The 72,089-nt window shown below is 43.2% G+C and overlaps 1 protein-coding gene across 2 annotated transcripts; it reads right to left on the bottom strand.

Annotated features, from left to right (window-relative positions):
* Positions 1-13,753: 13,753 nt before the first annotated feature.
* LOC118100750 (hedgehog interacting protein) lies at positions 13,754-45,151 on the bottom strand. Of its 2 annotated transcripts, none has more exons than XM_035146116.2 (13): positions 44,308-45,151; positions 40,030-40,222; positions 35,020-35,164; positions 33,759-33,960; positions 27,931-28,082; positions 26,496-26,669; positions 26,231-26,374; positions 25,953-26,071; positions 24,677-24,800; positions 24,238-24,383; positions 22,980-23,061; positions 16,596-16,744; positions 13,754-16,383 (listed from the first exon to the last, which is right to left on the bottom strand). In XM_035146116.2, the coding sequence occupies exons 1-13, from the start codon at positions 44,593-44,595 to the stop codon at positions 16,187-16,189; spliced, it is 2,115 nt and encodes a 704-aa protein (XP_035002007.1). In that variant the 5' UTR covers positions 44,596-45,151; the 3' UTR covers positions 13,754-16,186. The 2 variants fall into 2 exon arrangements, with proteins under 2 accessions (XP_035002007.1, XP_035002014.1); XM_035146123.2 differs by lacking the exon at positions 44,308-45,151 and adding an exon at positions 43,701-43,765.
* Positions 45,152-72,089: the final 26,938 nt, after the last annotated feature.

Genomic DNA, 72,089 nt, shown 5'->3' with positions numbered 1-72,089 from the left:
CAGCTGAAAGCATGACATCAAGAACTTGATGTCATGCTTTCACTTCCCTGCAGCGCCACTGAAGGATCTGATTAGACCTCTACACACCAGGGCCAATGTTATTTTGCTTGTTTAACCAGTTTACAGCAAACCAGACTCTTCTGCTCTCAATTGACGCCGAAAATTGTGCGACCTCAAAACAACAAGTGGCAGATTTTTGGCAGCTTCTCCCAAACCCACTCAGCTAATTATGAGATTACTGTTGGGGTAGGTGGCCCCGGGGTGCCACCGCTGCAGAGGAGACCACAGCTGAGAGGCGCTCGCAGGTTTTAGATTCAACCAATCGTACGTGTAGAAAAAACGTGACTGTATGAGGTGATGGACGACAAGGGCTGGTGTCTGTTAAAGGTGACGTGTGTGTGTGTGTGTGTGTAAAACTTGTGTGTCTCAGTTCAGTTTCAACTCTGTATCTCTCTGCAACCACACACACACACACACACACACACACACACACACACACACACACACACACACACACACACACACACTCTGTTCCTCCGCCCAAACCTCTGTCTTGGATGGTTTTTGTCAAATGTGTCACCACCACACATCAGCAAGCGAGGTGGAAAGAAACCATAAAATAGCTCTGCATGGTCTGCCTTGAATTAGAGCCAAACCTCACTCCATATCTGTCATAAACGATACAATTAAACTTAATCCCGCCTGCCAAAAGGGAAAGGAGCGAGGGAAACGGAGTAAAAGAAAAAGAAAGTGGCCGTCAACAGTAAAAGAGAATGATAAACGTTGTCGGTGCGAGCGCAGTGTGTGGCAAGTGCAGGGGCTGATCAGAGAGCTGTGTGCTGTGTGCTCTCCACCGTCTGCCAGCATGGACGTGGTGGGAGAGGGACTGAGATTTCAAATGTGTGTCCGTGCCAAATCTGCAGATCTCCCTTTTGACCACATTAGAGGTGTAACGCACTGGTGGTCTTTGATTCCTCAAATTGAAAAGGGATGCCCCACAAAGAGATCAGATGTCATTTCAAGGGGCCTTCCCCCACCCCCACCTGCTCAAAGAATATTACATATCGTTCATAAATGATGAGGTTGGAGTGAATCCCCCCCCCCTCCACACACACACAATGTGAAAATAAGATTCCTGGAACAGTGTTGGTGGTCAGTCACACACGGCACATATAGGCAGCCCCTTCTGCTCTTATTAAATTGTACTCGCTCCTATGTGATACTGGCATGAGGCTGTACTACGTGAGAATTCAGATGCATTTGCAAATTTTGCTTGAGGTAACCTAGCAGTAAAAGAAAAATACCCACCAGTGCACTGGAAAGTCAAATTAAATTTTATGTTATAACTGCTCACCATCATTTCAGAGTTAAACACAGACACTAATGACTTTATTTGGACCTAAAATGTCAAGAGTCTGCTAAATATTAACATGGCAGTAACTCTTTGCCCCCTTTCCCTTTAATCCTTTTAATGCTTTATATGTTGTAGTCACTGAAATATTGACACTTTCCAAGGAAGATACAGGATTAAATCAACTTGGGCAGTTCCAGGTTAGTCTGGCCGGTGGTGATGTTGGTTGCAGCTTTCTGTCTGAAACTGTAAAAGTGACCTGCAGTGATTGGGTCAAGGCAAATAGAGATCAGCTGCAGGACTCAGTTTACAAAACCCTGAAGCTGCACCACCGCTGCTGCACAAAGAGCTGTTCACCTGATCATTCAAAGTTCAGGGGAACAAGGCAGAACCACGAACTGGAGAATCAATCGTCGTAAACGTGTTGTTGTCGTAATCATCAACATCTCTAACGGTGAGAAGTCCCAGCTGCTGCTGCTGCTGCTGAGCGTGTGGCGGAAATACACCAAATTTGGCACTGCACTTCCTCAGGCCCTGACACTGATGAGAGGAACAGTTCTCGAGATAAACGTTCCACAGACAGAAAGACAGAAAGACGTTTATCGAGTTTGTAGGTAGATGTGAAAACATATATGAAAGAAACTACTTTGAGAAGACACCTACAGTGACTTGTGACACATTATAAACTTGTTTTCTCTATGCAGTCAAATTATAATTCATTTATAAGTAAATGGGAATAAAGTGTATCCTTATAAAATTGCATTTACAAGTTCTAGATTTACCACCACTTCATATAAAACCGTGGGCAGGTTCTCTATTCACACTGGAGCCTGACTGGCAGAGACCTGAGATAAACAAGGACACTGGTAGAAAAGTGTTTTTGCTTTTTCTACTTTTCATAGCAGTGAATTCTCACTATCCCTCACACATGACAAACAAACTGCAGATAGTGTAAACTACTCCCTTGTCTTTATCCGTGTATGCACTTGTAAGCAGATGTCCACACATGGAAAAGTGCAGAAGTACATCTGGTTTTAATACACATGCATGAATGTACATTATGAATGTGCAGTATGTAAGAATGAATATGTAAAGGTCATACTGGTATGTGGGTGTTTTCCTTCACTCCTTTTTTTGAAAAACTGATATTACTCAACATATTTTTTAACATTAAGATCTGAGGAGGAGGTGTGGTGTACAAAATGGTGATGAATATATTAATAACCATAATCTTTGGTGTATGTCCTTTTTGGGACATAAGTCCTGTAAGTAAAATTCCTATCAGAGCCCATCTATGGATAGTTTGTCCCCTTTCCTATTAATGGCTACAATTCAGCTGGAGGAAGGTAGTCCTAAAGGAACTGGAGAGAATGGAACTAAATAGCCAAATTAAGCATATACACCTTCTTCTGGATTAAAAGCCCCACATTTTATAAAAAATTTAGCAAATACAGGATTGATTATTAACAGGGAGGGTGATATTCTGCTCATAATGCATGTATCTCAATAAGGATTTCATTGATGCAACAGGAAATCCTTCCTCGATATCTCCTGCAGTCTAAAAACAGTGAAGTCACATCACAATGTAAAGGAGGACGAGGAGGATGATGAATTAAGACAAATGGAAATCAGGGTAATGTAGCAGCTGCTAATGGGTCATGCACTCTGGCGTTAATGACCATATTCCACGTGCACGTAAAAAACAGGCTCTGGTGAAACCAGAGTGGTGAAAGCCGTTAAGTTTCATGTGGTGCATGATGTCACAAATACTCACAGAACGGTATAGAGTTGATTGAAAAAGCACAAATCTAATCTAATTGAACCAGATCTGTTGTTTCTATTATACCGAAAACATAAAGACCAATTTGTTTTAGGGCTGTAGCTCCATAGGCCCCCATTCATTCTGGACCACCCAGAGAGCGCCCCCTACACAACCTGGAAGTTGTGAGAGTGGAATATCTTTGTACTTAGAGAAAGAGAAATTCTCTGGCCGTAGTGATCGTGGGTGGATGGTGTTTCTCAGATTTGGGTGTAGCTGTGCCGAGACTTTCATCACCACCGAGCTACTATCGTTTTTTTGGTTAATGTTTTTCACAGGTGACCTCAGAATGACGGACAGTCTGGGGTCAGAGTTCTGAGGGGGTCTGCAGAAGGGGTCGTCCAGGTGTGAGGGGTGAGATGCTGGAGGTCAGGTGTGAGGGGTGAGAGGGTGGAGGTCGGGGGTGAGGTCAGCGGATGGGACACCTGCGAGGGCCTGATGAGGACAGCAGTGATGTGGAACGAGGACGATGTAACAGATTTGAGGGCAGAAAACCGGGTGGACGCCTCACGTCATCCATCACCATGCTGCTGATCACCTGCATGGCTGCAGATGGACCATCTGAAATCATCTGCCTCACTCTGATCCTGCCTGTGATGGTTCATCTACAATCACAAGTAGACTCCTTATTGGATTCATAGGTGAAGCCATAATATTACATTCATTTAAATTCCCTCATTAGAATGAACAAAACTCATCTGTGACTGCAGTCTCTGCAAAGTAGCTCTGTGAGTAGTTCAGGGTTATTGAACACGATTGGGGGCAAAATTCCACATTTTCATTTCAATGGTTAAATGTACTGAGAAGAAAAAACTACATTTGTTCATTTCATGAACATAAATGTGACTCAATGTCTTCATGTTATTCATGTGATCCAACAGGTCGTTACAATAATAACCAACACAGCTCTGAGTGACTTCTAAAATGCATTAAATGATCCAGAACAATTTAGATCAAGATTCTCTGGTTTGGATTTAGGACATTTTGAAAATTTGAAGAGTTAAGGGACCTAAACCCTAATCCTAAACTTTTAATTTAACCTGGACAAAGGTGCGTTATGGCTGGGGGCGGAGCCATCAGCACACCTGGGACCAGGGAGGAGGGAGCATCCTGGGGAGGGACGGATCACTTCCTGTTTCCTGTCACAGGAGAAAGGCTCAGTTACCGTAAAACTAACTTCAACCCTAACTACAACCCTAACGTCAACCCTAACCTTAAGAGTTCACAATGGTTATTATTTGAAGACTAAATCCAATAAAAAAGAATCATAGTTGCATCATTAAAAAAGGTGAACCCCATAACAACACAATTCATTCAACACAAGACTGGATTTAACTCTTGAAATTGATTTACAGCTCTTTTTATAATAGAGACTATACAACAATGCCTGAGTAATTAATGTTTTCTGATTCAGGAAAGCTGTCACAACAGTAACATTTACCACCACACATGTAAAACAGAGAATGTTTAATTATACGATGAGATATTATGGTTATGAACATGGTTAAACTGTATGATTATATAATTTCTGTGATCACAAAATTCCTTCCTTCCTTCTTTCCTTCCTTCCTTCCATCCTTCCTTCCCAGTTTGTTTGTGTAACAACCTCTTCCTGTCACCACTTTGTCATGCCTGTTAGGTTATAGCTAAACTGGGAGTACACAGTGTACAGAGAGGCAGTGCAGCCATTAGACACAGAGCTTTGCAGAGATTAAGATGCAAACCAACCACCACGGGCTGTGTCGGTACCAAAATGAGGATTAGGGCTTTGTGAAACGGCGAAGGCAGCAGCACCAAACAACGCTTCACTGTGCAAAGGCACCCGAGCATCGTCGAGGAACATTACACGCCATATGTGTGTTTACCTACTGATGAGTGGGCAATATTTTCACAGAAGGAATGAGCAAAATTTCTAATTCAGTTCAATATTTCACTGAGGGGGAAAAAAGGAAATGTTTACACAGTAATCTTCCATTTCTGGAATAACAGTGACTTGCTTTATTTACGGCTAATTTGGTAGAGTGCACTGTGACGCCGGAGTTGGAGTTATGAGGCTGCATTTGTGTGATTGTGTGTGGGTTTGACTGCACTGAGCCATAAAGATCTGCTTTTTTTCAGTTTCCCCCGACGTTCTTGGCTTTTTGTTTCACAGTAAACCTGGATTTATTAGACAATTCTTTTTATTTTGAATGTTGATTCATTAAAACGTTTCTTCAAACCTTAAAGACATTTAAGGAAATGTGATTATTTGCTTGTCTTGCAGAAAAATGTTAGTGGTGTTCAAGGCTGTACTGTACTGGTGCTTTGAGCTCATTACTGAAGTCGGCCTGTTCACATGTTAATGATATTAAGCAGACATATTGTTCACATCTTAGTTTAGCATGTTAGCGTGCTGACATTTACTAATAAGTCCATAAAATAAAATATAATATATAATACAGCTGGGGATTTTTGCATTTAGTAAATACTAAAACCAGATTTAAAGGCAATCCGTTCAATCGTTTCACTAAAAGACAGAAATGTTAAACTCATTTTGGTGGTATAGTCAGAGAAGGATTGTGTCAATGGAAAGCAAAATATAGTCAAACCCCAAAAGCCGTTGGCTCAACTCTTTAGAGAAAGGACGAGGAAGACAGCGAGAATCCTGGCAGATAGCTCCCATCCTCTTCTCAGCCAGTTTGAGACTTTGAGCTCTGGGAGGCGCTATATAGTCCCTCTAGCAAGTAGAAATGTCAAGTGCCATAAATATCCTTAACTCTACAAAGTGACTGATGAGATTTACCCACATATATTGACACAAACAGTTTTTGAATGTATCATATGACCCTGCCCATGTGTTTGTTTTACTAATTGTTTGTTTGTTTTTCATGTCGTTGTTTTTCTTGTGTTTGGTGAACTGAAGACCAATTCCCACCTTGGTGAACAATAACGATATTTTCTATTCAATCTGTAAAAACTCACATTGTTTTTACATTTCTGTTTGTGTGTGGATTAAACAAATCTGATTTCAGAAATGAACTCCGAACAATGTCTGAAATATCGTGTACAGCCTTTCACAAATGAAGAACGCAGCAGGAGATTGTCAGAGTCAGACATCAAGAAAATGTCCAGAACATTCAGGTGGGGGGTGAAACCTGAGTTCAATACATGTCTAAAAGCAGCCGGCCTTATGGGAACCGCCTCCTGGTTCAAGCTCCAAAAATGATTGCACAGGTAGGAGAGAGAATTGCCTTGAGAAGGCTGTGAATCTTGATTTTGATCTTTTATGTTGAAGGAGTTGGTCAAGAGTGCAGATTGTTGTATGATGCTGGAGGATGTAAGTACACTTGTGTTAATGGATGTTTCCTCTCTTTGGTGTGTTTATGTGTATGCTAGCACTTGTGCAAACGGTCAACCTCTCAGCTTGCGGTGTGTGATAAACCGTTTGGCCCACACAGCGCAGCAGAACGGGGGCCGGTGCCTGTACCGATAACAAGGCCACAGGCGTCTGGCAGAGTTCACTGGCCTGGACGCACGGACGCACGGACGCACGGACGCACGGACGCACGGACGCACGGATGCACGGACAGACGGCTGATGCAAGCTGTGGCTGCACCTCAGTCAGAGGAAGCCACATCTTTGCAAGCACAGATAAAAACAACCGTTCTTTACTTTCTTTTCCTTTCGCTGTTCCTCTCTCCATTTTCTTGTAGGGCAGGAACATTCTGAGGGAAAGTTGGTGTTTGCAGAGCAAATATGTCTGAGAACATGGTCGACGTAAAATTAATATTGGCCACGAAAGGGCCAGAAAATTGCTGTGGGACAATTTTTATTGGAATTTACTCAATTTATTAGATTAAGTTTTATCTGCTGCCGTGGTCAGGTGCCTGTTACATGGGTGGGCACTTTGAATCAACGTGCTGACCTTTTCTAGTTTTGCCCATTCAACATAGTTAATACACACACACGCACTATTTGACCCCAGTGTTAGCTCGAGTGTTAGCGGTGAGGCTGCGGCGGATGTCCCTCTGTTGACTCTGAGTGATGTAAGCTCGAGATGAGCTTTGCAGATTAAGAGTGAAGGCAAACAAAGGGCCCTGCCAAGATGAGCCACAGTGTATACAGATTAATATAACAATACAGCCACACGAGCGCTGCCGTAAACCATTTGCATAACTCTTTTTAAAGTGTTTTGGAAAATTTTCTTGCTTTGCTTTGAGGAGATACCCCCCCCCCACACACACATGGAAACTTATACCTAGGTGGTCCATTCCCGCCAGCATCAGTTGTTTACCTAGCCCTGCCGAGGATCACACAGACTGGGGAGCAGACAGCGAGCGACGCACATTCGTATAGATCGAACACACAGAAGTGTGCGATACAATGTTATCACATGCGATGATGGACCTTCCTGCCACTGTTCATATACACTCACGGGTACATTTACTTTTGCTTTTTACTCACTCGTGTTTTGTTTTTAAGCACATTTTTTCTAGCACGACAACTGATCAAGAATTACTTATGTCAGGAGGTAGCATACAATCATAAACAATAGAAGCATTCAACAAATATGTAAATCAAACAGCATTTTATCCATCTATCTATCTATCTATCTATCTATCTATCTATCTATCTATCTATCTATCTATCTATCTATCTATCTATCTATCTATCTATCTATCTATCTATCTATCTATCTATCTATCTATCTATCTAAAATTATGTATCATCACTCACTGAATGTGGGTAGGGCAGGATGAGATACACAACGGAAATCAGTTGTGTGGTCTGTAGTCTGTCAGACGTTGTGGTTATTGGATGAATGATGGACGAGCGTTTTTCCTGGGTTGCGAGAAAATGTGCCGTGAAGAACAGAGTAAGATGCTGTCGTTGTTGTCGGCGAGGAGGAAGAGAAGTTGACGGACATAGGCTTTGGTTGGTTGGTTTTGGTTGAGGCTGTGACGTCCCGGCTCAAAGTTCACCAAGGTTGAACTCCACGCGAAGCCCCTCTGCGGATTTGTGTGTTTTATTTGTTTTTTATTCGGGCCCTCGCTCGAGCAGGAGACAAGGTTCACCACTGATATATATGTGTGACCATGTTCTCAGTCTCTCCTCACAAAAAAAGAACAGAAAACAACCCAACCAGCAAGAAATAGATCATGAAACGTTCAGAAACCCATTTACTGACACACTAACCACTAACACACACACACACACACACACACCTGAGGGTTCTCCTTTAAATATTCTGCGTAAGCACCGTTTTCCACAAATTTTCTCTGTTACAGTTTGTTCCCTCTGAAGCACAAGACCTCACACTAACCCCTTATTTTTTTTAAACCACCACCCCTCATCCCCATCAGTCTTACCTGTCGCCCAACACTCTGCTGCTCTCAGCCCTCTGTGGGGGTTTAGCATGTGTTAACATGACAGATTGAGCCCCAGTGGGAACCTTAATTGCATCATTTCATGGATGCGAGTCAGTGCTGTGGTCCGGGAGAGTAAACAAGCTCTGAATCCAGGAGCCGAAAAATTGAGGAAGGAGAGGGGGGTGGGGGGAGTGATGGAATGAAGAGTGGATGGAGGGATGAAGAGGAGGACAAGGATGAATTGCAGAGCTGATGTAGAGAAGAAAAGAGGAACTGCTTCAGGAAGGGGGAGATACAGCAACACAGAGGTATGAACTGAGGAGGTGTGAAATACGAGATAGTGGAGGTGTGAAGGCAGCGGGTGAAGAAAATCCCTCCGTTAATTAGAAAAGCTGACAAAAAGCAACAGTCTACATCCACCCGAACCTCCTCCGAGGTGGTCGCTGAGTGCGGTTTGTTGTGTTATGTGATAAGCTGAGAGGTTAGTGAGGCGGCGGAGGAGGGAGCGCCGCTGCTGCTCGGAAAGTGTGTCTTCATTAGTAAGTGATCGGGGGCCGGGGAATATAAGATTTCAACTGCCTCAGTCGTGCGTTTCAGCAGCAGTAGTGAGTAAACCCAGAGTAAACAGATGAGGTCACACAATACACTGAGCAATTAGGACTGTGACAAAACCAGATATACAGCCGGGGGATTGACATGCACACACACACACACACACATGCATGTACACACACAGACACACACTTGCACTTCAATCTCAACCCTAACCCCAAACCCTTTATGGGTTTTAACCTTTTAATGGTGTTTTTTTACTCAGCAGTTTTTTAAAATTTTTAATGAACCCACCTGGGACTTTGAAGGATCTTAAGAAAGTATTTTAATACTTTAACTTCTTACGGCTGTTCCCCCACGCAACACTCATTTAGAGTTTTGTGTTTTTAACCTAATCTAACCCCAACCCCAACCCCAACCCCTATACCATCACAACTAAATGACTAACCCTTACCTAATTCTAACCCCTAACCCTAAACCTAAAGCCCTTCTTAACCCTCAAGTTGCCCTTTGAAAAGGTGAGGACAGACCAAAATGTCCTCTCTCTCCTTTGGGTCAATATTCAAAATGGTCCTCGCAAAGATATAAGCACACACATACACACACAAACACTAACCCAAACGCAAGTTTGTGCAGCTATCTTAATTAGGACTTTGCATTGGCATTCAACTGTGAACAGCCAAACCAAAACCTTATTCGTAACCTTAACCATTACCAGTTTATAACTAACCCTGACCTTAAACCAACCACAATTAACATCTTACCCCTAACCTTAACCAGGAGCCCAGATATAAAGTTTTATGTCATTAGGAGTGAGCTTTGGTCCCAGTGAGGTCTACTGGTTCTGAAGAGTTAAAGGTCCTTAAGAGGTAACAAAATAGTACACACACACAAACTATAACCCTAACTCTATCTTAGCAAGGACACTCATTGGCATTAAGATATTCACTAGCCCCTTATCTTAACCATCATAACTAAATGACTAACCTTTACCCTAACCAAAACCTAATTCTAAACCCTAAACCCTAATACTAAACCCAAGTCTTAACCCCCGGGGTTTGGAAAACGGGGGACTTGAACTAGACTCTCATGCAGATAAGATAGCAGCTATCTATGAGGGACTTTGCTGGTCCAGGAAAAAATGGGATTTAGGGTTAGTGTTAGCGTTATGAGTTACTACTCACATAGTCAGCACACATTTTTGGCCTAATACATTTACTAGCCTCTGACCCTGACCATCACAGCTGAATGTCTAACAGTAACTCTTACCTTAACCCAAACTAAACTTAATTCTAAAAGTCTTAACCTGACCAGCCCTGAAAGTGAGGACCGGCCAAAATGCCACCACTCTGTCAGATATATATATATATACACACACACACACACAAACACACACACACACACACACACACACACACACACACACACACACACACACACACACACACACACACACACACACACACACACAACACACACACACAAACTTGTACTTCCATCTTTGTGAGGAGCCTCATTGATGTAATGCACTCCCTCATCTCTTACCCAAACCCTAAAACCAAGTCTTAATCCTCAAACAGCCCTTTGAAGGGCTCACAAAGATAGAAGTACAAGTACACACACACACACCCACAACACACACACTAAAGCAACCACCACAAATGTTTACACAGTCCAGATCCAATATTCTCACATAAATCAATATGTTGGAACGTGGGGGGGCCCAGTTTATATTCACCATCACAGGAGAGCGTTGCCAGTGTGGACAAACACAGAAGTTAATGCACCAGATTAATCAAAGTTGCTCCCCAGCCACGATCCAACCCTGACAAGACATCATGACCTCATGTGTTAACACATGACATCAAATGCACAGCGCACAGTTAACAGTGATTTCCACTGAGTTGTGGTATCGTGGTGAAGTCGTAATGTACAGTTAGATCACAGTGGAAACAGTGGTTCATGGTGCAGGGAGAGTCAAACGAGACCTGAAGGGATGTCACAGTCGCCGTGAACATCAGCAGACGTTTCCAGAGAGCTGCCGCGGGTCGACATGGGTGGTATCAGAGGAATCAAATCATTTGAGTCAACAGTTAGAATAATGGGTCATAATGTGGGTTCGATAAAGGAGGAGTGACAGACAATGGGAGGATGGGTGGTGGTTGTGGGAGGGGGGTGTCAAAGAAAACACACTGAAACATGGTGGTCCGCATTTGAAATACAATAATTCTACCAGCTTTATTCAAAGATCCAGCCGTTTTTATGCAAATCGGAAATATTGATTTATATTTTTTCTTTATAAATAGAATTGTAGTATTGAAAAGGTACTGTATGAATTAGTCCCATCAATATCCCTTATTCTGGGCAGATTGTGGACATCTGTGAAATCACAAAAACAACCCTAGATGGTGCGTGTAACACGCATCAGTTACATTTTCTCTATGAAAAATAACAAATTTAAATAAATGTTCTCTCTTTTTATTTTTAATATAGAAGATTGAACTGATAAGCATTAGACAGACCTTAGACGAAATAATCTGCAGCTGGATAACAGGTAAAGAAACGTCAAGTATAACCATGTGAGAAAACGTTTGCAGGGAAGCTCCGTAGTTGCAAAAATAAAGTATTTAAGTAAGTATTCAAAAGACAGAACAGTTATAATAATAATAAATGACAGAATAGAAGTCGCTAGAAATAATATTAGAATCATAAATTTAGAATACCAATAAATATGTAATAATAAGTTTAGGACGTACAAATGACAGACCAGACAAAATGAACAGAAGTGAGATTAATGAATTGCTCACTTTGTTCTGGATGAGAATAAGAAGAATGACGTCTCCTTTGAATCACGGGGCTATTGTTTTGTTTTTTTCTCTGCTCTCCTCCTGTTACCCTATAAGTATTGCTTGTGCTGCCTCTCTCACTCATGTATACAATATTATAGCATGCACTTCCAGCCATCTCAGTCCTACAAATATTTGGTATACAGGCTCCTCATGTTTATTCAAAGTACTGGGTTACACTGTTTGGGAAAGATAGCCAGACAAGGGCCCTTTGGGAAGGAAAAAGAAAACTATTCCAAATGAAAAGTAATGATTCATGCCACAGATAGTGTATAAACTCAAATATACGCTGGACCTCGCTGCACTATTGGACAGTTCCACTTTATGCAATTTTGATTGGATCGGAACAGTGCATAGACAACTTAGTATTGCATTACTCTAAATATGGCAGTGTGTGCACTTGTGTGTGTGTGTGTGTGTGTGTGAGAGAGAGAGAGAGAGAGAGAGAGAGAGAGCGGAGTGAGGTGGGTGGTCTCCACTCACTATCATTATACAACACAAAGCCTCATTGGTATTTTGAGAAGGAAATTAATATTGCCATCAGCAGTGGCTCTTGCGTGTGTGTGTATGTGTGTGTGTGTGCGCCTCCAAGCATGAACGTGTTTGCGTACTTCCGCAAAACAAAGTGGAGAATTTCCACTTGGGAGGAGGAATTCTTTTAAAATTTTAAACTTTGAGCGATGCCATGACGCTGCATGACGACATAGCAGCCATCACCGGGCTGTCAATCTGCAGGCAGCTTTTTCCATTCAGGCTGCAGTAAAGGGAAAAATCCTGGGACTGCGGCCACATTGGCCCTCGTTTAACTTAAACATTTTCTCAACATCCTTCTCTTTACTTCTTTTACCTGGCTGGAGGGGGAAAAAAACATCAGTGGAAATGTTGCAGCTGACTTACTAGTGATGCGACAGTTCCCTGCATGGAGCCACGTCGTCCATATAAAGATGGACGACGCGTCTCCACTTCCTCCCTAAATAGCCAAAATATTCCGGATGCTCCGATCCCGTCTTTTGGAGCCAGAGTCTGTGCAGCAGTGATCGGAGAGTGGAGCCAGTGTCGCGAGGTCCCTCTGACACACACGCTCGACCAATCAGCCATCAGTCCGAGGTGTCAATCATGACATTTCACCCTAACTAATTAAAAACAAACTTACTGGTAACATCAACACTTCAAAAAACATCAGTGTGATGAGAGCTACCTAAAATCACAGATACCATCTTCGAGATAAATGTATGTGACGTACATTTTTAACTCTTTATAGTGTGTCCGGTCTGCTAACATGGAGGAGACAGGGTTTATGACCTATACTGCAGCCAGCCACCAGGGGGCAATCGATACACTTTTGGCGAGCTGACATGCCATGGATCTTTATATAAAGCCTGTTTATCATAACTTTAAAAAGGTGGCAAGAATTACCGTTTCAAAGTGTAAAGAAAAATGCAAACATCTGCGATTCAAATGACAACTGGACAAACCGATGAAGATCATGTGATGTGACTGAAAGCTCTTGCACAGCTACTAAATGACCTTGTGGTGACAATGCTTTGTTAACTTCTCTAATTTCCAAGATGTAACAGCAGGTTATTAAATAGCAAACATAATGGAAATACACTAATTGTTAAATTAACTTAGCCTTTTGGACTGCGGGTGAACTGAACATCCACAATGTAAAATCTGTCCTAGAATTTTTTATAATTTTATTTTAAGTCTGCAACAATAAATCAACATAAAGTTAAATATTTAATTGGGCGGGAAGCTTGTTCCTGGAAATTGCTAGAAAAATAAAACTATGAATATAAACAAGCAACACTGTTAAAGCCAAAACAAAAGAGACAAATGTTTTTCAGACATGCTATAAATTTTAATAGACATATTGATATTTCTGAAGAGAAACAAAGTTATCCCTAGTTTTATTTACAATACAGGAATAAAAAAATTGTCACATACAGTACAATGTAAAAACAACAGAGAACTTAAATAATTATTTTATTTGTGTAACTACTTAAATAATGAAAATGGTTATTCTATTCACACCACGCCGTCTCAGCAGCTACAATGCAACTTTCACATTAAGTGCTAAAAAAAAAATGATAATTTTCCATTTTACAGCATGAATTCCATTTTGACTCATTTCGACCAGGTAGAGTTTTATTTCAGCAAACAAAAGTGAGGCGGGAGATGAACAACAGATACATCTTTTATGGACAATGAGCGTCAATTAATCATCATACTTGGAAACAGTTTTTCAAATAAAAGTCGGGGAGGAAGCAGAATCAAAAGTATTTGCCTTCAAACCAATAAATACAATAACTGATGGTTCTGTGAAGTATATTTTTAAAGGAATTTGAAATGGCAAAGGATCAAATGTAAAGTTGGTAATAAGATCTGTTATTAGTCTCCAGGTGAAAATGGGCATGCATGCGTTTGTGCTGCATGTGAATGGCTCTGAATGAATTTAATTAACACATTGATGTGGGTCCAGACAATCCCAGCCTGTGTTTAACTGTTTTCTAAGGGAAACGTTCAATCTTGCCATTTTTTTTGTCAGGCTTATCTCCATTAGACAGACCCTCAGGTAAATTTGAAATCTGCTCTGCACAGATAAGATCTGACTCCGACTCCGAGCTGCTTCCACAATGACATGGTGGCCCGACAGCATCTTTGAACATCTCACAACAAAGACACGTTTCTGACAGTCGTAATAAAATCATGTGTCAGGGGGAAAGAATTAGATGGACTCAGCCAACTGCTGTGAAGTACTCTAGGCAGGCACAGACATGCATTACTTTCCTATTGGAATAAAACAAATGTAGAAAGAATTGTATCCTCACGTGTCTTTCTTATTGAAAAGCTGCATATGTATAAGTACAACATGAAATGACATGAACTGACAAGCTTAGTGTAAAACTGCTTTCTATAAACACCATTCTCTCCCATATATTATTACGCTTAAAAAAATAAACCCTCCTCTATGATAACAATAGTAATGCTATAGTTTTTTTTTGCAATGCTAAGTAGTACTTAGGTAAGCTCTATTGGAAATATACATCACTGCGCTATCTCTTCCCTTTGTAGTTTTGAGTCCGGGTTCAGTTTCAGTGTGTGACACCATGGAAGGAGTTTGTTGAACCATACCTGTTCTAGTGTGTGTGTGTGTGTGTGTGTGTGTGTGTGTGTGTGTGTGTGTGTGTGTGTGTGTGTGTGTGTGTGTGTGTGTGTGTGTGTGTGTGTGAAACTACTCTCATTGCTCGTTTAATAAATGTTTAAATTCATTTTGAATAATAAAGTTAATAAAAACAAAAATGAATACAGTGCATGGGAGCTAATAACTCCATTCAGATTGTATGAAACTGGCGTTGACAAAGTACAATGTTCTCACTCAGTCGTTCCTATTCCTGCATTAGGTAACAGTCCTCTGTTGTAGATCTATTCTGTACATTGATAGCAAAAGAGTGTTGCAAAACAAAGTATACACACAGTATACTGTTATAGCTTTTTATGACAATGTGCCCGCAAACTAAATACAACATCAAAAGTGAGACAACATGGTTTATCCCTCTTGTGTTAGTGCCTTTAGAATAGTGGAGCACGGTGGGCTCTGACCCATGATTCTCAGAGACTTCTCAGCTTTTTACAGCTGAAGCTGAGGTTCCTTAAAAGTCTGTGTTTTGTGTGTACACATCTATTTTGCAGGCTTTTGAAGGGACCAAGAACACAATTTGGATCTTGAGCCACACCACTCCTCCTGAACAATCAACTGTCTCCACTGAAATGCCTCAAACTCCATTTTGGGGGGGGGGCTCTTGAGTAAGGCAACAGACAGCCCCTGAAAAGATCCAAAGTCTTGGGTTAAAATGGTCTTATTCCCATGTAGGTTCTGTTCCTGTGGAGTCGGCCGTGTGCGGACGTTTGCTGAACGAGAGAGGAAATATATTAGTGGAACTTCCGTAACTTGGCCATGCTTGTCAATCATCTCGCTGCTGTCTGCAGGTCTGTCTAAAATGTGAACACGGCTTGGATGCCAGGCCTGGTGCTCAAGAGCAAGTAGCTTATAGGCGAAAAGAGGAAGAGTTTGGTTTGGTGATGTGGATGAAAAGAAGTCTGACGGGGATCCTGTGTGTATTTGTATGTTATGTATACATGCCTGTGTGGGTGTGAGGGAGGTTAAGAGGCCATATTAATGACACCTCCTTAGAGTCTGCTGGTGGTGGTAGGTAGATTTGTGTCAACTTGAGGATGACGGCAGGGAGCAGCCCCCCCCTGCGCACCCCTATACGATATAGCTGGTCAGATCTAGGAGGTACGAGGTCATGTCAATGATGTGGTCCAGTATACCGTCTTTCTCTTGGTCGTTGGGCATACCCCGCTCACTCTTCTCACACTGGGCGCCGGAGTAGCCGCTCTTACACAGGCACTTGTTGGGCTCCATACACACTCCTCCATTACGGCAGGCTGGTTCACATTTGGCTACATCACATGGAGGGAAAAGAGGAAAACAGAGGTGATTAAAAGGCAAATAGGAAAAGTTGAGAAGAGACACCCAAAAGGTCAAGTTTCTGATGATTTAGAGGAAATACTGTGGCAGACCTTCTGTGAATGTTGTATATTACTAAACCTCATAAACACATTTGGAAAATAACTCGTGGATTTGTCCAGAAAATACACTTCAAGGTACTCACCAACTCGGCAGAATGGTCCCTCCCAGCCTGGGCTGCAGCAGCACTTGCCAGTCGGAGTGCAGTGTCCGTTCTTACAGTGTCTGGAACAAGCTGTCATCAGCAGCTCTGGAGGCTCCACCTGACGCTGGCACTCCTTTGGGGCATGAGGCCTGCAACAGTGGTTAAAAAGAAGGAGGGAAAGTCAGCGGCCTGGTAACAAACTACACATGCTGGGTCAGGGCTTAATTTCATATTACTCCTGAACAACATTGTTCAGAAGATCCCAACTCCAGTAGCTGGTTCCCCAAACGCTGTTGTGGATCATCCTAGTTGTCTCATATGTGCAGGGATAGCAATGTCAGGCAACAAGCATAAGCCCGTAAGACTGAGACCTAGTTGACGTGTTCTTAGATGAGTTCTGCTGGGACATTGAGGTCATCAGGCGGTAATAACAGATATAACTGGGTGTCATCTGCATAGTAGTGATATGAGAAGCCATGTGAGCGGTGACTTAGACCTAAGGAAGTGTTGTACATTGGAAAGAGAAGGGGCCCTCGCATCCAGCCTTGGGGTACCCCTCTAGAGGAAGGGATGGAATAAGGACATTTGTACTTGTCAAAAAACATTGCACTTTGCTCAAGATGCCCATACTGGAGAATACAGACACCAGGATGCTGAACGGTATCAAAAGCTGCTGATAGGTCCAGCAAGATAAGAACTGAGGAGTGAGCTGCCACAGTAGCTGCCCTTAGGACTTCTGACACAGATAACCGCTGTTTCAGTGGAGTGGGTGCTCTAAAAGAAAGAAAATTTCCTGAGACCTGTCTGACAACTGCCCTTGATACCCTTAGATAAGAAGTAACGAGACCAGTCGATTGTTCTCAACTTGAGCAGTGTCGAGTGAAGGCCGAGTGTTTAAGAGAACTGGCAACTGATGTGCCACCGTTTCAGTCAAGAAGGAGGCAAAGATACTAGTTGAGATGTTCTTGTCTGAAGTAGGATTCAGTAACATTTTAAAGGTGTAAAATAAAGGAGCAATTTTAAATGACAAATAATACTAAGACATATGTTTTTAAATCGTTGCAGCAAGTTAAGATGTGTTTATATCTTTATAATGTGTAGATTTTCTTCCTAGATGTGGTAAACTCATAACATGTCAATTGTGAATTTACTGTTGAAGATGAATCAAAACTCTGCAGCTGGGATAATACCCGTATTTTTATTTCACTCACGTTCTCCTAATTTCACCCTACTTGAAGAACAAAACACAGCATAAGGTTAACACAGGGCTCCCACAGATATAAACATGATTTGGAAAATGCAGACTCACACACACATCTCCATGCCATGTGCGTGGAGATGTGTGTGTGAGTCTGAACACCACAGAGACATATTGTGATCGTTCCGTATTAAGACAAACATGCAGACACGCACTGCAGCAAATGGGCTGAAACAGAATCATTTCATATCACGCTCTACAAATCTGGAAATAATACCGCGGCTGCGTAATCAAGTTCAAATTTGAAGCGTGTGTTACCGCCTGTTGCCCATCGGCCACACACACATTTGTCTGTGTGTGTGTGTGTGTGTGTGTTTTTGCGGACGAGAGAGAAGAGGAAATATAGATTTGTTTAGCGAAAGATTCTGTTGGACTGACATAAACAGCCAAAGAGGCACTATTTGCTTAACACAAAATCTTTCACACAGGCACGATATGGGGAGTCCTGTAGACTGATACTGGTATGATGACTGAGAGGCACTGGGCAGTGAGGTTAATTACTGTATGTACGTAATCCCAGTCCATGGGAGAATGGGCCTCAATGCTCCCCTATGCAGGACAAATGGTCAATCAGCAGTAGAAACCAAAACCAGGTGGAGGTTACATTCTCCAACCAGGGCTGAAATCAGCACTGTCTTTCATTAACTGCATTACGTGTGTGTGAAATCACTCTTAGATGCTCTCGCTCTCACCTGGTCTGACCTTTAATAGTACAGTAAATATATATGTGTTCTACCTAATGTACAGATTTGACTTTGTGGAAAGATACAGATTCCAGCATCCAGTTAAGAATCTGTCAATGAGTGTAACTACAACGTTGTGTAATGACGACTGCATTAATTTAACTGAGTGAGTGTTCACTTCCCAGTTTGATAAATGTGTTGCGAGGGCTCCGACAGACACACTGACTGATGGCGGTGACAATACTGTGACTGTGTGCGTTAAAGTTGCTTTAATTTTGGAGGATGGCGGGTGGGTGGTGTGGGGGGTGTCGATTCCCATGCTCCCATCAGCACCCAACTCCAGACTCCATCCACACTGGCTTTTGTTGTTGCAGGCTGCATGTAGTTAAAAAAGAGCGAAGGAGGGAAGCAAACAGAAAGAGAGGGAGAGAGAGAAAGAGTAAGAGTCCCTGGAGGATTGGGGGGGTCTGTAGCTAACACTGTTAATAGTAGGCAGGGGTCAGCAGCGCTACTAAACAGTTTGTACGACTGCCAGGGTGGCTGTGAAAACAGCACCTGCTGGTAGCGCCACTTGACAAAGGCAGCTGGGTCAACAGCCACTGTGGGAATTCATCAACTTTGGGAGGGGTGGTGTATGTGGGAGAGCGAGGGAGTGGGAGAAGGGCGACGGTGCTCACACACGAGGTGGTTACACTGACAGAGGGCGAGATGACGAAGAGAAAAAAAAAAATCTGATAAATACATTGCAAATCCAGACTTAATTAAAATGAAAATAGAGTGCAAAAGCAAGTAAAGCGTGTGAGTTCAGGAATGGCTGCAAAGCTGAGACAGAGAAATAGAGAAACTGTGGGTAAAGAACTGAAAACTGTCCTGATATCAGCTAAACATTAACAGATCTTAACACATCCATTCAGGTCTGTGCCGTCGGAGCAGTGTGGCTGCTCCACCTCAAATTTGTTCCTGATATGTTTGATTATTATGTGTGTGTGTGTGCGCGCGTGTGTGCGCGTGTGTGTTTAGCTTGTTGGCTCGCAGGGGCTATTTGATTGACACGAGGTATATGTGAGAAAAGGGCTGTGGAGTGGTGTACATTGTGCACACCAACAATGGCTTAATCAAACGGCCCAGTGTGGTCTCTTTTGCTGTTTTGTCATCTGACTCCATTGTTTGGGGGCTTCTTTTGTAGCTTCATTCCCTGTTTTAATTGTGCAAGAAATTTACTGTGTATTGTAGGAGCCAGGGCTATTCAGTGGGACTGGCAAGCAGCTTTGTCAAGGGGAGGACCACAGCAGAGATGTAGGAAGATTTAGGAGGGATAGGAAAATAAAGAAAAGGCTTCTTTTTTCTTTCTGCGGCGTGCTGGGAGCTAGCATACCACACGTTCACAGATGTGCATGTTCGCGTGTACCCACCACCCACACAGTAAGATACAGAGAGGCACACATACAGATAAATATATCCACAAACGAGCACCCGCAGTCTCCTTCTCCTGCAGATCCAATGACTTGTGACTTCCATGCCTAATGCAGTTCATAAAATTTTTTTTTTAAAAGAATCCCTGGAACTTATATGAAGTTCAGAGTCTTCTTAAGGTCTCTGCTCGATGTAATTGAATAGGTCCAGCCAGCAGCTGACAAAACCTGGACGTGTGAAAAGTCCGTCATGATAAAGCTTCTTCTCTCTTGAGAGGGGCTTTAACAAACAGAAAAGCAAATTGCATTTCACACCAGGAATCAGCAGGAGGTTTGGGCTTTATACATATTAACATTAAGCTACTGCCAAGGACCAACAGTCAGAGCAAGGCAGATTGTGTCCATGCATGGATGGAGGGCAACATGTGCCTTTAGAGTTATATTATAAACATGTAACTTTATTACGTGGCTCCCATGGTGTATTATTTATCCACAGAGGGACTGAAACTAATCCCCGTCTTGTGCTGTATCATCATGTCATTGTTTGTTAGTATGTTTCTTCTCTGAAAAAGAGAAGAATCTTTCTTGTATTATTTGTTCCTGGCATAAATATAATGCTCTCAATGTATAAATAATTATGTTATTAAATGCAGACTCAGTGGGAATGAATAGTGGCCAAACTTGCCAATGAATACCTGCCTGCAATATTTGGGCAATCAAGCTGGATTTTTACTCAGTTTGAGGGCTACTGCTTCGTTCAATTACTGTTGCCGGCTCATGGACGAAGAAGGGGAAAAAAAACAAGTGAAATCTATATATTCACATATTTTACCATTAATATTAAGATTATTTTTAAGCCTTTTTATGTTTGAACAAATGTCTTTTGCATTAAATAAAACAAAGGCTACTCATTCTTCACATTTTAATCGATAATTGAGAATCTAAAGTTTTAAACCTTATTCTGAACCCTTAAATACATCTTCAGGTCATCACATAGAGATAATATGAGTTGAGATATTTCTATCCCACTGCTGTACCACACACAGGATCTATCTCGCTTTCCCTTCTTGCGCCTACACCCTCACACCACACACATTCAACATGTTTCAAAATGCATGGTGGCCTATTTATTATTGGAGGGGTACTCCAACTGACAAACAAATACCTAGAAATGAAGTCATCTGGTCAGGACATGTTTACACAAACACTGCTGAGGGATTTTATGGCTGATGTTTCCCTGTTCGCCTCTACCGCTCTCCCCCACAGTTCCCCTTTCTCCCCCCTCGTCTATGTTCCCAAACACAGTTGATCAAAACACGGCGCTCGATGCTATACTTGACCACAAAAACCACCATACTCTAAAACAAACCTCTTTCTGAGAAAGCTGTAGGGTCCAGATGTCCCGGCAGTATGGAAGAGAAAGAAGGGGAGGACCACCAGACTTGATAACGCGCTGAGGTCAGACACGTTAGCTACCCCATTTACTCTCCCCTGTCACCCCCTCTCCGTCCTCCCTGTAACAAGATCCTAATAACGAAGCCTGAATGTATTAGGAGTCAAGAATCCAACACCACAGGGTCCACACAGACTAAACAAGTCCAGCTGATGGTGGAAAGAATTGTTCTTCGGGAGAAATGCATCCAACGGCCATGCCAGAAAACATAAATTTGGAGGGAGCCACCAGGGCCCCTTTGAAACATCTGTGGTGTAATTAATTGTGTTAATGCCTGGGTGGCACTGTCGTCACCCAGGAATAATCAGTTGTGGATTTGTTTCTATTATTATTCGGAGGTATGCAAATTTGCTCTCTCCGAGTCTGTTTCTCTTTCATTATCTGCCTCTCTTAATCAAATCTGATCCGGCCTGAAGAAATATTATTCATTTGGGACTTTTCCTGCGCATCTAGTGAGTTCAGAGTTGGGCATGACCCACACAACGACCTGAGCAGATGGTCCTAACCCTGCGGGATCTCACTCTGTCAACTTCCTACCATAGTTCTGATAAGAAGATATGAATATGGGGGGCAGTCATATATCAGACAGAAAAGCTTATACATCCCTCCTGTGTCATGTGGGATGAATTCATGCCCCGTCTGCATATTTCAGGTCTTGAGTGACAAATGTTTTCTGCATGTACTTGGTTTTGCACAGTTTATAGATCCATCATTATGGGAATAATTTCTAATACTGTGATGCATATGGTATGTATTATGACACACACACATTTGAATTATGAAGTTGCACTCCTGCACACATTCCAGTTGTTTAACATCAACTGATTAAGCATAAGACTGCACGGAGATGGTCTGGATCGCACCACTCAGAGACTAACACCATTCCCACTATGACGAATGTGCACTGCGTTATAAGTATGTACATGTGCGTATGTTTTCGACATTTGCTTAAAGTGGAGGTCTCTTTGCTTGACAACAGGTGCCTTTGCATTTCCCTTACTCTCAGCAGAATAAAACCTGCTGTCGAATGCTCTGAAAATAACCAGCAGCCAATAGTAACCAAAATGAACATTGGCAGCATTTGTTTTGGCCAAAGCATGTGGTGATGTGATGACTTGTTAAAGGGCAAAGAGTTTCTGGTCACAGTCATACGTGTGTGGAGGGGGCATGTGTGAGAAGTGAAGACTTCAAGAAAATATGTTACTGTTCTGAAAAGTTATTAATGATAGATCCATGGCTCCTTGTCAGATCTCCATATACTGTATAGCTGCTTTCAGACCCGCACTGAACTCTGGATAGTCTCCTGAAATTATCCAGAGGGGGCTTCTCCAGCCAGTCCCCAGTCAAAACTCTGGATAATTATCCAGAGGATTCACTGTGATCGAGTGGGGGCATGGTTAACACTAAGCAAAACAAGCAAAAACTAAAAGCAATACAAATATTTACATGTAAGGATGAAAAAGAGGTGTCATACACATAGAAGACACCGACGAAGATGTTAACTTGGAAAGACAAAGAGATTTGAGAAATTTTACAAACATACGGAAAAAAACTAAATTAGTATTTATTTGACTGTACCTTTTGGGATCCACCAACTTGAAGAGTTTCCCACTATGCGACTGTGCCATGTTTTTACTGCTTGCCAGGATGTAGACTTCGCCTAAAAAAAAGAAGAACAGACGAGTCACAAAATCCATCTGCATGATTTGCATAGCATTCTTTATAACGTGCCGAATAATTCCTGGTGATTAACCTCAAGCTTAAGGTCACAAATAAGTGCAATAACACTTCAACATCAATTTAGTTAATGTGCAAGAATGAGAAAAAAAAGGGCTCAGGATACAAAGATGTGAGGAGAACCGTAAGAAGCAAGTGAAGCTAAAGCTTCTGCAAGGCCGCACTTGCCAAAGGACTTGAAGAAATAGTTTAATGGGACAATTGGATACTCATGACTGGGAACCAGGCAGATAATTTAATGAGGAACAAGCCTGCGAGAAAATTCCATAAGAGGACAAATTGTAAACATGTGTCTGTGGGGCCCATACTTTGAGACACACTCCTTCTCATCCCCTCCACGATTCTTCCACCAGTCGCAAATCATGATCAATTGCAGAAATAATAATAAAAAATAATAACTCCAAGACGTGGCAGACACTGTGATTAAACATTTCTGATGGCTGTGTCAGTGATCCACATCATGTTTTCATTGCAATCAGAAACACCAGGGCTGACAGATAATAATTCTGTCAGTGTCTGGTGGGGGTCAAACTGACTGAAAATGTTGTGTATCATATTAAACCGCTCACCTCAGCTCACCCTATCTTATCTTAATACTCCAGGTAAACAGTAACACATCTCTCCTCCCCTGCAAAACACTGCCTTGTAGGTGGCCCGATACAAGAAGTGGGTCTTTGCAGTATTATTGCTATCTTATGGAAATGACAATTAATCCCTAAGGAAGTTTATACTATTTAATAACCTGTTGGGAATGTGCCACAGAGGTAAAGTCAGTCAGGTACTGGTCTCCCTGTTGTTCTGAATGTCCTCCTGTTGGCTATGTGTTCTACAATCATGTTTCTATCACAAACATATTAAATTACCACCTTGAAAATTCCTCTCCAAAATGGAAATAAGTTTACACCAATTAATAAATATACAACTAATTCTAAACCAGGATTTTTACATGATTTTGACCTCCACTGTTCTGTAATTTGAAGTCAAAAAGGAAGACAAAGGAAAGACAGAATGCAGAGAGAGCAAGACTGAGATTTCAGGAAGAGACTGAAAACAAAAAATTGGAGTAACTGTGTAAATTTCGTATCACTGCAGCACTGACCCAGTTCGTCCTCTCCGAAACCAAAGATGTGTCCCACAAGCAACGAGCCACAGGAGCCAGCTGAGCCCAGACACAGAGCTTTTTCCTGCCACTGTTCACCACTTGCTGATGTTGACAACACAGACTTCTGGAGGATCCTCAAGTTACTGTGGGAAACCAAAACACACAGAGTCGGGTCATTTACTACAGCCATTGTATTGTCAGTAAATCTCAAGTACACATACTGTATCAAACCTTGAACACCAGAGGCCATGAGCCTCCTCTCGTGCTTGAGTTCAATAGCCACAAGATTAAGCTAGTACAATATATCAAATAAAAAATGGAACCAGCTTTCTAACATAAAGTACACATCGAGGTCTATGAAGATTTCACAACATACAACATCATGTTACATTATTAAATCAGTGCTGTTTCAATAGTCAACCCTTTTCTTACTCACCCATTTTTATCTCCAAACACATAACTGCCGTACAGTCTTCTTGACTGGCAGCCCCTGTAGATGAAGCCTCCCACAGGTGGCGCCCCCCCACTGGACTGCAGGTCATAGACAGAGGGCTCATTTTCTGAGGGACAAGGATGTAAAGGTCTGATTTAGCCGCTTCTCAACATCCCTTTGCTTTTCCTGACTGCACACATTACCAGACTCATCATAGAATATTCCATCCCACTGAGATAGAATGTATTTATTAAAAAATGTAACACACAAAATCATAAAATTATGATTATGACTTATTTACTTAAACGCTTATTACAATTTATATCTAGAGCAAGTGTGGTTTTGTTTCAATGGGAATAAAAAAAAATGAATAAAAGTTAAACACAATGGTCGTGTGGTTCTTATTAGAGACACTTACTTCTGTAAGAACAAAGAAAAAAGTGTAAAACTTGTTTTAAGTGGCACAGGAATTCACAAGCGTGATATTGAGGCCACGTGGCACGTTTTTTTTATTACAATAGTCTTGGCAGGGGGAAATATGAATGGAGGTTCGCTGCTTTTAAAACTTTATGATCCGGGGCTTGGGGCTCTCATTCCCCAACTGAAATCACTTTGGAGTTTGGGTGAGAGGTGGTCTGTGACAAGAACCAGCGCACTGAATGGGAGTGAGAGATCAAGGTTGAAAGATGCATTTGTGTTGCCAAATCAACTCTCAGTGTGGAAAAGATAACCAACAAACCCAGTGTAATTTGGAACAAATCGCACCAATTTGTTTTCTTTATAGGCGAGGCATTGTCAAGGCACTGGTGTTATTGATTATTCTCTCAATGTGGGAGGAATTGGGCTGCTCTCAGTTGTGTTTTCAACAATGCGAAACCATCATCTAGACAGTGACTGTTGTAGACAGCTTTAAATCTTACTTGTGGACAAATCCTCACATTCCCTTGGCAAATCTGATCTCCACAAGGGGGGAATTGTACTAGATCACATCATTTTCACATTTAAACTTTACTGTCTCTGCACTCAACCCAGCGCATTTTGTGAACTCGCTGCCAAAACACCATGTTCTCACAAAACGAGAGACATTTGTCATTTTTAGCAGAATAAATGCAAAAAGTTACCCAAGAGGTTAATAGATCACCATTTCTTTCTCAAGACGTAATGCCGGCAAACAAAACTCAGAAGATTGCACTCAGATGTTTTTTTATCGTGAATTGCATTAACATTGCAAAAAATAATTCACACCAACTCCAAACTTGTCAATACAATGATAACTCACCATAATCTTTACCCTTAGTGATCTCCAGTATTCTTCCTGATGTTGTGTTTTTGCCACTGGCATCTGTACAGAGGATTAGGAGACTGCCGTTGTCTGTCTGAAGACGATCCACTGCACACCTACAGTACAGCATATAGGATATGAATACAGGGACAACACCAGCTAACTACAAAGTAGGAAATCTACATAAGAGCATACATGGTTGTAGCTGAGTTTTTACCGGGAACATCTGTTAGAGAATTCTATCGTTTCAGTTTCGCATCAAGTGTTTCACTCACCTGCCTGGGTCATGTAATCCATGGGCAAAGATTTCAGGTGGCTGGTTGGTGCTGTTGAAATACGGGTTGTCCCGCGGTATTGAATATGGTGACGTACAACAGTCCGTGTCCACATCTACCCTGAGTACGGACCCTGTGAAATCACTGTATTGAAACACACAAAAAAAAAAAAACCTTCACAATGGTACAAGCTAGAAAAGGATTCAATCTTGGGATTTAAAAAAAAAACACAAATCATACATGATTGTTTGAGTTGTGGTCTCACCTTAGTCCATCCATTTCCTCCATGTCATCCAGGGTGATCATGCCATCTCCCAGGATGATGTGCAAGAGACCATCAGGGCCGAACAGCAGTTGGCCTCCTAGGTGCTTCCTATGCAGTTCTGCTACTTCCATTAGCACCCGGACTGTCCTGGTGTCCACTTGGTTTGGGTTTTTCCTGAGGAAAACATAACACATCACTGTCAATGGGTTTCTGTCATCACGCTAAAACAAGTATGGCGGCTATGCGGCAATGTGACAGTTAACCCAAAACTGCAGCTCAGTTTGGAGAAAGGTCACTGAAGAAATGTGATGGTTTGAAATATGTAGGACTAGACATGTTTTCTCACATGAGCGCACACTAAAAAAAATAATTGTGTTGGTGGGAAAAGGCTGACATCACACCCCGAAAGAAAATCCAACATTTAACGAGAGACATTAAGTCTGAATCTAATGCGATACCTCATTAAGGAAAAGGTGGAGTGCGTGGGTGAAACTCTGAAGATGTTAGCGGTTTCAAAATGTTGCACAATTCTTTGTGCAAAGTGCGGGTCTGGCTTCACAATATCAGCAGCAAATATTACATGATGTGTTATTTTGGTTACTCCTGCAATTTAAAAAAAGCTGCAATCACAAAGACTGCACGCCAAGACTATACTTTAAGATTAGATCATTAAGTCAAACATACAATTGTGATTATGCTAATTAAAATCCAACACTTAAACACGTTCGTGAGAAAAGATTGTTTTCTAAATCACGGGTCATTGTGATGGGTGTGTGAAGCATCAAGACAGCAAAAGGCAAAATACTACTGTCATCAGGCTGCGTGTTGCAAATGAACGGCAATCACGTATTTCAGCACAGCAGTGAGAGTCAGCTCGCTGGGACGTTTGACCTACATTCTAAATCCCCATAAGACGAAAATTGTTTTCATTGCATCTTTAGAAAAAAAATTACTCTGTGTGTCACTGAAGCTTTTCTATTTACTGTGATTAACCTGGTTCCTGGTAAAAACTGTGTCTAATGAATGTTGTTAGTGTAAATAGTCAATCCCTCGAGGGTTCTGTGATCAGAGGGATTTTTCTTTATCTTGCTTGCATGAGGGTTTTTACCTATTTAAACATTTCACTATTCAGGAATTTGACAATTGATGAAAACATACTGTGATTGTGAGAATTTTCACTCTTTCACTTTCTCAGATTGATGCAAACTGACCACATTGTAAAATGCATTTGAATTTCTGTATCATAGTTTTGTAATATAGATGCATATTAATATTTTTTGTTGAATAGGTGCACTTTGCATGTGCTGTCTATAATAATTCACAGTCATTACAAAGTAAGTTGGTGAAGACTTTGAGGCAGTGGAAGTTTATGTGCCCTTTCAGACATTGAGAAATACACACACACACACACACACACACACACTTCTCCCATTACCTTGAAACGGTGTATTCAACCACACGGAGAATGTGGTCGTGTGGTCCGATGGCCCAGCGCTCTTGGTTGGTGGTGTAGGAGACGTAGAGTTTGCCATTCTTCTTGTAATTGGGGTGGAATACCAGGCTTAGCAGGCCCCTTTCATCTCCGCCCTGCAGTCAGATGAGAAACACAAAAGATCCAGGAGTTAATTATGTCCCTCCTCGGCTTCTGCTCGCCTGTGTGTGGGGTTGGAATCGCCCCCCTCGGTCATCTTCATCATCACCAAGACCACTAACATGCAATCCCTCACACACCCACCACCCCCCTACCCACTTTAATTCTTCAACCTCTCTAATCCCTTTTTTTATTTATCCATCACATTCCCTTTCACACCCCTGCTATTCTCTCATTCTTTCTTTTTCTACCCTCGCCTGTTTCACTTCACACCTTCACCAGCCTCCTTGAATATACCATTACCAACCATTATAAAGCATTTGACTCTGGGTAGAGCTGCACCTCCTCTACAAACCCCCCGCCTTCACCCCGTCTTCCCTCCAGCCTGGTTATGTGCGCTTGTCCTCAGGGTCGGGGGCCCCTGTGACGCCCGGGCCCTCCCGGTGGCCTCCATTGTGCAGTGATTTGTGTGTGTAATCTTTGGGGGATATCCGTGAATGCTACGCTGAGTGGCTGAAAGAATTTATTAGCTCACTCACAGTTCATAGAGAGCACAAAAGTGCAGAGTACTTCAGTCCATGCTTTTTGCTCCCCTGTCCCCTCGCTCTTTCCCGGTTTACACAGAATCCATGCAGAATTCGGGGCTTGGGTGGGGGTGGGGGAATGGAGTAAAAGAGGAAAAAAGAAAACCTAAACAAGGAAGAAGCTGCCAACTCCCACTGTCTTGGCAACATGTTTAGAAAACATCTAAATTGCTTGTGTAATATGTAAACCTTTGTCTCACCCCGGAGGCAGCTACATCACTTGTCACCACCCTGGTGGTCCTCCCATCATAGTTAGCTGTAATAATCAGCTATTGCATTTCATTCCCTAGGCAAGAAAGCCATGCCGGCCCTTTATTTATGTTGTACTCCGCCTCACTATTTCTTCTTGACAAATAATAAACCGATTGCCAGGCTCAGGTGTGAGGAATGTTTAGAACGTGGTTCCCGTATGCGAGTGTGTTCTTCCAAATCCACTTTTTTACTTTCACAAAGTAGTAAAACAACAAAAGTGAGCATCATGCAGATAAGCTATATTACTTGGGACACATCTCGTCAAATAACTCAGCTGTCTCGTCCTTCAGGTATTCCTTCTCAAAAGAGTAAAACAAATGTTGGTCTGAAATAGAGTGGCAGGCGGTGGATAGGTGTTGTCCACATCACAGGGCAAGGAACATAGATTGGTGCATCTGATCTTGTAGTTCTGCTTGGACTGTGTTAGTCCTGTCAAACACAGCAAAGACAGAGGCCACATGCGAATGCAAAAGAGATGACTCTTTGCAAAGGAATGCACTCGAAGTACCAATGAGCAACAACAGGGGCCCACATGATAAGCCACAGGGGTTCTATAAATCTGAATTTAAAATGAAATGTTGTGAAAGTTGACAAATAAATCTCCACCCCAAAAGGCAGAGAATTTATGAGCGCTACTTAATGTCAGATCATTGAAGTCAAATAAAAAAAAGGAGTTATGTGGGAGTGACTGCAGAGCACTATACAGCTGCACGTTAGTTGGGAGCAAAGGTGAATACGAACTTTCATCATGGAAAGAGAAATCCGGCACCTCACCTGCAAAATGCTGGATCCACATGTTGGATTCTAAGGGAATGCAGTGACCCACAACCACAAAATAAAGTCACCACAGGGAGTGGGTCAAAAACCACAAATCCAAAGAGGCTTAGAAGCAGAGCCAAAGGGGGGGGACCACCAGGATACACAGCAGTTAAATGGGCTGAAATATTAGCTGCCTTGCTAATGACCAGCTCCTTCAGGGGAAGGCGAACAGCAGAACTGGCACCATAAGAAACAAACGCTGCATCAGAGAGCTTTACACTGCAGAGCTAATCCGAGGAGATACCCTGATTAAAAAAGACAAAGTGCCAAACTGATTATGGTAAAACTACTGCCAAAGCAGCAGTAGGTAAGATTAGCTTGGCACAGCCCAGAGACTAATAAACAAGCTTGTTTAGAGAATGCACAAACTACAGGTTTCACATATTGTCGGTTGGGAAATTAATTTAAAAAGGATGCACTTACATAATAATACTTACATAATGATAATTCATGGATTTAATTTAATTAATTAATAACATATGCATCATTGAATAGATTTTCATGAACAGTATATAAGCATGAAGATGAGGGAAAATGTAGAGGTTGGCTGCTGTATTTAAGCTTCATCTCATATCTCTCAGACTTTTATGTGGGGTTTATTTATACATGTTAATGTTTCTGGTTATAGTGCACGCCATATTCCAACTATACAGGTCACTCCGCTGAGTTGACTTAAATAACATCTCCTCCATTTCCCCCCTAAAAACATCTTTTTTTATGACCACCATCATTCTCCCACAGCCGGGCAAGGGTTTTCTGATTGAATCTCTCATGAGGTATTATCTCTTCATTTTTCACAAACACCTGCCTCTGCATTCCTCTTTTCCCTCCAATTCTGCTCTCTGTGGGCCTCCGGCTTTGGCACTGTCAAAGAGCTGGCGTCGCTCCACAGAGAAAGCTGGGAGAGTGAGGTTGCGGGGATGAGGAGCCGTTGTTATCTCACATCTCACGGTGCGTTACATGAAATGCTGACCCTGTGTGAGTGGCAGAGGCAGTGACACACAACTACGCTGTGATTTCCAATTCCGCGGGGGCAGCTGTCTTTTGAGTCTTGGTGACGCCGCATGTGTCGGCCCGTGCATTGTTACCCTGAACCTTTTGATCCTTCCTCGCTGGCTCGTGGGCATTACTCCATCAAAAGACATTCCACACGAGTTGATTGGAGCACAACAATGTCTACGCCCTTCACTCAAAGACCATCTGAAGCGAGTAGGCTCTCACAATTAAACATCCATTGAGAGCCCTCCACCTGTTAATACATATATCCTACGGCAAAAACGTGGGGATCCCATGATACAATATTGCTCTAACCAATAATGTGATATAATCCATTGTCTGAACTGAACGATTCGCAATAACAATATTTTTCCAATATCTAGTGACTGAATAATGTGATGCTATCAATCACATCGATCATAAACTGATTACACTCAATATGCGAAAAAAGCCAGATAGTTACAGCCTCACAGTGGAGACACGTAAATTATTTAACAGTGATTGGATATATCAATTATTTACACCATATTATCTGCATTGATCTGTATGATATCAATTCAATAATTATTTTAACTGCATGGTTATCATCAGTACCTACATATCCAAACACCCCCAATCTGAGGCATAGAAAGTTCTTAGAGAGACGTAAAATGTCAGTAAGCACTTGAGATGTCATGAGCAGACATCCCACTGTCTGAAGATAATGATGAGATCAACACGAGTGTGACCCCGCCCCAGCTTCTCTGCAGAGTAAATAGTGAAGATGAGCGAGGCTGCTTATTTTTAGTCTGGATGGGAGCAGCCCTGACTCCCTGATGACTTTGACAGTGCAGAGCAGCAGACTGAGAGAATAACACAGCTTTGAGTTATTTCTTTTAGCAGTTGATATTTTTTGGAGCCCCCCCCCCACTCACTACTGTTACACAGGCTAATACGTGTTAGTGCTACCAGATGTCTTCATGTATAAAAGCCACTGTCACTATCACACAGACCCTTGAGCGTCTTTACCGAAGCTGTACAGGGCAGGATGCTGTCAGCAGAGGATGCAGCTTGGTGTATAAAAAAACACTATACGCCATAGAATATAGAGGTTAAGGAGAAGGTATGGTGTGTTGTGTTTATGTTCAAATGTTAGTAATGTAATGTTATCTTGTATGTTGGAAGCTTAAGTCGCCAACAAAACAAGTCGACCTAAGGAGATTTGAGTCGTACACAACCTGCATCACACTAAATTTAACTCAAATTATCTTGATTTACTTTTTATTTAGTTGCAAGCTGGACCTGGAAGTGTTGAAATATAAATATGTTGGTTGTTAACTTTCTATTCATGTGGTGACAGATCTGCATTGTTTAGTCTATGAGTTGTAATTGACTGTACGTTATTTTAAATATTGTATTGGGTTTTTAATAGAAAAAGCAAACTGACTGACAAGTGGAGTGTGAATGGCTAATCGCTGCACATGAAAGTGTGAAAAATACTGAGTTTCTTTTAAAGTTTTCACTAAAATATTCACATTATCATTGTAAAAAAAGTTTGTATCGGGTGTAAATGTGTGTAACATAAAAACATTGGTTATTAAATCTTGACAACAAGAGAATGACATAGATAGTATGTGTATGAACTGTGACTATGTGCGTGTGTGGTGGTGGTGGTGCGGTGGGGACTGGAGTACAGAGATTGAATTTCAGGAGAACACCCACAGCGCAGCTTGGAGCCCACAACACCGCAGCGCAGCATTGTTTCTGTGCAGTTCAGCTTAATTGGCACCGGGGGAATCCGTGGAAGGCGGGGGGAATGAAGAGCAGGAGGAAAAACAGAACATTACAATCAAAGCATGTGCATGGGGCCGATGATAGACCTGCTATCTGCCCTGTCTCCTGGGTGCCTGGGTTCCTCTCTCTGTATAAAGGCAGCTCCATCCTGTTGATGCTGCCAGTAAACACCTCAGCCCTCCCCTGGTTCCGTCTACCCCGTGTGGCTGGGAGCCCGTTCTGGCAGCCAACATCTCAGAATAGGACCCCTGGGGCCTGCGGGGGATTGAGCCACGTCTAATTGTCGTGATGACTTTATCCAAAACCCTATTGGATTGAATGATGATAAGAAAGCTGAGCTGAGTAGGGAGAGCAGCATCCTGCGAGGAGCAGCTGCATACTCAAATGCTGTGCTCTGTTTGACTCCTTGTAAGCAAGGGGTCTTGTCAGTGGAGGAGCAGGAGGCATGCGTGATAGATAAACTTCCTGTCTGGAAGTGTGCCTCCTAAACGTCCCAGCTTCCCCATCTTCTGGTGCGATCGAAAACAATTAGTGAACAATTTTCAAAATTCTTAATCTGAGATTCAGTAATGATTATGAATACAAAAATAAATATCAAGTTCAAATTACAGCTGAGGTTGCACTGTCTTTGCAAGTGAGATATCCAGAGAGATTTCTTTACAGCAAAAGTGGGCAAAAAATGTATCCCAAAAATCGTACAAAAAGTTTTTTTGAAATGAAGTCAAACCCTTCAAATAGTGTTTTTAACGGCCATTCCACGGTATTGAGTTAGGCACAACTAATTAAAGTATTAAGTAAGTCACCATCGATATTGGAACCCTTAAAGGAACAATATGGGAGAGATTAAGAAAGCCGTTAACCCATCTTGTGATAATTAGCAGAGAGCTCAATGTGTGCTGTACATACAATTAAATAGCTGATAATAGCATAATGATTAGGTGCGATCAGATTTGATGAATGGCTGCTTGTTTGGTGCAATTACATAATTGAATGCTAATAGTGAGCAGGCACCGCTTTCAAGGGATTTGTCTTGGCCGGAGATGTCCCTCACACGTTTACATAGGTGCAAACAGTTGCGCTGTAAAGACGAGGTTTGAGGCTCTACCAAATTACTTCCCTACTTTAGAAATATTTCACAAAGATATTTCATACTTCCATCAGCCAGATTCCTTCCATTTTCTCTTTTTACATCTGTGCTCAAATCAAAGCCATATTATCATACTTCAACTGTAATAGCGTCAGTCCTACCTTCAAACCGTTCTGCACCAGCTTGTGGATGTCCAGGAAGGGCTCTTTGATTAGGTCGAGGTCATGGTTGAGTATCCTGACAGTTCCCTCCCTCTCCAGGACAAAGAGCCGCTGAGATCCGTCCCCACAGTGCACCACGGACACCGGCTGCCGCAGACCGCTCAACACCTCCTGGGCACAGTAGCAGTTGTGTTTGTGTTTCCTGGGTAACAGGGAAGATACAGAAGATCAGAGACTGATCGGCGGGGGAGACAAGGGTGAAGTTGGAGTATTTGTAGGGAAGCTTAAAAAAAGAACCAGCAATATGTTTAACATGATTTTTTTTTTATGCCATTCAAAATCCTTTTCTATTGACAGGGATCTAATTAAACTTTGGAATTAAACACCTATCACTTTGCTGTTTAGGGCAGAAGATATACAGTATTAATATGTCTACTACATATGCTCTTTCTTTCTCTATGTTTGTGCCTGTGTAAACGGGAAGCAGATGATCTATTCTGCAGGTGGTTGCCAGTTACAGAAAACGAGAACAATAGTAAAAACTAAGAGCAAGGATTTCTTTTTTTGGACTAACGACAAGGTGGAACTGTAGTGTCAACACAGGATGCGAATATGGGTGACAGCGTCATCTTTTCCAAAATACTTTTTCTCTATCTTTCTGCCCGTCCATATTACAATGCATTTGCAAAGATCTCCATTTTAGGTTTTCAAAAACTCTAGAATAGTGTGGACGACCGGGATATACATACAACCAGTGATGCGTTTTTTAAATTAAGTTAGTTGTGTGGATGTAGCCTCAGAGTTTAAGGTGCAAAAGCAACAAATGAACCCACAACTATTCGAAGTTATTTGACTGAATGTTGGTTGCTGCTATTCAGGGGCAAATGCCACAGTTTGGTCTTCTTGCCTCAGGAAAAACAGAGATGAAAGACAGCCCTATCCCCACACCCACCCTACCCCCCATGGACAAAAGGGCAAAGCCGTCTGTGATGTACAGACCTTTGCAGTGAGGAAGGCAAACAAAATGATGCAGGATAAGCATTTTCATTATGTGAGCAAAGCTGAACAAAGGCAGTCAAGACAAACTTTAGGATTAGACGAGTAATTCTGACGCAAAGTATGGACCCACGTCAAAATCGACCACTGAACCCAAAACATGTGACAGAGGCTGCGCCTGTTACTACAAAAACAAAAAAATCAGGGCTGAACGTCATGAATTTGAACTTTCCTCTCAATCCTCAAAAAAAATAAAACCACAAACCTGCTGATATCTTCTAGTTTCTCGTCTCCCAAGTAGTTGGAATCTTGCCCTTGTGGTTGCTTTCGTTGAAAATCTGGAAAGCATAGACTGGCATCTCTCCTCCCATAGTATTGGCAGAACTCATCCACATCGGCTTGAAACAGTTCTAGCAAACAGAAACAGACAAAGGCTTACTGTACATTCTGCATGGTTACATGACTTCCCAAACTGGGCCAACAGAGCCACAGAAAATCTAATGAATACTCTCCTAACGTTGTTTTTAAATGGTACTTTATGTTGCAACTCGTGTCTGCATTGTGTGTGTCTGCTTGCATGAGTATGAGAGAGAACGAAAGAGTAAACGTGAGACAGAGGAAGAGAGAAAGGATGTGATGTGTTTGTGTGTTGGGGAGGGCTGAAGTTGTGCTCGACGAGCCAAACCAAATTCTGGCTAGACTGGGCTGAAATGAACAAGTGAAGAGAAAGTGGGCCAAACCAAATGCATCACACATTTTAGACGGTGAACTATGCCTCCACCAGAGAGCGAAAATGGAAAAGCATTCTCAATTCTAGTTGAATTTCTCTGAGGAAAAAATAAAAAACTTAGCTACACTTTCATTGAAATCTCTTACTACTGCAACAGAGTAGTAAGAGATGAGGCTCCTGGAGGATCACTTCATTTAACAATAGGAACTTAAAATAGTTAATTTCGAGTGATCGTTTACACTGTGTGCCAGTGTTTGATGAATTTTAATGGCAAATGGAAAGTAAAGACACACCTTGGCGGTGGCTTTACGACACATCAGGTTTCCTCTGAAGGTCGAAATCTAGGCTGCAGTACATGATTTTGAATTTGAACCGAACCCAGTATAAAATCAGGCTCATTGGTCTTTTGAGAGTTGACTTGGTATCTTGTTGGTTACAGATGCTATATCCAGAAAAAACTATAGAATGTAGACCTTCGCCATAGTATTAGCTCCAGATGGAGTGTAACAGGATTCTGACAGATGTGAGATACAAACGAGAGCATTCTATAAAATTGCTTTCAGACATGCAGTGAACTCCCGACATTTTCCTGGTTGGGCTGTTCGTGAGTCAGTTGCTCTGGACATTTTCTAGAACTTTCACAGCATGCAAGGATCACAATGGATGCCAACCTAGAAGAATACAAATATCTCAGGATGACCCAGGTAGATGACCCTGACAAATATGTCAACTTGGAAAGAATGAGATTACGGAACTCCGGGAATTGTCCAGACCAAATTTTCCGGACTTTTTCTAGAGTTCATGTCTTAAAACGGCTTATGATTACTATTGGATGTCCCATTTAAAATCTCGACAATAGAATTCCACTTTTTATTCAAACCAATATGTCTCCTTCCACATTTTCATTACGATGAAATGGGGCAAACCACTAAAAAGACTTTCCTGTATTTTCTGCAACTAATTACAGTATAAACAGAAAAACCAAACCCGGGCGTTGATGCCCAGACATGCCAACACAAATCAACAAAGGCCTGACCTTTCAGCTAGTAAAGTCACATTCGCAAATCCAGCTGGTCCGAAGGTTCTGCTCACACAGTCTGAACACACCCCGAACACAAGCTCAATCAAATCATCAACAAAAACTAAACTACATTCAGAATGAGAGAGGCAAATGAAAAACACTGACACTAAGACACATTTCTCACAATGTAAAATGATGGTATTAAGAACTTTAAGACTACATTTAAAACAGCAAGATTTGTGGTACACACTGTCACATGTCAAAAGTTCACTCCACATTAGTTATTGACGGTTTCCTTTATAAACTGAGTTGATTCAACTAATTGGAGCTAAAACCCTTTTCCTTATTTCCTCAATTCTTCGACATCCAGACCTGTTCCTGTTATACGACCATTTCAGACAACTCTGACTGTTTTGCATTACTGAGCAACACATGGGCACAGCATGGGAAATGAAGTAATCAACCTGTTAAATATGGCATGTAATTCTGAATAAACAAAAGTGTTTTCAGGGTGAAAGATATTCCTTGTTTCCGCTGCCAAACAAAGGCACGATGTGTCCAAATACTGACTGGTTGTATTTTACTAATTCAGCATGTGAATTCAAGGTAAAAGTGCCATCACATCATTCCTCATTTCCCGTTGGCCTGTTAGTTTATTCAAAAGGTTTCATTGCCAAGGCAAAAAGTAATCTGCATAAACATGAGGGTCGTACACGGCTACGCCTCTAGCCAGTGCAGTCACAACATTATTCCCGGCAAAAAGCAAAGTGTGCAGAGGTTCTCAGAGGCCCTCTGTGACCTAAAAACAATCCTGACAATATTGTTTCCTGTAGTCGGTCCCTCGGAGGACAGAGGAGAGCAAATACACCAGTGATAAAAACACAAACAGGGCTCTCCCTGTGCCTACTTTCATCTCCCTCTCCTGCCACACACCGACCGCAAGGGCTGACCGCACCAAATACTGGAGGTGATAGGATATCCCCTCAAACATCTAAACACAACATGGAGATCAAACACACAGAGAAACACACACGTCCCTGGCTTTACCACCCACCCTCTTGTGTCTGCAGTTATCTTAACCATGCTGGTTGGGGACCTCGGGTGCAGGGTGGTGGGCGGGGGGTGATAGAAGAGGGGAGGAAGATATAAGAAAAAAGGAGTGCAGGGAAGGTGGGGGGCCTCATGGAGAGAAGTGAGAGTCAAGGCAGTAAATGTCTTTACGGAGAAATAGGTGCTAAGCACATGGCCTAATCAAGGGCCCGGAGGAAGTTTCATGGGAGAGGGATGACAGTTATGGATGCTGTAAAGGCTACTGTTTCATTTTAAAACCTGTGGCCTGCGGCTTTGAATTCACAAAGGTTAAGGACATGTCATAACGTCTCATGTCTGTGGTCACATTCAATGTTACTGCTCCGCGTGATAAGATCCAGATCCACAATTTTTCAAATGTTTTCATTAAATGTTGAAAAAAATGTCTGTTTATGCAAATGGAAGAGAAGAATAAGAAAGGAATGGAAGTGCATGGAGAAGAAAAGATATGCAAAAAAGAAAGAGAGAGTAGAAGAGGATAGAAAGGGAGGTGTAGAGAGAGAGAGAGCAAGAGAGAGGGAGAGAGAGAGAGAGAGAAAGAGGGAGAGAGAGAGAGAGAGAGAGAGAGAGAGAGAGAGAGAGAGAGACAGAACTCTGTCCATATTCCTGGCTCCCCAGTGTTGAAGTTATACTTCCATCTGGTTATCTTCCAAGGCAACCTGGGTGGCCCACCCTAAGTACTTGACATCTTGATGCACTTCAGCAGTTTTACATACACACAACCTTTGTAGAAAAATAAATGTGTCATTCGTCACCACATATGCTGATCTGTGGAGGGCTGAGGGGAGGGGGTGCGGGGAGGAGCACGACAGCAAACAGAGGGAGGGGGATCCTTCTCATGGATTCCTCTCTTGAGCTTTTTTGGTTTGACTCTCTGAGCCCATATGTCTGTCAGCTTATGAGACAGTAATGTCATCCCAGACACGTCTTCTTCCCTCTTTTCTGTGCTCTGCGGGGCTCCGCCACCCTCAGTGTAGAGCAAGTGTACGCGTTATGCCGGCAGGCCATTAGACGCAGACTTGGATGGACTCGGATTGGAATGTATGTGTTTGATATTTGACTTGAGCTCCAGCGCACCATGTGGGTGGGTTGCAGACAAGTGTGTTTGAAACTGTTCTGTTTGCAGATCTCGGCAGATCTAATCAGCTTGTGGCGACAGAGATTGGAGGAAGACTTGGCTGGAGGAGAAGAGACACTCAAAAAGTGTTTGATCATGTTTGGTATGCACTCTGAAGGCACAGGTACCAGTGATCTTGCATCCCTTCAAAGGGAATTCTTCTGAAGACCAGATGCTTTCAGGAGGCAGAAGGGCTCCTATCATTTAACAGTAACATATCCACAAGGAAAACAGTTACATCAATGATTTTTTTTTTCCTTCCCTGTTCTGTGGATCTGTCATGTCTTATTAGAGCTCTTAGTCAGAGACTGCAGGGGCCCAGCAAAGCAAAATTTCCACCAATATTTAAATTAATGTGATTTTAATACCTCAATGAAAACATAGCGGTGGCCTAAGAGCACGAGACACATGTTTTTAAGTGACGGTTTATGTCTGAGGAAGGTGAATGTTAGGTAGTCATGTCTGGACCGCAGCTAGGGTGAGTATGCATCCCAAATACAGAATCAAGTCCAGGAGTTGAGTCTGCAGAGAAACAGGTCATAAATAGTCCAGTCAAGTTTGTCTGGTACACCGGTCATACTGGATTTGCGCATAGGGGGAGTTTATTCCCATGTCTACTTTTGATACTTCAGTATTTTCTTTTCAATTGTAGAGAAATGCCTCAAATGTGCAGAAGTTCTTTAAAAAATGTAATCTCGGTAAGCTTATGCAACAAACAATGTATTTCTATAATCTAAACAAGAACAAATGTTTCTGCACATAATGCCATAAACACATAGAAACAGAATACTGCATAATAAGAAAAGCACAAATCTCGCTCTGCTATTTGCTGAATCAAACATGCTGGATCAGCATACGGTTTGTTTTTTTGTCTGTATAGGCAGAGAGTGGCAGGTCATTTTACTGATGCATTAGAGTGCAACAGTAAAGCAAAGAGAAGGCAGCGAGCAAGCAAACGGGTGAGACAAGCTCAGCAACAAATGGAGGTGAGGTCAGATGAGGTAAGAGTTGGATAAATAAATATTCACCGACCAGACTACTGACGCACCATTTCTTGCATATGTCCAAAAATCTGCCACTTCTACATGTGCAGGCTGAGTCTCAATGAGAAATGAGGCCTGATATGAATTTTAATTTATCCCAATCAGAAGTGTCCGTTTCGATTCAAATGAAGGAGGAACCGAAGAGAGCATGTATAATGTATGCCTGCTTTCACAACCTGTATTCATGTGTATATATTTGCTTGTGTATCACCAGGTAACCGCACAGGAGCTGTAATTAAAGTCACATTCACAATCATTATTATCTGCGTAATTACCTGGTATGTGCCCCCTGCAGGTGTAGTAGAACTCGCGGCAGAAGTCCTGGCAGAGCCGCGGCAGGTCTGGCTCCCTGTGTGGCATCTTATCCATGTCCGAGGAGTGGAACAACACCTGGGCATTGGGGGAGCAGCGAGCGCACTTGATCTCCTCCAGGAGACGTCCACATTCTGTGTTGTTGGTGGAGAAAATCTGGAGACCACACGCAAACAAGGGCCAATGCATGATTAAAATGGTTGGCTGTAAACTTTTACCTCTGAATACACATTAGCCAGTCAAGCCAACATTTGGAAAATATTGACATCATTAACATTACACCATGTGGCAAGGAAAGTTCAGATCGCAGAGTGCATTTTCAAATGTTCATCATCAGAAAATCCAGATTACTTGAGACGCTTTTTAAGATTTTCAAGAACTTTAACCACTGATCCCAGTGAGCGCAAATGAACTTTTATGGGCAAGTAAAAGTTTGTAATTGACTTTGTCAATGTGTATGTATACAAGCCCCACGCAATGTGTAACATTAATGGTTTTAATTAAATGTTTAGATTCTACTGACAATAAAAAACAGATGCCTTAGCAGTTTCCACCCCTCGCCACATTTTTCCATTTAACAAATTAGCCAAACCCGCCCCCAGGTACCACACAGACAGGGATCAGGGATTTCTAACCAACAGAATTACTCTTGAGATACAACAGCACATTCAGATAGCAACTGTATGTTTACAACACCCTGCTCCCATATGTCACATGCAGAGTGAGACAGTCTCTGGCTGGCAACAAGGTGTGAAGCAACCAGTTGTTGCTGCTTCCTGAAGCATTACTTCACACATCACGTTGTACGTTATCATGGAGTTTGTTTATATTCTTCACTATCTTAGCAAGCAGTTAAGGTTGGACAGTTTCCGTACAGTCTGGTGTTGTGCTGAACAGTTTGTTCAGACAGCAAATTTATTTTTCATTGCATCATCAGTAGAATGAAGAAATAAGAGGGAGATGGTCACTTGCAGAGTATGAAAGTCTGCAGCATCTCTTCATTACCAGTATCAACACACCACAATTCACACGGCAGAGGAACTCCAACTGCACACAAACTGAATTATATCAAAACCCTGCAACTGGAGAATTCAAAGTTAACCGACACTAATATTTTCACTTTTACTATAAGATTCTAACAGCATAATATCACACTATAACATCAGATCTGCAACATCCACTGCTATATCATCTGATATCAATTTATAAACACTGAGGTTGGAACACCCTGTGTGTTCGGAGAAACAGACGGAGAAATCGCACTCGCTCGTTTAGCTGCCTACTCACCTAAGTTCACAAACAGTAAAAGTCAAATTGTCAACTCCCATGTCTGACAGATCTCAGGGCATGAAATGAATGAAGGCAAATAAGAGCCTCAAAGGCTGAGTTGGGGTCATTACGCAAAGGTACACAAAGAGTTAATCCAAAAGAAATTAGCTGAATTATTTACATAACAAATTAGCTGTAATATAACACAATGTAATCTGTTTTAGGTCAAGAGCCGTGCTGCTTGGGCAGTCAGGCAGGGAGGCAGGCAGGCAGGCAGGCTGGTAGTGCTTTGGCTCTGTGTGAGGTCCATGTGTAAACACCAATTTAGAGATAGACAGACACATCATTCCCACTCTGGTATCAACAAATTAGCAGTCTGTCGAAGTCAATTACACCAGCGGACCCAAGGCCAACATATGGACGCCTTACACTTCACTCTGATTGCAGAACAAACTGCAACTGGGGAAAGAGTTTCTGGTTAAGTTGCACAGAGCTGTGTTTACCCAACAGGTGGCAGAAACCTCTGGTTAAAAACCCTGAGGGTCAACCTGAAAATATCCTGACATGCCAGTGTAAATCAAATCCCTCATCACAACAGGCAGAGTAGAGAACAAACTGAAGAGAGGCAAATAAGCGTATCTGAGTTTCCAAACTAAACTCCAAATTGAATCATATTATTGCTCTACATTTCATCAAACTGTTGACAAAAAAGGGGAGCTCCCAGCTCTGGCGTTGACCCTGTGTGTGTGCTGTGCTTCTCGGTCTCCCTGCCCTCGACACTCATGCCATGTAGTGTTGTGGGCATGCCTGCCCTCCTGCTCTAAATTGCCCATTGATTCCGTGTGCCATGGGCTGGCACAAGGTCTGCGGAGAGTAGCATTTGTGTTCTCTCAGCCATGCCCTGTGTCCATATGTTGCTGGGACGGGCTCCAATGTTGCCATCATCCAAACCAGGAACAAGTAGACCTTTGTTTGTTGTCTTTTGCTCAATCTCGGCGAGCGTGTTCCTCAAAAGCAGGGAGGAAAATGGCAATGAGGCTCAGCTGTTGCACTTTTGCTGAGGACACGCTAAAGCGCGTCAAGAACGGAAACGTGGAGCCTAAATGGCGTAAGATAATATAAATGTCAGTACCTTACATTTTGCTAAAGTTGGCTTCAAGCTAAGCAGCAATGGCTTCATATGGAAGAACGAAGGGATTGTGATTTTTCTTAGATAGCATCGGCATAATGGATTTGGCCAAATTGCCGGAACAAACATATTAATAGAGAATGCCACACTCTGTAAAAATCACTTGTCTTTAATTTGCGAGAAATCTGTGATGCTCTGCAGGCCTCATATGGTCAGAGAGACTGGGGAGAGAGAGAGGGGGGGAGAGAGAGAGAGACTGGGGGAGAGAGAGAGACTGGGGGAGAGAGAGAGGGGGGGGACATTAAGCTTTAACAAAGCACTCGTCCTCAGGGGAATAGGTGTAAGTTAGTTGGCAGGAGGATATAGTGAGGGACACAGGGACACACACACACACACACACACACACACACACACACACACACACACACACACACACACACACACACACACACACACACACACACACACACACACACACACACACACACACACACACACACACACACACACACACACACACACACACACACACACACACACAGAGGCATTAACACTTGGACAGGGCCGATGACTGGGGGAGAGTGATGTTCTCCAGCTTCTCCCATTAGCGAAACCAACTAACACAATGGTGTTGTTGTTATTCTTTTGCCATAATCAGAAAGGGCTCCGTGTGTGGGCAGTGTAGTGGGGAGGAGGAGAAGTCGAGTTCGTCCTATTCACTCCTCTCTCTCTCTCTCTCTCCCTCTCTCCTCTCTCCCGCCCTCCCCTCCGGTTTTTTATTTGCATGACTTGAGCAAATTAAATGATGCAATATGGCTTTTTGTCGCAACACAAAGTGAGATACCACCCAGCCACTGAATGATCCGAGGGGTGGTTTACATGAGAATGGCCCCGGTGAGGATCCAACGGAATCCGCGACAAAAGTTGGCGACTACAGCTTTTTTTCCCCTCCCACGGAAACCAAAGCAGAGGTTTTAACACGACATGTTTAACACACTTCTGCAGATGCCATCCCCGGTGAAGAGGGTCAGGTGAATACAAAAAAAAAGCGAGGCTAACGAGCCGCTAGCTTAACATTTGGTCGAGCTCTTTCCGCTTTAACGCGTCAAACAAAAACAAAACTTAACTGCACGTTAACCACCGACAAAACCACCGACAACGTGGACGTTGTCAGCTCCCAGCTCCGGAGGAACAGACGGGGGGTGGTAAAACAAGAAGCACAGCCGGGTTTCCTACCTTTGAAACGGGCCAACACTTTAGCTAGCAGCCGTTTCTCCTGTCAGTTGTAGCGTAGTGAAGCTACGTAAATCGGTGAGTGATTACCATGGTAACGCCGTAGCGCATTGGACACGCTGAATTAGAGTTGCACCAAGATGTGTTTAAAGACACCGGAAAAACTGAATATATATATATATAAATAATGATGATTAAATTGTTTTTTAAACAGTTTAGCAAATCAAAAAAATAAATAGTCAAGCTCTGTAGATAAAATCCACTGGGGAAAAAATAATGGAACATTTTATAAGACATTACAAACATCAACGTCACAGGCTAATCATTTATCCCAGATGTGGGATAGCCCTTAAAGTCCCTGTGGAAACTTTAAAACGAGACTTTTCACCGGGACAATCAAAGGCAACACGGCCCAGGGCGATCCCCCCCACCACCACCCCTCCACCCCACATGACCATCCCCAAATTCAGCTTCACCAAGAGGCAGCGTGACAATACACGAGGGGCTGTAAACGCACCACATGAGGCGTTTGGGGGGGCAGTAAAAGTAAAAGCCCCCCCAGCAGCTTCCACTCTGGAGGAATAATGCACCGAGGCGGACGTGGACCTACCCGGGCATCCCTGCGGTGCAGGATCTGGTACGCGGCTCTCCTGGTGGGACAGCAGGACACTCGTGGGTACAACCTGTGGCAAACTTCTCCGCTGCCGCCGCCGCCGCCGCTGCCGCTGCCGTCAAGCAACACCTTCCTCTCCCTCTTCTTCAGCCGCTTGGGCGAGCTTCCGTCGTAACAGCGTCTCCTCCTCGGGCTGATCTCTCCCCTCTCGCCGAATTTTGCGTCCCCACATTCCCACACGTTGACCGCGATGGCCAGGACGAGCACGAATTGCAAATGCTTCATAGTTTTATATAAAATGAAAAATCATAAAATCAACCCCCCAAAAAATGTAAAAAAAAATTTAAAAAAATCCACACCTCTCTCCAAAAGAGTGAGCTTAACCTGCAATGTAATGTATATATATATTTATATATATATAGTTTAAATCTGGGTTCTAGTTCTGCGAGCTGCACGAGCCAATTACTAAAGGAAATAACAAAATGAGCAGGTGTCCGAATTTGGATTCACTGCGCTGGACAAATCATTAGGAAATAAATAAGTGTTGCTCCTGCTTCTGAAGCACAACTCGAGCAATTAAAAGCACAAAATAAAAGCAAAACAATGACACAATTTATCCTGATGGACGCAGAAGAAGAAAAAAAAAGAAGAAGAAGTCAAACCCCCCCCAAGAAAAACAGCGTGTTCTGCAAAGAGAAGCCGTGTGGTTCCTGTCAGATGTAATTCCTCACGAGCGCAGCGCGGCGGTTTGGTGCAAAACGAAAAAAAAACACACGCACGTAAGAAAAATAAAAGTTGTGTGTCACTAAAGTCCTCGGAGCGCTCACATGTTTCCCCGTGCTCGTGCCTCCTTCTTTTTAACCAGCGCGCGAGAAGAGGAGCGAGCGCGGTGACGTAGGGCCCCGCGGGTGCGCGCATGCGGCGGTCGCGGCCCCGCGTCCACGCCGAGGTGAAGCGGTTACCTGGCAGAGCGCAGGAGAGAGAGAGAGAGAGAGAGAGAGAGAGAGAGAGAGAGAGAGAGAGAGAGAGAGAGAGAGAGAGAGAGAGAGAGAGAGAGAGTTGGATTCAAAAGAAATTATCGTCCATTATTTATTCTTGAGATTATATAATGAAAATATAATGACTTATTTTAATTGGTCCATGGCAAATGAAAACAACAGCCGTGAAACTAACTGTTGCTTTGAGAACATTTATTTTCTGATGATGCTTTTGTTCTGTTGTTAGAATATGTGTTAGGTGAATAAGGCTGTAATGAGGCTATTATAAGCAAATAGCTATAAATATAAAATGCTTTTCATAAATACTTTAAACACTGACACTAACACTTCTCCATTATGTTACAAACTGCTTCTTCTGATCAATGTTGTAAATACTGTTTTTTTGTTGATGCCTTCAGTTACACACGGCATCTATTGCACCTCTGTCCGTCTTGGGAGAGGGATCCCTCACATGTGTCTCTCCACGAGGTTTCTACATTTGTTTCCCCTGTTAATAGGGTTTTGTTTTGTTTTGTTTTCTCATTGAGGGTAAAGAACAGAGGTTGTCACACTTTCTTAAGCCTTACAAGACAAGTTGTGATTTGTGAATATGGGCTATACAAATAAAATTCGATTGATTGATTGATAATCAAATGAAAACTAGACTGGCACTCAGTAGAGCGCATACTACCACCAACAGTCCACTTAGATTCAAGTCAAGTTGCATCAAATTTCCCACACTGATAGGTATCAGTCCCCTAAATATGCCTGATTTCTTTCATCAAGATCAGTGAATTGTTCCCTGGGAAAATGTCAAAAGTAGTTTTTGCGTAATTTTGCTTACAAACAAACAAACGGACAGGGGTGAAAACATAACTCCCTTGGCGGAGGAAATGATCCATGCATTTGTCTCTGTTATGTCATATTGGAAGAAGCAATGGATATGTAACACTATGGGGGATGTTGTGTTATAACTGTATGCTGGGTTACGCTGTACTAAAATGTTAACTCTGGTATCTATGCACAGAACGATGAGTTATGTTAAAGTGGAAACCACATGACCAGATGCCCATTCATTTGTTGCCCCACAGCTGTACACACTGTAAGGCATCTTAATTTGACTAAACCAAAACGTGGGACGGATGATCTGTCATTCCTCTCTTCGGAAAAGTCACATGATAACGATCCAAAAGGGAATGTCCAAGCATGGCAATTACTGTTAGAAACAACAGCCCCCCCCCTTCCTTCTCTTCTTTTTGGAGAATCTAAAATCGGTTACATTAGCGGCACCTGTTCTTACTTGGGGGTCTCCAGCGCTGCAGCGGAGCCCCCAGCTCAGCTTATCTACAGGAATCTGGAGCGGGTGGAATCCAGGAGGGGTTGGTTTGATTGTGGGCAATTATGGAAATGACTGTGTGTGTGCTATGAAGCCATGGCAGACCCTGCCAGATCTGACCCCCCACCCTCTACATTCTTTACGTTACCCAACTGGAGACATTTCAGGACCAAGTATAGCCAAAGTCCTACTGCTGTATTCACAACATAACGGAGGGGAAGGAGCAGGACCATGTGCAGAAGAAGTAATCTGCCACCACCACCACTACCACCACCACCAGCACCAACATGAGCTCCGAGCAGGGAGAAAGAATATGACTGCGAACAGCGTGAAAACATGTGGGATGCAGCTGTGGAGCGGAGGGGAGTACATCTGCTGGGAGAGATAGACCATTAGAGGGAATCACAGTTCGACAGACCTAAGCTGACATAGTCCTGTTGAGGCTCAGAGCACACACACACAAACACACACAAACACACAGACACACACATGAAGAAATAAGCACACATCCATATAAAAAGGCTTCGCTTGCAATACTCACTCTTCACATTAGTGCTTTTGTATTTACGGTTTCATTTAGCATTTCAGGTGTGACGGGTGAATTCTGAAGCTTTAATTATTCTCCTTTACGACCATGCCTGCAAATCAATATTGATCTAAACAAGAGATTAGCATAATGATTCCCAGAAAAGAAACCATCTGCTCTGCCCTCTCCTTTTCTGCAGGGTCAGTGGGGGAATTTCTCTGCGTTCAGCCTCTGACCCTCGGAGAGGATATCCCAGAGGATGATGGTTAGGTTTTTGTGTGACCACATAAGGATCAACAACATGAGTCTGGAGGTCTGCGGGCCCTCATTGCCGCCTCCTCTGTTTCCCAGTTGGAGGAAAAAGTTTACTCTGTGCTCTCCAACCATCCTGTTTCTGCATTGTTTGCTCCGTAACTCGGCATCGTAATCACGAGCATACACAACAAGAGTGATGACAGATCTCCATTTGTGCTTTTTCAATTTTTCCATTACAGGCAGGCAAAAACCACGACCTCACACCTCAAAGCTGATGGTGTTGTTTTTTTGAGGTGGACAAGGTCTGTGCATCTGCCAGGAATAATCTGTGTAGCTGCAAAAAATGATTTTGTATTATTGTTTGTAATAATCCATAAACAGTGTAGCCATCAACGCAGAATAGTATAAGCCTCAGGACTTTACTGTAGCGCCACCATGAGGTTCACAGTTGTGGCTTTTACTGATATATCTCAATAACTAATGGATGGACTGCATTGACATTTGCACCTGCAGGTCCTCTCAGATTGTGTTGTAATTACTTTTGGAAGCTTCTCTGAAACCATCAGGACAGAATTTAAATTTGGTTTACGACTAAATACCTGCAAACCCAATGCAGCTGGATTTACACATGAATCAAGGGGGTTACTGGTATGTTTTTGATTAATTATTGAGCGTCTGATTTCACCATGATATCACCCCCCCAACACTAGACGCATGTGTCATCAGGCCTTTCAGTGCTTTACTATTCCCACAACACCCGTGTTCACATTTTTTCATTACCTACACCAAGGAGGTTCTTTTTTTCATTCTGTCCATATGTCTGTCTGTATGCAGGATAATCCAAAACTGCAGAACCCATTTCCAATGTAGCACATTTCAAAGCAGCTGTTAAACAATGAGGACAAAAAACACAACAAAACAAAATATTAAAGATAACAAATTATATAATACAAAATCTAAAATTAAATGCATCTTTTTACTTGGGATACAGAGCGATGGTGTGAAGTGTACCGCTGTCATCCACAACATAGTCCGAGCACAAAGGGGCCTAAAGTTTTATTCGGGGTTTGAAATCAAAAACATTTGACAAAACATTGAAAATGCTTAAAAAATTATTATCTGGCAACAAGTACTTATCAAAAAATACAACTGTTGTGTATTACACCGAGTTGGAGTCCCTACAGTACAATGCACGTGGTGCGCATACTTCAGTGAAGGATTGTCGGGCCAAAGCATCCAAACTCATCCAACACTTTAGCTCTCCGGTGCTGAAATCACATACATTACACCATTCCTCTCCAATCCATCGCTAACATGAAATCATTAACGTCAGCCCTCTGCTAACAGCCGCTCAACCATGTGTGTACTTTTCTTTCATGGCATCCATCCCTCACCTTGCAGCACACAGCAGCATTGTGTTGCTCTCACACCTTCTTTAATGGCCCAGCTTTGGCAATTGCGCGCCCAAAGGCATACAGGGCTCGGAAAGTGTTCACAATGTCATTAATAGTCCTGACAACAGCTTAATGAGCCGCTGCCATCTGTTTATGAAAGCTTCGGGGAAAAGCAGGAGAGAAACCAGCAAATCAGATCCAGTAGCGATTTCCAGCTGTACGAGTGCGCCTGATTTCCACTTGAGGAGATATAAACACATGAGGACATTTTAAGTGTAGTGACTTATGCAGCGTCATCTACAGTGAGTCAGTGACTGAGCCTGGGCTGTCTGCCCGGTATCAACAGCCTTTAAATCACTGGCTTCAACCATGGGACCACACTACCTCGCCTTTCGCTCCCTCGCCCCTCCCTCCCCCTGTACCACCCCGGAGTGTCCTTAGGCCTTGTTTGGCTAAAGTATACACATGGCATGAGTAACTGAAGCCACCCAGGGCTCCCTGGCGTAGTGGCACGAGACATGTACCGGGTTGCACAAGTCGAGAAGACAAAGTGTCCCGTAACTGTTTACGCCATACTCAATGCCTGATGCATACAAATACACACAATACAATGACACAGCTCCAGGGAGATAAATAGAGCAACGCTGGCTCGTACCGCTCCCGACTGGAGAGGCATGAACGTGATCGGTGGCTCACTTTGGACCGAGATGCCCTTCCAGATGTTTTTCGGCACAGCAACTCTTTAAATCCCAACTTAGAAGTGGTCGTTCCATCTCTCAAGGGTCTCAAATCTCTCACTTCACTTTGATCAAGTCTTTCTCTGCTCTCAAAGCAGCAAGAAGACAAGGTTTGAAGTGACCATAGCTCTGTCCTGTTAGTACTTGGCTAATTGCCTCTGTAGACGGCTTTGAAAAGGGCCTATTTCCACTTCCTCCCTGCTGCAGTTTCTTTGGTCCTTTCTGAACCCTCTAATAGAGAATAGCATAATCCCCTAAAGGCATATCAGAGGTTAATGGGCAGATTGATGACTCTTTGTGGTCACTTGTTTGTAAATGTTTCCATCAGGGTTAAACCGATCCAAGAGCAGTACCATGTTAGGCACCGTACATATGTGTGCAAATTGCGGATTCATTACAGTGAGGATCACTGTGCTGCAAATGAATTTGGTGGGATGGGGTTGAGGGCGTGAGGGCGGCGGTGAGTGTAGTCTGGTGTGGGCAGCAATGATGGTGGTCCCTGACTGTCGATGCTCGCTCTCCCTTCATCCCCTCCCTTTACTCCCTCTTTCCCAGCATCCCGCCGTCCTCAGCCCATCTGTTCCTGCTCGGCCTCTCGGGCTCTCCATCATTTACCATCAGGTAGGCCTGAGCTACTGAGCGCTCCTCTCATCTCGTGGCATCTGAACAGGCCAGGCAGCAGAGTGTGTGTGTGTGTGTGTGTGTGTGTGTGTGTGTGTGTGTGTGTGTGTGTGTGTGTGTGTGTGTGTGAGCGTGCACCTGCCAGACAGTTTCTTTAATGTACTGCCTAAAACGTTTGATAAATGAGGGCCCTCCAATGTCATTAGCTGGCTATCAACGTGCCTCTGAGCAGCTTGACTCGAGTGAAAATATTTAGCGTAAAGAAATACCACAAGTGCATGTTGTACTCTTACTATTCTTTCAAATACAGACCTCTTAGAAGAACAGGTGGTATCAAATTGCACAGAATTTAAATGCTTTTTTCTTGTTTGTTGCAGATTTGCTCGTCAAGACATTATTTTGACACTGTTTCTAATCTAAGCAGTGCCCCTCTGCCTCCTGCCCCTTAATGAGAACCATGCCAGTAAGTTTAAACTCTTGCTTACTCTGGGGATATGGAAAGCTTCAAGTCTCACTCTAAACGTTCACATTTCATTTAAAGAAGCTTGCCTCTATAGTGTAGCTTTACCGCCACACACTGTATATTGAACTTTTATCATTAAAACAAAAGAGGCTTGCAGACACCGTGGCCTGATTAATCAATCCCACCCTTATTTAGAAGAAGCAAATGGAAAGTATTTTTACTTCCAATATTTGGAAGAGTAGCGCTCAAGGTGGTCCTCAGCGTGCGTTCGGAGGGATGGTTGGTTTCATAAAGCAGCTCTATGCAACTATATAATGTCCTCTCAAAAGTGGACACTGTGGTTTGCTTCAGGGCTTGTGGTCACTTGTGAAATCCCAGCCCCGCTCTTTGCAATGGAATCGTTTTACAACAGAAAAGGAAAGAGACCAGTGGAACAGACGCTCCATGAGGCAATAAGGTGTGGAATCAGTTTGAGTTTTTTTTCCCCCTTTCATGTCCCTTTCAAAGGTCACTGTTTGGGAGCCCACTGTGTTTTATTGTCCCGGGGAATTGTTCTGAGGTTTCGTTTGAGAGTAATATTTCCTCGTCTGGCCGTTATTCTTCTATATCAAAAAGCCGAAGTAAAAACTTCCCTTTGTCCGGGATCTGATTACCAAGCATGAGTCATTTTTATAATATGCCAGCCTCTCCTGTCAGGATGTTTTTGTTCTAATCCCTTTCAGTTATTCCAAGCTAGAAAACACTGCCCAGTTATTACAGTATACATTTTCATATTGCCTCCCTGAATGTCATTTCAAACTGTGGTCTCTTTTGTGTTCTGGGTTCATACTAGCCGCGGAAGGTATTTGGTGTTAGACTTTGATGCACCAGCTTGAAAACGGCAGCGTGCCAGATTTGCTACCGCTTTTGTTCGACCCCCTCTCACTTTAAACCCAGTGTGACATCAAAATGTTTCATTATTTGTGTCCAGCTGCATTTCCAGCTTGCCGCTGCTTTTATTCTTTATGTATCACCTAACACGTAAATAGCTACAAAGTCTCTGAGTCGGCGCAACTGCATGTTCGTCAGATGTGTTTCGCCTCCTCGTGGCCTTAAGGTTTTCATTAGCAGCGGAGTGAGTGTTATTGTGTCAGATGGTGTTCTTGTGTTGGCCCCGGTGACGGCAGGTTTGAGTCAGTCATGACATTTTCATACACACAACAAAACAGGTTAGTGAGAAGAATCTGGTTCGACTGGGAAATTACAGAATGGTTTTATAACCTGTTTCATGTCAATCTGTATATGTCACATGCATGTTCATCAATTAGGATTCTATTCTTTGATTTTGTTATGTCATTTGTATTTATAATATGGTCGAAAAACAGGTTCTGATGTGAAAAGCATAGCATTTTTACTTGGTATGTGAGTTTTCAGGCCATGGTCTGAATCAAGGTTATGTGTTTGTTATATTGTTTACATTTGATCTGGTTTGTGTTGGTTTCCCGTTGTAATTCTGTGCACAGAAGAAAAGCTTTTTTATGATATACAGTACGTGCATCCTATCATCAACCTATGTTGGCCGTGTCTATACGTGACATTGATTGGTTTATAGGCGGGCGTGATTCTGACGTCAATTCATCTGTTTTATTCACTAACATTTTGGGATAAAGTGCATTTAAAAAAATTTGTCTTTCCGTTTGAATGGAGAAAATGAATGAACTGGCTCACTTCATTACATCTGTTGCCACTGTAATATGCTTGTCATTCAAGCATATCATCGGAGATAAAGACTGAAAGACTCCTGTGAGCCGCTTGTGCTTCTGTTTCTATCCACAGAAGTGTTTTCACACTTTAAACGAATCAAAACCGTGGTTCAGTTTGATCGGGACTGAGGCCACCTTCGTTCGTTACTCCCGTGTCCCATATATGAACTTTGAAAAATATGTCCCCGCTCATATGATAACGTTTTCAGTGTGGGGCAGAAGTTTCTATGGACAGGACTAACGTTACATTGAAATAACCGGTGTAAACACATTGACTGTCTGTGTATTGATCAATTGATCAATCTGTCCTGCCTGTCATGCAGTTGTTAGATGTGTCACTGTCATAATGTTGGTTGATAACGGTTGTTAGTTGATATTGTTTTGTCACTGTAATAATGTTGGTTGGCTGGAGAGGACTCAAAAGATGCAGATCTTCTCTTTGGACCTGTAAAATTCCCATTAAAAAATTATTATGTTTGTTTAGCTATGTTATGGTTATAAACACTTCGCCAGGGAAAACCAGAAATCCCTCAAAAAAAATCTATTGATCAACACAGTGAGCAGTTGCTTCCCAGGCCTCAGGCTTCTCTCAGCAGGGTTCATCGTGGACGAATGGGGTCACTGGCCTGTCTGCCACTGTTTGTCCTGTCCCCCCTTCCTGTTCCTCAAGCCCTCCGTCACATTGATACACTCTCATCCGGTCTGAAACCTGCACATATGCTGCGACCACTCTGCACAACAACATAAGACACGCAAACAGTCGTAGGCCTATTACCACTGAGCACCCATAAACATAAACACAACCTCATTATCTTCATCCTCCCCTCACAGCCAAAGCAGACAACAAATTAACAAAAGTCAGTGACCATAAACACAGGCTGCATGTTTGTACTTTCTTGTGGGAAAGATCATTTTGTAAATAATTGAAGAAACAAAGAATAAATCAGGACAGTGTAAAACCTCAAGTTTATCTTCCGCTAATTGCAAAGATACAGAACAGAACTTTTTCTCTGGGTTCAGTCCCCACTACATTCCAGATGCTGATAGCAGCGTTGGACCACCAAGGGTTTTAAGTATACTTATATGACCCGAGACGCACAAAGACTCTGATAAAAATGTTTCCCTCTGCTGCTTATCCATCCTCTCCTTGTCAGAGAGATGCGAGGCGGCGTCTTTTATCCAACAAGTCTATAAGCAAAGACACTTATCGAATTTTGAAAATAAAAGTTACAGTATCAGTTCTCTATTTGACAGAACACACTGTCAACAGTTTTCAGAGGCACTGTGATTCCAGCTCGTACCAATGATGAATTACTTTATTTATTAATGCCAGTAACAGCTCCAGGGATAGCGTCTGTTGTGAGGTAAGGCAGCCCACAACCTTGTTTTACCTAGAGGTGAACTCAGAGAGCGAATACTTCTGCCAAGGCCCAAAGGTCCCGTCAAATTCAATCAAGCTGCACCAAATTCCACACACTCATAGATGTGCGTGATTATTTCAATCGAGATCCATAAATTATTCCCTGTGAAATTGGTGAAATTGTCAAAGAACGAAATGTTAAGGGGATGAAAACAAAATCTGCGCCTTTGTCCAGATTCGGGCCAAAATTTGATGGGTTCTCTCTTGGCCAGATTCTCATCCTTCCACCAAGTTTCGTGGAAACCCGTTCAGTAGTTTTTGCATAATTCTGCTACAAGCAAAGCAAAAACAACTAACAAACAAACCAGAAAAGCACTCAGCAGAGCAGGGGTGAAAACATAACCTTCCTAGCCAAGGTAAATATCTCAAATACTTCAGGGTGAGACATTCATGGACCCCAGAGGATGAACTGCAATTGTTTTTGTGATTCCACGATATTTCTTTTAATGCCACCATAACATTTTGTAGTGTGAAATAGCTCCACAGCTATTGAATGGATTGTTTGGTACACACAATAATGTATGAAATGTAATAACTTGAGGTGATTCCCTGTCTATTATTCAAAATTTTAAATGACCACATACCTAAAAAGAAATGACATTCCCATCTGCCTCAATTGAAAAATGTTCACATGTTAATATGCTAAACTCTGCCTCACTGAGCAGCTATAGCAAGACTGTAACCTCGTAGTCTACAGCTCTCTGCATGGATACCGCAGGGGTAAGAAAATGTGTTTTTTGTTTGTTTAGTCATTTTCAAGAAATAGGCTTTAGTTTCGGGACCTGCTGCTTTGAACAAGCCCATACATGCTATACATCATAATTGTGAACAGCAGGATCGTGAGATGAATGGTGGCCTGTGTGAGCAGGTGTTTGCCGTCGACACTCACGGACACACAGCTTGAGGTTGTATGCTGTAAAATGTAGAATTTTTTATTCAGCCTTTGCCAGAGGGATATAAAAGTCCCAACATCAGGACACAGCTCGAGTCAGTGTTCCTCAGACACAATGTCTTTGATTAGTAAGGTTGTTATGATTTTACAGGCCAAGACATAGAAGCCATATGGCATGTTTTTTATTAAGATGCTAAATGAAGTGAGCCTTTATGTTCTTGCGGTGCGCTCGGCCCACCAAAAGCGCTCTGTGAATTCTAATATCCAAGGGAGAGTTGACTGAACTCGACAACGCTGGTGAGATAAACCAGCGAGAAAATTTGAGGATAGATCGTCCATAAATCATTTGTGCACCACAGTACAACATTCTGATGCATTTCAACACTTGTCTTTCCTTGGGAAAGTGAATTTTTCTCCTCCCCGACCAGTCTTTCACAACATGTGGCTTGCATGCTGTTTCAAGGGGGAAGGAGACTGCCAAGTATCACTGCGTACTCCAAATATTTGTGTGGTCAACTGGTCAGTGCTGTTGCGGTCGGATCCCATCAGTAACGTTCAAACACTCCTGAACCCATTTCATGTTTTACACTGTGCTGTTTGAGTGTTGTGCATTTATTTTGATGTTCGGTGAATCGAATGTGGCAGCTCTTCAGATGAGGACGTCTTTCTGTCCTCCTCTTCTAAAGTATGAACATTTGGTTCACATTGCAGCATTTGAATGTGCAATAAATTTGAGTTTTATTACATCAAATAGACAATAACTCTGTATATCCAAAGCTGTTTTTCAGACATGAACTAGAGAAAATGTCTGGAAAATTGGGCTTGGATATTTCCCGGACTTTGCCTTTTTACATATGAAGCAGGAGATTTTCCGAGTCAGATGCGTTCACAACATTAGGAAAACGTCCGGAAATTTCAGGTGACGGGTGGGGCCTGTGTAGCGCCTGCAGGAGGCAGGAAATGACGTATAAATTCCTCTGCATGGCCTGTTTATGGCCTTGTGTTAAGACCAAAAGCTCTTGAATCTCATTGTCTTTCCAAGACGACAACTTCATTGGCGTCTTCTAAGTGTATTGCAGCTCTTTTCCATCCCAATTTATTTATACTCATCCAGTTTCGCATCCATTACGTTTTTTAAAATGTTATCAACACGCCCGCTCCATTTGTAAGGGGGCTGGCGGGAAAAGTTCCGTAAAATGTCCAGAAATGCTCTGGAAAATTTCAGGAATATATCCAGACTTCAGTGTATGTCTGAAAGCAGCTTATGGAAGTTGTGATGAGTTTCTAGATCAATACCAGTGACTCAGTGGTTACATTTGAAGATGTTGGAAGGTGTTTTTTACTCTTGAGTCTCTGATCTGATCTAATTGAAGCTGCTTTGCATTTTGCACATTTACCAACAACAACTTTCACATCAGATGTTCAACTACAGTTTTTTTCCCCCTTCATTGCACTTCAGACCTTGTTCTTACAAAGTTTTGTGTTGAGGTTGTGTTTGGATGACTACTACAAACATAGCAGCAGTATCAGCTGACCAAAATACTATTTTGCAGCACTATAGTTATCCACAGTCACAGCGTACAGTCACTGTGCTGATTCATCTCTGCTGTAGAGCTCCTGCTGCAGACGGAAATGTGAGAGTGTAACACAAACTCTAATGCATAAAAAAACAGAGAAACAGAGAAAAATCATTCTATTTATTGGAAACAACGTGGTCTCCAAGATCAACTGCAACGTTCTGGACGATCCTAAATCACGGCGGCTGCAGCCTCATTAGCGAGCAGCGGAGGAGAGGAAGCTGTATTTTAGCAAATGTTTGCATAGCCAAGTGTGACAACTTCTCCAGAGGCCAAACACAGAGGTGTCATGTGTTTGTAACGGCCCTTGTTGAATGCTTAGTAACCAGCGGTTTGGTCATTTATGACTCTTTACACGTTATTTTCCATCAAAACCTATCATCGAAAGAATCAACCTCACACTTCGAACTGCTGAAGGACTCCAAAACTTTATTTTTGTGAAAAACCCTTGATGAACCAGCCTATGTCATATTTTGTAGTACAATATTGGCTAAAATGTGCTTTAAATCATATTTTTTACAAATACTGTTATGCCGCAGCTGCATTCAATTATTTCTAAAAGTATTCAAAACACTATAATTGTTGTGATGCTTCTCCACTGTTTTGCCCAGTGGCCCTAAATATCGAACAACTACTCTGACAGTTTATTACTCTGCCAAGGAGGTTATGTCTTCATCTGTATTTGTTTGTTTGTCTGTAAGCTTGCAGGATTGCGCCAAAGGATTTGTTTTCCACTTTCTCTCAACATTTTCGTTTATTTATCAGAGAATATTTCATGGATGTTGATTGACTGTGTGCAATTTGGAGCAGATCCAAATAAAAATCCAGATTTAGTTGATTTAAATGTGGTTTCATAAGGGGACTGTTGGTCCTTGGCAGAGGTCTGTGCTCTCTGTCTGCGGTCATCTTATCCATATTTCTGGCCGGGTTATTGATTTTTGAATCTGCCCATGTATATAACTGTAGATTATTTGTGTTGGTGGCACTGAGTGTACAGTGAGAGCAGAACCAGATTACGCCAGCCCCTGGACATTATTCATTCAGTGGACTTTACACCCTGAAATGTATATGTCCTGTTCCGTGGTGTCAGAGTGAGAGTCGGTGCACAGGCAGTACACATCAACATTTCAAAATACCACACGTACTGTACATAAAGGAGGCAGAGCAGTATACAGATTATGCCAATGATAATTGTTTAGCAGGTTGTTTGGACTTGCTGTGTATCACAGTGTGGAGTCCTGGCTAAATATTTACTGCTGTTTAGTGGGGGGGCATACTTGGCCGAGCTTGTGTCTCTGGTTCAGGAGCAAAGAGACGGTGTAGGGGTGGGGTGGGGGCGGGTGGGGTTCAAGATGGTGAAGTCATCGCCACCGGCCGATGTTGTTAGCGAGACCAGTGACGCTCACTCCTGACCCTTTTACCATTTAGGGGGCCATGGACTGATATGAGTGTTATTGACCCAGAGGCCATTCGTGGCATGTTTGGGGTCTGCGGAATATATCCCAAGCTTTAACCTATACAACGGAGCCAATTATAGCCGCGAAAGGCCAAACAATACAATCCATCAGTCAGGTTCCTCGGGTAAACAGGAATGGGCGGCCCATGTCGGGGTGTAAACTCCAAATCCCAGAAGAAGCTAAGGGTCAGTGGTTTGATTGTCTAATTGGGGGTTGGACCCTGCATGAGTGTGTGTGTGTGTGTGTGTGTGTGTGTGTGTGTGTGTGTGTGTGTGTGTGTGTGTGTGTGTGTGTGTGTGTGTCTGAGAAAAAGAGGGAATGAGAGATAAAAAAAGAGAGAGTAAGGGAAACCGTGTGTGTTTGTGTGTCTGTGTGTGTGTGTGTGTGTGCATCATTGCTTAAACACGACGGGTCTGGAGGCACCGAGACACCTAATGAATGTGTGTTTGTTCTTCAGACCCCACACACCTCTGTTTATTTGAACATGGGATAGTGTTCCTGAGCTGTTTTATCCTCCTTGTGTTTGCCACTTAACACGTGCACCGCAGCGTTGGCCTGTGCATCGCGTTGCACCACATTTTTTTTTTTTTAAAAGAGCAGAGGAAAATATTAGTCAGCCCGATAATAATGTTACACAAATAAACTTTATCTTGTAGCTTGTGGATACAGTGTTCCTCTTCATTATTGTTCGGTCTTCATTACGGCGCAGGGTGATAATCCAAACAGCTCCACGGCAGACGGTGCCAAAGGCAACGGGCCAGCGGAAGATTGGCGGTCGGTTTAGTGTCAATGATGTGGTGATGTGGGTCAGGGATAGCAGCAGCAGCGGTCATTGCACAGTGGCTAAGAGCCCAGCCAGACCACCGGGGAGGAGGCCTTCACTTCTCTTCCTCAGGCATCAATCACTCACGTACACATAAGCAAAGATATATACAAGCAAACACCACCAGACGCTCATCTTTGCACCTCGCCCTTATGTATCGTTTACATCTACTCTCAAACAGAATGACCTCCACTGAAAAGATGGAGTCTACACCATGCTGTATGTTATTAATGCCAGATCTGTAGTTTCAGAGCACTGATTGAAAAGTTATTCTAAAATGACCCTGTGTAATTTCTCGGAAATGTTTTGTTGAAGACGACAGTAATGAGTCCTAAATTCCAGCGTGTGCTCAAGATGAACTAGCTCGTGTGATGTGACATCCGGACAAGTTTTAAGGCGGCGAGATGCAATAATCGTTCAAGTTGGTATAAAGAAGCAAATTTTGATATGGTTTTCTCTAAGGCAAAATTTCTTTTTGAGGTTTACTTTGACTTTTTAGGTTGGCCCCTGTCCCATCCACTAACATGGAGGATGCAGGGTTTAAAGCCTGTACTGCAGTCAGCCACTATGATACTGACACCTTTGAGCCCCACGGTCAAACAGGGCCTTAATAATGACTGACCTCCAGCTTTATGTTTGCAGATAAGGGAGATAATGTCCCTTATATCAGGTCACTCCCTTAACGTTGGGAGGCCTAATTGCTTAGAAAAGTGGGAAATCTAAATCGCAGGAAAAATGATGAACATGATTTATTTGTTAGTATAAAATGCATATTTTCCTGCTACCTTGAAGAGTCTCTTTATCATTTACAACACACGTGTAAATGATACATATTTTGGCTGTTGTTATAAAATACAACATTTCAGACTCCAGGGATAAAATGCAAACAATCTGGGCCTATTTGCATCTCCGTCCCTGGTGGGTTTTGTTTTTCCCCTTTTGCACCAAACCTGCTCAGCATTACATATGTCAGCAGTGGTGAAGTGTGTCTTTGACCTCCGGGACCTCGCCGTGTCTTCTGCGGAGGCCTGCTACTCATCTGGTGTTCGCTGTTTCATGCTGGTATCGCAACTGACAGTTATTAATGTTTATGGTTATCTGCATGAAATCAGCACTGACGGCGGCGGTGAGAGGGATGAGATGAGTGTTGGGGGAGTTGAAGGATTCGTGAAAGTTTGCTATTCGTGGTATTGTGTGTCACGATGAAATGCACATAAGCTTTTAATTCATTAGAGAAGAGCTGAGACCAGTCGCTTGTTCTTGATTAAAAGACACGTATCTATATATATATATATATGCATTTACATTTTCTACTACCCCCCCTACACACACACACACACACACACACACACACACACACACACACACACACACACACACACACACACACACACACACACACACACACACACACACACACACACACAGAGGCTGCCCTGATGTAGCACCTCTTTAATTCACACCAGCACTTGCTATTCTTCGCTGGTGGTGTGATAGTATTCGCCGAGAGTCGTTCCTCCTGAGTCTTTCAGTTGTCTGAAACACTCTACTTCAGCGCAGGGCCTTATTGCCCACCCAAAGAGGTTATAGGGATTCTCGACTGCCCTCTCTCTCCCTAAGTGGGTGGTCCTCTGGGGTATGGCTGAGGCACAGGTGGAGCATTGTAGGGGTGCTCACAAAAATAACCCCCCTCTCCTCCTCACCATCAACCCTCTCCCCATCCGTTTCTCTTCTTTTTTTTTTTTTGCCACGCCTGCTCTAAAGAAAGGTAGACTAAATTTCTGCAGAACCCTCCATTAGACCGTTGAGGCACTAAACACAGGAGGTGAAATGTTGACATACACAAACCTGTGTGGGACAAGCTGAGCAAATGAAACACATGTACAGTACAATACCGCTTTCTCCGCCATTCCAGCCAATCGGAGCTGCTCTGATTTGTTTTCCCGATTCGATTGCTTTGAAAGGGCCATGATAACACAGCGCTCATAAAAAATAATCCCTAATAAAGTTTTTAACACAAATTCTGTGGGCAACAAAGTCAGAAAAAACGAAAGAAAGAAAGAAAGAAATCTCCCCCCCTCCCCTACAAAAAATATTCCCATGCTCTGGTTTTGTAAATAATTATAGTTCTGCTGAATGTGTTTTATAAAGTTTACATGGTAGGTTCAGTGCACCCTATCTGTTATTTGGAACCCAGCAAACCACCAGCAAGATGTTGATATATGGCGGCTCTGGTGTAGTGCACAAGGCATGGATTACTTGGGACCATAATAAACAGGAGCATAAAGAGGGATCTGTGCAGAGGGGGTGCCCTGCAAGGGGTGACTCTCCTCAGACCTCCTTGTCTTAATATCAGCGGGTCTGTCTCCAGCTCTCTGACAACCCTCGGGGAAGGTATGGATGCAGGATGTAATCACACACACACACACACACACACACACACACACACACACACACACACACACACACACACACACACACACACACACACACACACACACACACACACACACACTCTTGTACTTTACAATTGGACTGTGTGACTCGGCTGGTAAGAAGCTGCCAGCCACCTGCTCATATGTGTTAACAGAATGATTTATTGTTAATGGTCGGGCCCTCAGTCATGACGGCAGACAAAGAACACATGTCTTGATAACCTTACAAGCCCTGAAATGACAGGATATCAGCGATATAAAGGTGGAATATTGAGAAAAAAAAGATTCTCATCATGTCATGCGTTTGACACAAGAACTCTTCATAGAGACATATTTGTGCAGGAAGACAGCAGGTGCTCCCATAGTGAAACTGAAATGCTGGTGTGCACAAAGACTCGGCTGTGCACTCCATCCACCTGCACTTTGGTAAAGAGATGCCAGAATTTCTGATTCAATGAACCATTTATAAAAGGTCGAGTAACATGGTGTCTTCGTGCTTTCCACCTGCACAACACTGCAGAGCGCATTGCACCCAAGAAACTTTTTGTTGAGCATCAGCGTCAAGATTGACGACTGGGGCGAAGTTGCCAAACACGCAGTGACAGGTACTGCAGACAATGACGGGAATGTCGACGAGTCAGCCAACTTTATGTGAGGCTAAATATCCGTTATCAGAGTTCCTATCCTCTGACGTCCCACATAACTTCCTGCTCAGATCTTTGCGAGGGCCAGATGGTTACATTGGCCACTGGGGGACTGCAAGAAGCCCAGAGAGACAGTTTTACAATGTGCAATTATGGGACAGATAAACTAAACGCTCAACAAAGCAAGGCATTTCCAGATCCCCGGCTCCTAGACTTTGATAAGGCGCGGGCTGCATTCCTTGGTCAATTTACTGTCTTCAAAATTGAAGTACCAATACTGATGAAGACTGCGGCTTGAATGGGAGATTTTTGTCTCCGTTTAATGAGGGCTACAGAGCGCTGTAGATATACTGTAAAGCATGCTCCACTGATCCAACTGTGAAACCATTGTGCGCTTAAAACGCTTTGCAAAGCACTCAAAGCTGTTTGATTTGTTTTTCGGGCCTGGTCACATGCCAGTTGATGCTAAAGGGGATAGAGTTTCTTACCCAATGAGCAGGGCTCCGCATATTGCTACACTCAGAGTTCAGCCTGGTTTGTTCCACATTAACATTTCACAGAGAGATCAGGCGCCTGCCCTCTGTGCGTTTACCCCAGGGAGCAAGAATCCCCCACAAACTGACACTGATACAATCTCCAGGTAATGGCTGCCTGCCTGCAAGCCAGAGGGTGTCTGAGGATATACTGTGTGTGCATGCGTGTGTGTGTGCGTGTGTGTGCGTGTGACCGCACCACTGGTGTGGTCACAGGGCCAAAGTTCACCCAGAAATGTGTGGCCTGGGGTCGAGAGGTGCTATGGCCTCCGTTAACGGTGAGGGTAGAGTTTCAACCTCCACCCTTACCCTCTCCTCTTTCTCCAGGCTGCTGTGCCACTAACATTTCTCACCGTGACACGTGTGACGACCCCCACCTTTAAGTCAGGTGACAGCGGCTTGATGGAGGTGAAGAAAGAGCAGACAACGGCGCGGGGCAGCGGGGTGTCAAAAAACACAGTGGGTCGCAGAGGTTTGGAGGTTAAGATGAAAGAAGTCAGTATAAATTCTTAGAAAAGATTGGAAAGGTGGTAGAATTTCATTGCAATGACTCAAATACTGTACTCAAGTTTAATGTGGAGGTTCTTTCTGCTACATAACAATATGTCAGAGGAATTACTACTCCCTAGCTATAACTGAAAATCTATAGTTGCCTGTTACTTTGAAAATTAAGAAAACATATACAGTATATAAATATACGGTATATTGGCTATAGATGTATTCTGCTGCTTAATGGGTACTCTATCACTTGAGATCTAAGTATGTATGTACCTTTATGCTTATGCACTTAACTTGATTTTAAATTTTAATGAAGTTCAATTCAGTTCGGGGGCAGCAATAAAAGCGGTTGACATATATAATGCACATCACTGGCAAACACCTCTTTACGCAGTAGTTAACGTGAGATGTTGACGAACCCAGCAGACACAGAGCAGAAGTATCGTTCATGTGTGGTCGTGTTTTTGACCTCCTGCGTTGTAAGTCCTTTCAGCTTTGTTTTGGTCTCCACTGACTATTTTGATGATAAATACTCCACTATTTTAATGAGCAAGTTGCTAACGTGGTTTGCCTATAATTTGGTGCTGTGCAGATACACTACAGTGGGTTTGTCAGAGGGGTTTTATGGGTGAAAACAGCCACCTGCCTCTGCCGCAAAGCTACGAGCGATGAGAGCGAACAGTAAAATGTTGCGGGCCAATGAACTAAAGGAGGCTAAAAAAAGGTCCAATTAAGCTGAGGGAAACTGTAGACTTACGTGGTACCTACCTTTGGCTCACTACAATTCAGTTTTGTAAATTTTTAATATAAAAAACATATAGAGCCTCTTTCACCACAACACCCAGAAACCGTGCACTGCAGTATAAATTATCATGAAAACAGTGTGAAGTGTCCACAAACAGAAGCGCTTCCCTCTCTAAAATCACAGAGGCAGTTTTAGTAGCGATCTGTTGCAGTAATTTATGGTATCAATTGGTGCAACCCGCAAATATGGACACAGACACACACTCACTCACACACACACACACATTCTCAGCCGGCTGTGTTTAAGTGTTCCCCAGACAGTATGTGATCCTCAGACAGGACAGTGCTTCCTCCTCCAGTCGTCAGGTCTTGTTTGAAGGATCAGTCTGGCGAGGTCATCCAGACGGAGCGGGAGAGAGGATCTCTCTCCTTTATGATGCTCCTGAGAATGCTCTGAAAAAATGTTGTGTGTTTTTTTTTTCAGCTCTGTCTGATCCGATGTTACCAGCAGCATAATGTTGTTGACATCTTTTTCAGATTCCGTCCTGTGTGTTTTTCTGCCTCGGTTTTGTCGTTTACTGTCCTGCGTTTCAATCTGTGTGTTTATTTACACCTTGCTGTCGCTACACATATTTCTTTTCTGCCTGAGAACAAGAGAATTCCATGTTTGTTTTCTACATTTTACAATTGCTGTAACGTTTTTGTTCCATGTAATGTTCTTTCTGTTGTATTTTTGTGCCTTTGCAGCTTTGCCTCCTCGCCTCTCTGGGTCTCGCTCCCTCTGTCTCCGTCTCCCTTCTGGTGTTTTTCTGAAAAATAACAAGGTCTGGGGCTTGTGCGTGTGCATGTGTTTTTGCGCTGGCTGCATAGGCTGGATGGGCTGGCTGCACTGGGCTGGCTTCTTGTGTGGTCCCCCGGCAAACTTTATGATTTATTCAGCTAAAGGCAGAGGAGCACGACCCCCAGTGACCACAGAGAGAGAGCTGCACGTGGGTTTAATGATTTCACCGCAAAAATGTCTGCTATGGCTGGGCCTGCGCGGAGCTCCGAGCCCCCCCACTGGCTGAACGGTGGGGAGGCAGGGGTTGAAAAGACAGCGCGGCTGACCGGCCCTGAGTCAATTCAGACACCTACCACTACACATCTACTGGGAGGGATTACGAGGGAGGGAGAAGACAGACAGTTAAAGCTACATCCGATTGGCATGTTCCAAATGTTTTAAGCTCACGTCTGTCAGCGAACGCTCAGCGATTGCTGCACGCATGCTATTATTCTTCAACACACATTCTGCTATTTTTCTTTTTCCGTCCCGGCCCCCTCTGAGTCTCGTAGCCAGTGGGAGATTTCAGAGGCATTACTGAAATGTGGACACTGAGGATGATGTAACCGAGCTCTCAAGACCAGGGAGAGGGGGCAGAAATAATAGGAGGGGTGGTTGGTGGGGGGGCAATGTTGGGGTGGGGTGGCATTTGAGGGGGAGGTATTTGGCATATTTTTCTCTGTCGGTGTCCAGGTCTGCTGGCTGAGGAGAGTGACTGCTGAGGGCTTGGATCTGGATGCTACGCTCGGTGCTGCCTCTCTCTCTCTCTGAGCGTGTGTGTGTGTTTGTGTGTGTGTGTGTGTGTGTGTGTGTGTGTGTGTGTGTGTGTGTGTGTGTGTGTGTGTGTGTGTGTGTGTGTGTGTGTGTGTGTGTGTGCGTGTGTTTGGCTGCAGCTCCACAGAACAAGATGATGTCATTCACAGGGATTTGTGAACATTCTTGATAAAGAGACAAAATCACGGGGCCGAGCCCGATTGTGCTGCACGAGTGTGAACAGGTCGGGGGTCTATACCAATCCTCGTTCTTCTCCAGGTCCATCTTGGTGTTTCAAAATAATGTATTGTTACATTCTTCAAAGATTATGCATGCATGAATGAGGAATATCTTTTTACATCTTACAGTAAACAGAGTAAATGTGTAAACAATATAATAACACACATATAATGGCATAATTATACTTTACTTCTTCAGTTTATTGGCATGGTATTGGCTCATTGTTATGATTCTAGTGGTGGACATGTACACGCATCCATCCATCCCTTATCTATGCCTCTTATCCTGTAACAGCCGTTGTGGGGATGGAGCCAATCAGTTGACATTGGGCGAGAGGCGGGGTCAACCCTGTACAGGACGCCATAGTGGCGCAGGGCCAACGTACAGAGACAAGCAACCATTCGCTCCACGCAGAGCAGCTGGAGATGGTCCGGATCAGATGCGTTAACAACAACAGAAAAATGTCCGGAACATTCAGTCGAGGAGTGAAAAGTTCTTGAATCTTGTCTTTCCAAGTTGACATCTTCGTCTGCATCCTCTACGTGTGTATGGCTCCTCTTGTTCATCTTGTTATATTTGCATTCTTCCAGGTTCACGTCCGTCGTGTGTCAGAAACGTCATCAACCACACGCTCACTGGGACGTTCTCCTGTTGTATTGTCACATGGGCTCATTTTACCCGATATTTTGCTTGGGGGCCGGCAGGAAAACTACGAAGAATGTCTTCAGCGATTGAGTCAGACATTTGCGTTCGTTTTTTTGCGTAAAATGCAACATTTTGTAACGTCTGTTTCTGTCTGCACATCCCCTGTCTGTGGAGCAGTGTATTACAACGTCACAAGGTTAAATACACGTCGGTTGTAGAACACACAACCAATAGGCTACAATAGCTTCCTCCATTTTGGACTCTCCGTCTTTCAAAGATTTTGTATAGATAAAATCGTTTGGTCAAAGATTCATTAAAGTTGAACCTGCCATAAAAGATTCACACGGATTTAATTAACGGATACAATTTTACATGAAACAACAGATTTTGCCAGAAACTGCCTTTCAGTTTTAAAAAACACTTTAAAGTGCTTCCTGTTATGGACAGAAGCTCTGCAAGGATAGTGTTACTTGCAGCACAGCAGGTTCCAGTCTCATTTTGCATGAACGCCTCCTGAGCAGCTCTGTATGTGTGTCAGAGGGTGAAGCCATATCAAACCAGTCATCATTACAAGCTCATTCCACAACCCCAGGAGGGATTACACAACGGTCAGTGCAGTAGAGTGGGTGTGACACAGGCTTCTCCGTCATCCCCAGGCTCAGAGCTCACACACTGAGTAATGAGTCCACCCAGCAGAACCTCAGCACACGCCCAGGGCCCGAGGAAATGTATGTGCTCACCATGTCTGGTATGACAAGCCTCCCCCTCTTCGACTAGCCAGGAACAGAAACTCATATCTGCTGCTCTGTCTCTGATCCCCAACAATCCCTCCCACAAAACATATTATGTGATTTTTACATGGTGAGCTATGTAAGGTTTAATGGCTTATTTCCAGTAGCATCTCAAAGGGTCTTCAGTAAACACACAGATGTACAGACACACAGACACACACACACACACACACACACACACACACACACACACACACACACACACACACACACACACACACACACACACACACACACACACACACACACACGTCTCTGTCTGCTTTCAGTATCTCTTTTTTTTCTTTGACACACACACACTCATGCTTCCAGGTCCAGACATAAATCAATATGACTCAAAATGCAAAGAAAACATTGACCCAAAACATACAGAGAGGATGAAGGCATCTGTTTGCTCAGCGTCGTCTGCGATGACATGTGAATGGACCATTTAGTTTGCACAGAAACTGGAGGTGAATTAATTGATGTGCAAGCAGCTGTAATTCAATGTCCAGGGGTCTGCTGAGTCCATTATAACCGACTGGGGATTTCTGGTGATATAGGTTCCCTGGTTTAGCTCCTGAACGGACCTCCATTGCTGCGGTGCATGAGGAGAACATGTGGAAAAGGTCAAAAGAAAAAGAGGGAAATCCACCTTTCAACTAATTTCAGTGCAGTACCCATTGTAACCTGGCCCTGCTGGTTGCGGCTTCTGTAAATGTAGAAGTGACCTGCAGTAATCCAGCCACTGCAAGTAAAGACCGGCTGTGGGACTCTGAAGCTGCACAAAGAGCTGTTCACCTGTTTACTTCAGTTAACTGGGTAGGAGGGTGTGTGTGTGTGGAAGGGATGAACTCTCGCTCTGTCGCACCTTGTCATACTGGCTCCCTCCTCCCACCTACACGCTTCCTCCAGCCCCTTTGGAATAGTTTGGTAATATCAATCAGTTCCAAGTTGTGACATACACGCACGGTCCTGCTTACCTCCCTCTCTATACCCTGCCACCCTGTCCCTCTTTAAAGAGCGTTTGTTTTGGGCCTTGTCACCACCAATGCGCTGTGCGGTTCCAGCGACGATGGTGGCGGACCGCCTCTCGCTAATTACCGTACACCGATGAGTCACAGAGGGAGAGAGTCACAGCTGGGAGGCGTTCTCCGCTATTTTTGGCCCCTGACAGCGGCCCCATAAGAGACTTTCCCCCCTCGGCGCCTGCCCCTCTCGCTCCCTCAGATCTCTGGACCTCCTCAACAGATGAAACGAGCGCTCCGCGGAGGGCCTCGGCCGCTGGACCCGCTGCTCTGTTTGCCGACCTGGTGTGAACAGCGGCCTGTTTTGGTTTGTGTCAGACACACAAACATCTCATACACACTGTGTGTTTGGGTTTGAAGGCCTCTCTCGGCAGGTCCTCCGTGTCCTATGAGTTATGACAAACGTTATTATGCTCCCTTCTACATTATTTTAGCACATGCTGCCAGAGTGGATCGCGGTGTTTGCCTAGAGCATGGGTCGTTTGGCCATCCAGTGTTTGAACAGCTGTAATGAGCACTCAACATTAATAACTTCACCATGGAGAGAGAGAGAGAGAGTTTGGCTATAGATGGAGTCTTCATTAATGGAAAAAGAATTGAGATGGTGATATTTGCTCAGACAACACTGCGTCTTATTCTTTGTGGTTAAGATGACGTTTAACACCCGAATTGACCCTGCGGAGGATGTTACCTTAACGGACGACCGACAGGCTCCTCAGCTGAATGTTATTGTCGTGTCCATATCAAGCTATTGTTTGCTCGTATGAAAATATCCACATCCATCAGGAGTCGTCCGACTGGTGGGAGTTTCCTCGTGTTTATTGGTTGGAGAATAGAAAAACATCCTCAGGGAGCGAATGCTTGGCATTACAAATTTCCATTTGTCACTAATGGAAACAAGCACATTTGTTTCATTTGCACAAAGACACATAGGGAGCAGCCGTAAAAACTACTCACACTGCTTTTAAGCCACCACAGCATGACCCAAATTAGACTTTATGTGCCACTTTGTAATGACTAGCTAGAGCCCCAATTTTACCCTTGAGAAGATTTAAATAAGGAGCCATTTGCTCTGGCATCGGTGGTGTAGGTAGCGAAGCAGCGGGCTGGCTGGCTGGACTGGTGCTCTCCGCCAGAGCAATCTATCATTACCAGAGTAATAAGGGGCGCTGACTTTTTTTTCCCGTCTTGCAATTGAGAGCAAAATGAATGCTTCCACACAAAGTGATAATCATGACGGCTTGCCAAAAGAGATGCTGCCAGAAATCCACTAGTGCTCCGTTTTGTTTTGTTTTTCTTCATCCCAGTGGATAAGAAGAGCTCATCATTGGCAGATTGCTGACTAATTGAGCGATGACGTGAACGACTGCGGAGTCGTCCAAGGTCAAAAGACGCTGCTACTATATTTGCATTCAGGAAACTGTTTTCTAATGGTTCCATTTATTCATGCATCTTGAGTTTTGCATCTCGTGTGTCTGTTCTCTTTTCACGGTGAGGATTAAGTTGAGAGGTTGAACTCCTCCCTGGAACATGGTAGCTCCTCAAGGGTCCTTATTCTTCATATGTGTTTGCATTGTATGTTTTTTACATAGACTGTAAATAATCAAGAAAAGAAGGCAAAATATCCCGGCCATCAAATTGACCTTGTTTTTTCCCCACTGCTGTTTCCAAGGTCAAAGGAAATATTAACTTTAAGTGGATGTCAGACCACCATCCACATAAACACCTATGATTTCATGACCTCTGGGCAAACTCAGTTTGCTTATAAGGCTCATGTGCTATGATTGAAAGCTCCAGGACCGCTTGGCTCTTCAGGTGAAACTGTTTTGCCAATAACAAGAGGTCGCAGTAGTCTGCGCAGTACTGATCAAAGGATGGAGCAATCACGAGTCAGTCAATCATCACGTGTCAATCCAGTTTCACAGCATCAAGTAACTACTCAAAACCAAACTAGAAAAATGAACTCTTACACAAACATCAGTTTGACCATCTTTATTCAATATTTAACTTTTTGTGTTTGTTCCCATTCTACATGGAGGAGGTGGGATTAATAACCTACACCACTGCTTATCTTTATATACAGTCTATGGTTTTTACCTTATGCAAATTATGGTTTTTGGGACGTTCAAGGTCATTTTTGTCATCCCCCCACCACTTGTATCCATTTCTACGTTGACTTAAGTTTTTCTCCTACCTTGCTGTTTGATGTCCTGACCTGCCATCCAAGAGAAAGAGAGATATTACTCAGCGCAGCATTGGATATTGTTCTTGTCAGGGTATTATTACAGTGAGCTTTCACTTTGAAACTTGGTTTGGGCCGGCCACTGTGTTGGAAATCACTCATTGTTGTGTGGTCTCTCTCTCCCATTTTCCATTGTGTGGTCAAGAGAATTGAGCGCGCCTTGTACAGTGCTCCATCCTGCCCAGTCAACAGAACAGGGGGGCCTCTCACAAGCAACCAGCACTCATTTGAAGATGAGGTTTGTGGCTAGTTTCCACCCACAACGCCAAGCTGTCTCTGATTAGACCTGGGATCTAATTTGAGAAGGGGGCTAAGAGTGGGTTTTTCGGGGTGTGGGGGGTCCGTGTGGCGCAGCCATCGTCTCCCAGAGGGCTCTCAGCTCGAGGGCCTTGTGTGCTTGACTTTCTCTCAAGAAATACATCCTGATGGAACAAACAAGGGTAGACGAAGAACAAGCAGAAATTGAGATGGATATTCGACCAACATCCTCTCTGTGTTCTGGTCTTTTTCCTGCAAACTACAGAGGGATCCTGAAAACTCTCAGTCTTGATGTTGAGGGATACACTCCTCACTCTACACACACACACACACACACACACATGCGTCTCTCTCCTGGTCCCAGTAATCATGAAGCTGGTCGACCCTCTGACCCAAGTGATGTATTTCTGTGCAAGTGTGTGTTCTGGCTCCAGTCTGGGTCATGCATTGTCGGGAATGTTGATGAAAAATGACAGGCCATTATTACATGCCGTGGCTGTCCCCTCCTCTCTCCCCCTGCCTCACCACTGATAGGGGGGATACTTTTGAAAAATGCTCGGGTTTGTATCGAAAACCGCACTCACTACATCCCCAAAAAATTAAATAGGTCCAACTTAGCCCTGTTAACACCATTTTTTAAAGAACTGTGAGGAATCAAAACTTTTTCCATCCTTTTTTGATCAGCTACCCCTTTTTTTTTTTTTTGCAGCCCACCTCCCTCATCCCACTCCTTTAGGTTCTTATGGACTCAGGTTTCTCTGTGGAGGTCATTGTGGTGCTAATGTTCTTCAGGGTGGGGAACAAAGCGCAGAGCATGTAAAAGAAGCCTGGGTTCCCTGAGGGAGGAGATCGGGCAGCTGCAGGCAGGGGGTGTGAAGGTTTAGGTTACCTGCTCGCTGCCTGAACACACCGACTCCTCTTCTCGGGACCACCTGGGTAGCCGCCGCTGCTCCGCAAAGGAATCAGATGAGAGAGAGAGAGACACATAAAGCAGAGTTCACACACACAAACAATAAATGATGATCGCACACACACACATGCACACACACTGAGGTGATGAACCCACACATCTCCAGCCTCCACTGACCCGTATCTGCTGAGCACAACTCCCTGGGTCTCGGGTGGGTGTCAAGAGGTGCTGTGGCTGTCAGTGACGGTTGACCCAGCACCAGATCTCTGATATCTCCTGTCACACATCACTGCCCAGGAAGCACTTTCCTTTCTCTCCTGGTCTCACACACTTCATCATGTGGTCTGGCGACAACAAGGCTCGAACCCCAGGCTGCTGACCAAACAGGAACATGGAGACGTATGTGGATTAGCTGTCATCTTTCATTTTTCCCAGAAATCTGTAGATTTTTGCTTGTGGACTGACGTCAGGGTGTGTTTTATGGTCTGTGCTCAATTGATTGAGTGGGTGACAGAACACATTTCTATATATGAGTATATGAAACACATTTACGTTAACAACATTGATGTTCAAAGTGGATTCTTTGCTCAACGGCAATGGACAAAACAATCTCTCAAACTCTGCTGATGAAGATTGTATGTGATGACTTTAAGCTCCAGAAGCTACAGAACGAAAATCAAATGGACCTTGTATTTGCAAACTGATGTTTCCAAGGTCAAAGACAAACATTATTTTAACTTTGTAGGTGAGCATGGACAAGCGGTCCTTCAAATGATCAGAAAAAAACACCTATGATTTCATGACCTTTGGGCAAACTCAGTTTGCTGATGAAGATCATGTGCTTGGATCTTCAGGTAAAACTGCTTTGTCCATAGCAACATGGAGCTCTTACCTTGTCTTCATGTATTTCAGTCAGACCACTCACGTTTGAAATGTTTACTGCAGCAGCAAAACTTGGAGTTTGGTGTCCAAACTCTGACTTCATCACTTCCCCAGATATGATTATTATCTCGATATAATGAGGAGTGATGAGCAAATA

Source organism: Hippoglossus stenolepis, chromosome 2, assembly GCF_022539355.2.
Source record: "Hippoglossus stenolepis isolate QCI-W04-F060 chromosome 2, HSTE1.2, whole genome shotgun sequence".
Classification (NCBI taxonomy): Eukaryota; Metazoa; Chordata; class Actinopteri; order Pleuronectiformes; family Pleuronectidae; genus Hippoglossus; species Hippoglossus stenolepis.
Note: the sequence above shows the minus strand (reverse complement) of the source record. Positions and strands in the feature narration are given on the sequence as shown.

Coding starts and splice junctions, on each gene's coding strand:
- LOC118100750 (XM_035146116.2), bottom strand. CDS start 44,595: ATGAAGCATTTGCAATTCGTGCTCGTCCTGGCCATCGCGGTCAACGTG. Junction 28,083..33,758: donor TGGTGCAGAACGGTTTGAAG/GTAGGACTGACG, acceptor ATCTGACTGCAG/GGCGGAGATGAAAGGGGCCT. Junction 16,745..22,979: donor AAGTTGGTGGATCCCAAAAG/GTACAGTCAAAT, acceptor CCACTGTTGCAG/GCCTCATGCCCCAAAGGAGT.